A 72,089-nucleotide genomic window follows, 5' to 3' on the forward strand; every position below is an offset into this window, starting at 1 on the left:
TTGGCATCTGGCTTGAAGTTGCGCCTCTCCAGATAAGTCACGTGGTAAGGCTAGGCCGGAGATGCTGCGTTCATGGGCTCCCGTTTAGCTCTTATTATAAACTACTGACTGTAGGCTTACGGTTATTGTCACTTATCTCACCTTTTTTCAGACACCTAAAACACCCAATTTACGCCTATCTGTGTTATTTCCAGAAGAGCGGAGCCTAGATAAAATAAATCAATGAATTTCGATGTTTCCTACAGCACATGAAGGCAACCTTGAGCGCAGCAGCTCGTACGGACTAGCTCAGCGCCAGGTATCAGACACATACAGCGGGGTGTGATATGTTTTACCTCCCGTCCTTCCTTACCGACACATTCCCTCATGAACACAGCACCTGGACTGGTGTCTCCTGTCCTCTAAGTGGATCTGTGGAAACTTTAGAAAGCGCTTTCCTCCTTGCGTCAGCTTGAGCAGCCCGTGATGCACTTTCAGACGTTTACGGCGTACATGTTTTTGGTTTGACCTCCTACTCTGGTAAGTTCAGATTCCATCAGTGAGGACGCTTTTCTTACACATTATGGCTGTTTAACCAGGCATGCTTGATGTGGACACGGACAGCACGCGCAGTATAACAGTCCCGTTTGGTGAATATGGGAAACTGTGTAAACTGCACGAGAAGTTTGCGGCGGTATCCTATTGGTCGCGCTTGTTTGGAATGCGCGCTGGACGGACAGCTGTGATCAGACAGTCACACACTGAACTGGGGATTTTCTGTGTCAGCATTATTTAGTGATGTCTCCTTACGACGCCGGGACACAGTGTTCTTTGAAGTAGTTGGTACCCTCATGGTCGTTATGTAAGGCAAAGACGTTCCCACTGAGCACAGTTACGATGGGGAATTTGGGGATTACTGTATTAGCAGCAGGCACAACCATTGTACCAAATATTTCAACCAAATTTTGCCTTTTGTACGTGTGTAACCGAAAGTGTGCTACTAAAAGTCAAATAAGCACTGTCATAAAACTGAGGCCGTGTCTCTACGCCGCATCATATGTGTGTCTGAGTGTGTGTATGTGTATGTGTGTGTGAGCGAGAGAGAATCTTCTGAATGCATTTGTGCCACAAAGGAAGATTTTTATCCACTGTTTCACTATCACAACTTAGACTTCCAGCAAAATACTGAAAGAGGGGTCAAGTGTGGGGGGGGGGGGGGGGCGTGGTCGGTTCGCACATTTTTTCAAATAATAATAATAATAATAATAATAACAATAATAATAATAATAATAGATTCCCATTCAGTGTGTCATGGAAGCCTCAGGTGTCAGGTAGGAACAGAATCTCACTCCCCCTTTAGTATATCCTGATCAAAAGACTGTGAAAGAGTTAATGTGCACATGTGACAACAGTGAAATTGATTGTCCCTATGTTATTTCAATGGGGAAAAATAAAAGGATGGATAATAATAATAATAATAATAATAATAATAGACTAATCTTGACCACTTTAATTAGGCGCAGACTATTAAAGACTAATAAGTAAGTAAAGGGTAGACCTAATTGAAATGACCAAATTGTGAAAATTTTATTTCCCCATTCCTGTCATTTCTTCGTTGTTGTGTTGTTCCTGATTGATCCCTGATTGCTGACTTTGTCAAGGATGCTCCCACCTCTTAGTGACACGGGAGAGTGGGAGGAGGGAGACAGACATCCAGTGATATGTACAAAACCAAGACTGCAAATCCCTTTAGCAATGCAAAGAGGAGGAAGGGAAATCAAATTCTGCAGAGTAGCCTGCAGATCCAAATGTGGTAAATTTCGCATTTACCACAAGTCTCAACCGCTGTCTAACAAGCAGCAGCTCCATTTAAAAGAAACCCTGTTCAATGCTTATCTGACGGCTGTGTCTTCAGAAGATGCTGAGGAGGATCGTGACCATGAGGAGGATCCTGCATGTGAAGGGAGATGTTATGTGCACAATGCTGCTACTTGTGCTGTTCTGTCTGCTGCTTTACGCTCGCCAGGTAAGGCAGAGTCTTTGTACAAGTCTAAAGTAGGCAATACAGTCCTCTCAATCTCAAAAACTTTGAACCACCTGTCCACTTCCCATGTTCCATCAAATCCACGTCTCATGTTTCCAGGTTGTGCTCTCCTCTGGGTGGGACAGGCCTGTGTGGAAGCTGGAAATCCATGGCTCCACTAGTTCCAGCAGGACCTTGCTGGACACCAGCGGAGCCATAGGAGGCCAGGAGTCTCCAGGGGTATGACCTGATCTGATTCAAGTTATGAATATGTTTGCATGTAGGTATCGTAATTTTCATTTTTAGCGACATGTATAACGGGTATGAGTTCTGAAAAACTAATGCTGCACAACATTTTCTATTTACAGTGGATAAATAGACTGTGTTGTGTGAAAGGTGCTGCATGTAGCAATGAACTCATGTTTAACGGCAACTTTTTGCTAACATATTCTTCATAATAACTTTCTAAGGTGATAATAGGTCAGTGTTGTTTTTACAATTTGCTGTTGCCACAGCACAGCTTTAAGAAAGCAACAAGTCAACTAAGCAAAAGTCAGAAAATGTGGATGATGCAGAATGCACTGATCCACTTTATCAGACATAGATGTAATTTTTTTTTTTATTAAGTTACTTTATTAATCCCAAACTGGGAAATTACTTCTCTGCGTTCAACACATCACTGATTGAAACACACACACATGCAACATGCAGTGAAACACACAGGAGCAGTGACCCGGGGAGCATATATTGGGGGTTAAGTGCCTTGCTCAAGGGCACATCAGCCAGCTAAGGAGTGCCTTGCTCAAGGGCACATCAGCCGGCTAAGGAGGGTGGGGACATTATCACTCCACCACACTCAAATTTTTCCTGCCCGTCCGGTGGGGGAATCAAACCAGCGACCTTCCGATCACAAGCCACTTCTCCAACCTCTAGGCCACGGCTGCATCATTCTTATGTCACGCTGTTGGTTTCCTTTTGTTTGACACACTGCTATAGCAGTTGAGTCTATATCATGTGCATTCTGTTGCATCATCAGGCAAGATGAACCTGATTGGAGGAGAGTGATTGCTGTTAGAAAGAAGCAGTTGCAGCAGCGGGATGAAGGCAGTGAAGGCTGTGCTGGATGATGTGTGGGAGGCTCTGTAGGACTGAGTGTCATATGCTCACCTGAGGCTGCTGCGAGGAGATCGTCTTTTGTTAGAAGGCTGCTCGTTTACAGAAGATTAGAGAATTAATGAAAATAACAATAATCATCATCAATAATAATGATATTTTCTGAGTTGTACCATCGTACCAGGAAAATCTCACATCGCTGTAACCCTGCTATGCTCACACAGTATGTTTTCTAATGAAGCAGAAAAAACAAACATGAAGCAGCATAAACAGAAATGACTTTTTTCTGCTAGGTCTTCTGTCTCACATCATTTCTCCTACTTCGCAGTTCCCACCCAGTCCCTCAGATCCACGGCTGCCTCCCTGCAAGCTCCAGACTAAGTCCAAAGCTCATGTCAAATCTAAGGGGAAATATAAGCTGCGACAGAGAAATGTCGTACCGACCAAGATTGCTGCCAAGCCCCTACCCACGATGCCACCCTTTGATTTTGAACGCTATCTGAGAGAAAAGGACAACAGAGACTTTAAGCTGCTCATAGACCAGCCAGAGAAATGTCACATCGGAGGAGCGGGACGAGGAAGGAGAGAAGGGTCCACTGCTGCTCCCTACATGCTCATTGCGGTCAAATCTGTTGCTGCAGATTTTGATAAACGACAGGTGAAGTGTACCATGAAATTGTAAAAATGATGTATCGCTTTTGTAAAATTTGCTGTGAATCAGAAGAGAGGTTAGGCTGTATTTTGATGTTGACAAATGTTAAAGCTGTTGCAGTGACACACTCAGTGAGAATTATTCCCCAAGCTATTTAGCATCTTCTTAAAGCTTATTTTTGTCTTGGGGCCCCCCAACTTTACCCTTTTTGGTTCATCCTCACTGCTCTCTGTGTAGTTTCCAGCTATAGCCACCTTCTGCTCTCAGTGAAAAAACTCTGATAAACCCACTGGACGTTAACTACCCAGCACAGAACAGGAGAAATTAATAACCAGCTGGTAAAAAATGCATCAAGCAGCAATAGAACCACATTTTCCCCTCAGGATTTGGTGGAAGCCAATGAAAGGAGAGTGAATATTGGATTTACAGTTGTTAGTTGTCTGTTAGTCTGCTCAGTGTCTAAATAAGTAATTGTTGCTAATGTGCTCCTCCTAAGTGTGCAAAAAATCAGTTATTACAGGTTTAATGTAATATTGTGTTCGCTGAGTCAGCAAAATAATCTATTTCTCTCCACACTTCTTCGTTTGCAGGTGGTACGTCGGACCTGGGGCAAAGAGGGACTTTTCCGAAATGGTGTGTCGATTCGTACTGTTTTCCTGCTGGGGGTTCCCAGGAATCGGACCGCTCTGCCTCTGTGGGATCGGCTCTTGACTTATGAGAGTCAAACCTTTAGGGATATCCTGCTCTGGGACTTTGAAGACACCTTCTTCAACCTGACACTTAAGGAAACACATTTTCTGAAATGGGTTAACAACAGCTGTCCTCATGTCAAGTCAGTATTTCTAAAACTAAATGAAGACTTGATCTGATTCTTTCCTTACGTGACACATATCTGATGCTTTTCCCGTTACGTTTGCTCCTACAGGTTCATCTTCAAGGGTGATGCTGACGTGTATGTTAATGTGGAGAATATACTAGAGATGCTGCAAGGTCAAAAGCCAGACAAGGATTTGTTTGTGGGCGATATTATTATCAATGCTAAACCCATTCGTCGACGCAGTTCCAAGTACTATGTGCCAGAGTTTGTTTATGGTGTGGCTTTGTACCCGAATTATGCTGGAGGAGGAGGGTTTGTCATGTCAGGACATACAGCTCTGAGGCTCAGCTCTGCCTGTCAACAGGTACTTTAAAGTCGAGTTGCTTTCATGTTTTCTGCTTTTAGATGTCTTTGAGCTGCGACTTTTTCTCTTCACTTCCAGGTGGAGCTGTTCCCCATTGATGATGTCTTTCTAGGGATGTGCCTTCAGCTGATCGGTGTCAAACCATCACGCCATCAGGGCTTTCGGACCTTCGGAATCCCCCGACCGTCTGCAGCGCCCCACCTTCAGACGTTCGACCCCTGTTTCTATAGGGAACTCATGGTGGTTCACAGCCTCAGCGTTCCTCAGATCTGGCTCATGTGGAACCTCCTGCATGACCCCAAGCTGAGCTGCCACAACAGGACCAGCCCAACGTCGTGGCCCTTTAAGTGGAAAGGGAGGATGGGAGAAACTGAGGTACAAGAGACGGACTACGGTGAGCGGCAGGTGTTTGTCACACATCAGTGACTGTCTTCAGGGCTGTGCGGGACCTGCAAGAGCTCTGGCAAAGAGAAAATGGTTATAAAGCAGGATCTGAGGCCAGCTTGAAAGGGTTTTGATGTGTTCAAAAGCACAGCTGATTCATGAGAGACTTTATCCAAGCTGGCAGTTCATCTTTGGGGAAATGAATTGGCACTGGCCTGAAGTGCTTCAGATTTTTCAGTAAGGAAGGTCACAGAAAATATAGGCTTTTACCATCGGAGCCCATCTGTGGGTTCTTATAGTGCTGTCCTTGATTTGCAAAGAAAACTGTGTTGAATCTCTCTCTGGACTTTTGAATATGTAATCTTGTGCTGTATTGTCACATCTTGTGAATGTATTGTGCTGGAATTGTTTAGACAGAGACACAATGCGATCTGCAAGGACAAGACAAAATGAAATGCGGTTAGCTGGTCTAACACCATGGATGTCTGATTTACATTACACGATGTGGACAAGCGGGATTGCTGCTAACAGCTGTGAGCACTGTGTGAGTGCAGAGGCAGTTGCAACAGACACTTCTTTGTGTTAAATCGCGAACAGAGATGTACCTCCACTCCTTACGCTGGATAGAAACACAAATGGACGGTCGCATGATGTGTTCCCTGGAGGAACAACAAATGAAGCTTAAATGGAAACCAGCTGCACAATGAGAACCAGCTGGGACCATAGCATGCACACACACACACACACACACACACACACACACTAACAGAACTCTTGCTGAAGGTTTGTTGAAAAGCCAGACATGTGTACTTTAATGTGAATTCTTTATTATTACAATGATTTGATTTGTTTTGTGTAATCGTGTGTTTTTCCTTGAAACTCTTTTTAAGTTATCTGTTTTCAAAATATTGCGTGGCAGACTCAAAACACGAGAGTTGGGTCTTTCAGTTTGAGGGACTTGGGCCTGGAAAGTCCTTGAACTGATGTTTAATAAGGTATGGGAACACTGATAGATGCAAAACTCCTATCATTCTCAACTAAAATCCAGTTGTATTTTGAGTTTAGTGCTAACTATCAAATGTTAGAATAGATAACACGAGATGGTGAACGTGGTAAACATGATAACTAACTTGATAATTGGATCATAATGAATCAGTCAAGTCAGTTTTATTTATATAATGCCAAATCATAACAGAAGTTGTCTCAGGGTACTTTTCCAGTTACAGCAGCTTTCACAGCAGGTCAGTGACCCGGAGCTTCAGTAACAAATATGCTACATCAGGGTAGACTTTCAAAATAAAGCTTTCCATGAACATATATATTTACATATTATGACGTTATGACTTTTGGATTGTTACTAATGCTGTGACATGGCTGCAGTTTGGTTAGATTCAGGAAAATTTATACTTTCATTCAAAATTAGGATGTTAACTCCTGTTATTTTGTGGTACATTCGTATGTATATTTTGGACCATAAGATGAGTTCAGTGTATCTCAAGGAAATTCAATCGAATGCAACTGGACTTAGTTATTTGTCTTTGAAGACGTTTCACCTCTCATCCAAGAGGCTTCATCAGTAGGCTGGGACTAGCCTAGTCAAGCAAGCATGAACTAAGTCCAGGTGCATTCGATTGAATTTCCTCGAGATAACCATGACCTGGATGAATGAGAATATTCACAGGCTTATGAGTTCAGTGCAAACCAACTAACATTTGGTTAAACAATGGACTTGAGGCGTGTTCGGAAAGGAATGGAAATGGAAGGAAAAGAAATCGTACACTTCCAGCAATGAGTGTGAAAACATCCTTCTAGTGTCAGACTGCACATGCATCACTGCACACAAGTGAAGCTCCAACTGTAGGAACAGGAAGGAAAAACACATTTTTTGATAGGAGGGGAACTTTCAGGATAAATCAATAAAACAGCTTTGTGTCATGATTGGTGAATGAGTCAAATAGAAAAATGTCTCTTTCTCTGTGTCTAATAATAAGAGAATTCTGTGAGGCTTACATATGAAATGGATGTTAAGGCTTAGCTCAAAGTCACATTTGTAATATCAGGGAGTGTAGATTAGGAAATAAAAACCTTCCAAACTTTTTCTCACATCCACATTTTTTATTGTTTTTTTTTCATATCCTGGTTTCACACACAGAAAATGAACTTTGATGTCAATGAACAGTGGGCGTCTGATTTCATAAAAGTCCAAAAGTTGCATTGCAGTTGTTAGAGATCGCACAGCAGTAGCTCATCTCAACAACCATCATCAAACACTGTCAAAAGTAATTTGCTGGAGCAAAGCTTTCAGTCAACCTAATCCTCGTCTTTGCACTACATGGTACTGTTATTGCCTTTTTTTTCAGTGGACATGCGGAATAATTCTACTTATTCATTTTTTTATATATACACACTCATAGTATTCAAAATATAAAATGCCACATTCCAATGAATTTCACGATTTCAAGATTTAATTAAGTATAACTGCCCCCATTTCCAGAAATGGGCTTAAAATGTCCACAAAAAAATATCTGGAGGAGAATAAATGAGATGGGCAACGGAACATAATGATACCAAGAACAGACGTTACGAAGCATTAATATGAGATTATCATTACACTGAACTGAAGCTGTCAGTTATACATTACAACAATCTGGTTAATCATTCATTCATTCCTGCATTCAATATAAAAACAAAACAAAACAACCAAAAAAACAACAGGTGGTATCTAAAAGCCACACAGACCTCTGGATTTAAGTTTTCACTTGTTTTTCTATCTTAAAAATGTTAGAAAAACAAGGTTGTGATATGTCCACCTGAGTTTGGGTGAGATCAACTACCCAGCAGCCTATAGCTCCTCTGTCTGTCTCTCAGTAACAATGCATCATCACAGCACTGACCGTCTGGGGTGCTGGGCTGGGTTTACCAAAACCGGGTTAAACTGGGGTCTATGTTCTCCTACAGAAGCATTTTGATTCGCTTCACTCACTGCTGTTTTTTCTTTTCTTTGCTCATCTTTGACCCCACCTGCTCTTGATCTTTAGGGTGGTAACTGACTTATTCAAGTTGAGCAGGACTGAACTGTTTTTCTTCTGGTTTTAATGAAAATCTGATACCATGTTCTGGGCAACTTTTTGTTTTCCTTTGTCAACCATGCACACCACTGTGATGGGTTTTTAAGTGTTATAAACATTTGCTCATTGTTTTCATAGAAAAAAACAACAACATTGGTGAAAAACCCATCCTTGTTTTGGGAAAACCCAACCCAACCTGCCATTCTCTGCTGGTAACAGGAAAACTAAAATGACTTGAGACGGCCGTAATACCATGTTAGCTTGTTGCTAATGCTCAGTGACACGCACACATACATATTGTACAATGATGCAGTTCAAATGCATTCTCAAATTGTATGTACAAGGAGATTTCTTTTTACAGAGGAGATAGAAGACAGAAGTCAAAGACAGGCTCGGTGGGAGATGAGGCACAATGTTCAACAGTTTCTTTTTTTTGTTTTTTTTTCTCTCATATTTACTTGCACAAAAGCAAGCTGTAGGAAATGTTTGAATACAGCTTTCATGTTATATTACATCTGTTTCCTTATTCAACACAACATGTGGATAAAGCAGAACAGGAGTATGGAACTTTCCACGTTCACCTGACTTTGCTGAACTTCGCTCTGTAAACGTGGGAGCCCATCACAAATGTTAAATGAACCAGACTGCGTAGCATTCATCTCTCCTGTTTCCTGAACCCACATCACCTCAACTTAGGGAGAGAGTCTGACTACAAGAAAGCTGCAGCCAGAGATATTTTTTCTAGTGTAAACAAGTAGACGTATAATCTAGCAACATGCCGATGCTAAATCAGATTCTGTCCACCCTACAAAAAAATCTCTACCACAGCTCTCTTCCAGTCTGAATGTGAAGAAGGATTAAAGTTTTCCCTGACTGCCGGCGTAAACGGAGCTTTGTATTTGATGCTGCAGTAGCAGTTCAAGCAGAGCTGAAGCAGGGCCATTAGCATTGCACGACAAGAAGTTTCAATACTGAGCGGTCTGGAGTTGAAAAAAACGATCAAACCAACAAAACAACAACATCCAGTGATTGATAATGAGTCTGTTATGAGCAGATGCTTCCTCTTGAGTTATCAGTCTAATGAGAATGAAGGAAGAAATACTGAGATACTCAGTCAGTGTCAGATGTGTCTGTGCCAAGCTGTTAAGATCATGGAAATAAGAAGACAGCAGAATAAGAGCACGAAATTATTTACAGCGTTTGTACATCAACATCAACTGCAAGGATTAGGGCCCGATACACAACTGACATATGCGGATGGGATTGACACAACATGGAAATGCATTTCTTTTCTTTTCCTCATCATGGTCTTCTCCTGGTCAGTGCTACACTGTACCCAAAAAGAAGGTGCTGTAAATAAAAGCTGCTAATGGTGAATTGTAGAATTCTAATGACTTAGAAGCTTAGAAACGTAGAATGGGTGTTTACTTTCTTCTGATAATATAATGAAAAACTGCCTTAAAGTACAGTTGGCTGGCTGTTTCTTGTGGCGGCTGCTGCTGGACACAAGCAAAACTTATATCGAAATGCCATCTGGTTTCAGCGAGGGATCAATTCAGCCATGCAAACATGCATATTAAAATAAATGAAGTCAGTTTGAATGTCAAAACTTTCTTCAAACTGCTTGATATCCCTCAGCTTTGCAGACTACCCCCCGTCATGTATATATGGGCCCTGACCTCAACCCTGGTGCCGTGCCATACGTGGTGATTAAAACAATCTTTAATGAAGCAATACAACATCTGTATCAATGAACAATAAATGACAATGTGTGTATTAAAACTAATACACCGTTTATTCAAATGCTTACGATTAAAAAGATTTGAAATTCATACATCGGTGAGGAAGGCGCAAACGTGTTATGATGAAGGAACGAATGGAAAGTCTTTAAATTACAGCTCTTTTCCACTCACAAAAAGGTTTTCCTTGTTGCTGCTGTTAATAAGACTGTAACCAAATCCAGATGAATGATGATGGTTCCAAAATGTTCAAAGAAGTCAGCCTTTCACATCTTGTGTAAATATTGTCAGCAGTCACAATAACCAGCAGCTGAATTTAGAGGCTTTACCACAATAATGACCTTTGATGTGCAGAATAAAAGAGATGCAACAGGAAGCAGACGACCAACACGTGACTCTCTCCACAGGACAGGATTGGACAAGAGTGAGAACATTAGCAGATCCAATGATATTGTCCTGAAACTTCTTTGGCTAAAGCATTTGGCAATTCAACAAGGAAATAAATGTAGACACTGCTGAGGGACGGATTGCAATGCATCAACTGGATGTAGAAATGGAGAAGGTTAAGAGGAAAGAGCAACACAGAAAACATGACTGGCTCTCCCCCTGTCCAAACTTATGGATAAAAACACACACACACACACATTCACACACCACTATCTCTCCAAATGTCCCCACAAATCCATCTGTGAGGATAGGGCACAATCAACCAATCAAGTAAAAAAAGGTGTGTTTTAGTGCATATGTAACAACCACTGAAGAAAAATAAAAACACTGAACACAATGAAAATGGTCATGGAGAGGATGAGTGAGTCGGGGCAGAGGAAAATTTAAAGAACAAGACCGTGTGCCCGAACAACATGCAGGAACAAATAAGGAGAACAGGTTGCCAGTTTGTGCTTGTAAGAAGTCTCCTCTCATTCAAAAACGTCTGCCAAGTTCATGCAAATTCTCGTAATGCCTGCACGTCTCTATGCTGTATTTAAAAAGGCTAAAAAGACAAACCAGCTTTCATGTATTAGAAATACATGTGAGGATAGTAGTGAAGGGACTGAATGCTGTGAGTGTGCTTGAATAAAAGTCTGTTGAAATACCGATTCAAAAATCAGCAGCCTAACACATGCAGATGCCCATTTCGAAATGTGTGTGTGTATGCGAGCACATAGACATGTCCAGAGCTGCGAATAACAACAGCTGTGGATTAATAATTACTCCTGTGTGCTTGCTTGCTTGCGTGTGTGTGTGTGTGTGTGTGTGTGTGTGTGTGTGTTAGTGGGTACCACTGAGGAAAGGTGGAGGAAGAATGAAACAGAAGGAAAGGAAGGGTTGGTGTTTGGATGGCTCTGCTTTGAGAGGCTTCACATCTGGTCACCCAGCCATTGTGGGTGTGTTCTGGGCCACATGTCTCTTCAAACCCTGAGTGTGTTTGGTTCTTCTCTCGTACGACAAAATCTGGATTCTCACGTTCTCCTCTCACGTTACAGTCCTCTGCAGCTTTCCAATGTGTGTTTGGCTCTGGTGGCTCTTGGTTGGGCTGAGTTGGTTTGGTTTGTTGCGGTTCTGATGTGTCCGGGGGTTTTGACTTTAGCCAGTCTGGTGTGGTTGTGAAGTTGCAGCAGAGGGACACAGGCGGTACTGGCTGGGCTGGCAGTGTGGTTGGGTGGTGTGTGTTTTCAGCGAAGCCAGAGTTCGTTTCAAGACTTTGGCCACAGCAGTTTTAACTCTCTATGCTTAATGTTAAACAGACTTGTTTAAAAGCTGATCATCTCACCATCACGACGTTATGGAGATTATTGTCACAGAATGGTGTGTATGGTGGAACCATTCAAACTACAGTCTGGACAAACTCTTCTTCTGTGGTCCTGTGCAAATGCAGCCACTGGATGGAAAGATTTGAGCTCGACAGATTTCTTCACCATGTCAGTTTGCAGCACCACCGTGATACTCCCCCTCAAGAAATCACTTCACTGGACTGAGACTGTCACTAGATCCTGGATCTTGGGGTAGTCTGAACTGGGATGACTGTGCTGTCTGGGTGGATCTGATTAAAAGCGAAGTATTAGAACCCTCCAGGAAAAGCTGATTTGGTTACTCTGGGTTCTGGTTGCCTTTCTGTGTAATGAGCGGTGTCTGAGCTGGACAAGAATAATTTTGCTGTTCTGGGTTAGGTCTGCTTGGTTAAGAATCTGGCTCTGGGTTATAGGTTCAGTCAGTAGAGGTGCTAGATTCAGGACAGGCCAGAATGGGATGTGGTTCTGGTTACTTGCTCAGTGGGAACTACTACTGGACTCAGGTCGGGCTTGACTGGCGGTCCGTGGAGCACCATAGAGGGTCACTGATGCTATGTGGTTATTCTGCATCACCTGAAGAAGCAGAAAACACATTATGTGTGTTAGGATGGAGTGAGGAGTTGAAATAGTAATCTGGCATGATAGTAATACTGATAGTAAACACGCTGACCTCAAAAATCATCCTCTGCAGTCCAAAGCAGAAGGTAGAGCCGAAAGGGTTGGTGTTATTGGCTGATGAGGACCTGTCAAACACAAACCACGTCAAAGTCAGGCACCTTTAATGTTGCACGTCTTATTAAAGCATAAGAACAAATGATGTTGTACCTCTGTTGGAGACATTTAAAGTAACAACATGCTTCCTCTTGAGTCATACCTGTGGAGCACTACAGGTTTTTCCATCGGGTGACCCAGCAGTTCCTGAATCTGATCCCACTGACAGAGAGAACACAAAGTTAGCAGGAGATTAAAAGGCTTGTATCACAAGTTCTTGAGACCTGTATATAAAGGTTCACAGTTGTATTAGCTTCCAGGTGACAATACTGCTGCTTCCAGTGGAGAATTCAGTCAGATGCACTCAGATCTTAAATCTTGGCGGAGGTAAAGGTTGTTTTCACTGAACCCAGTTTTCTTCAAGCAAAACTGAGGCAAATTCTAGGATAAAAGTGATATCACAAGATGTTTATTATATCACCTCCTCTGTTGTGAGCATCAGAAGGCAAGTGTAGCCACAGATGTCATATTATTCAACTTTTGTGGCATGAAACAAAGTGGTTTACTAGTGATGCAGAGACCCGAGTCCTCAAACGAGTTCAACATACGGTACTCAGGACATCTTTTGTTATCTGGGTAAATGGTCGCACTGTGGTGGTTATCAGCTCAGTAAGTCATTCCAGTCTAGTGGCAGCAGGGTAGCACATTTTACAAATGAAGGAAATACTTGAATGTTAGACATGAAGAAGCTAAAACATGTAACAGTGGGCAAAAATAAACTCATGACTGTGCAAATGCATATGGTAATAGGCTTCTAACATCACTGCCCCACCATTAGGACACAACTATATCTGGCTGTAAAGTGTGTGTTAGCCTTATTCTTTCAGCTGCAACCCAGCTGTTCTCAAACAGACATGGGGGTACACTAAACATAAATATAAAAACATAATTCAAAGTGGTAATTTATATCTTACAAGGACAACAAGTACGAGGCTTTAGTGGTGATAGGACGGTGGTGGTATACAAGAGCGCAGTGAAATGGTTTTGACAGGGAAGAAAAATATTAAACCAAGAAGTCAGGAGAGGGCCCTCCTACACAGGAGTCCACTCCTGCTGAGGGGCTGGTACTCTACAATAATGAGAGTCACCTCTTTATGGAGGGGCTGGAAGTGGGTGTCTCATCAGACCCTGGTGGAAAAGGCAGCACTGCCAGCTGTGTTTGTACTCAGCTTCTATGCGTCATCCACAGCATACATGAAAGTACTCGTACCAAAGTAACCCAAGGCAATGCATACAGATTGTAAGTGCCTGACATGCTCCAATAGAAACAAAGAGCTCAAAAGCCAGAGGGTCTCTGAACACTCATGCTCTACACAGAGACCCACCGTGCATTAAGCTCCTCCAAGTTAACCTAAATTACAACCACATTACTACAAATACTGCTTCATAGGCCAGGGTTCTGGATTTAGACATAGACAACTGAGTAGACATACTTCTGTAACCCCCAACAAAGAGATACAGAGTTTGAGTCTAGAACTCAGCTTGATGTTAGAGATCATGTCAGATCGTTACATCCCTACCGCAGCACTGAACGCAACACTTCTGTAAAACCTGCCAACGACGGACCTTGCTGTAGGTGGTTAAAATGCAGTCCTCCGTCTGAGAATCAGCTCCCTCTAAAGTGCAGAGTGAAACAGAGAGACATGCCATGAAAAGCAGATCAAAAATCATCATCATATTATTTACACTGAGGCACGCAGGGCTCATTTATGACCCAACCTGTCTCACCTTTCTTAATGACAAGTGGAATCTTAAAGTCACATCTATGATATCTGTGGTGAGAGAGGAGACGTGATCAGTGGAAGAGCTCATAACAGAGAAATAAGGAGAACTTCATAACATAATATAAGCTCATTTTTTTATTGCCAAGTGTGTGTGTGTGTGTGTGTGTGTCTCTTCATTGCTCATTGGGCCATAAGCCAATCATAACAATGTATTTAATTACACATTGATGACATGGTATTGTCAACAACAATGAAGAGAGACAGAAATGTGGAGAAAAAGTAGGTTAAGAAATTATTTCGAAGGAAAGGCAGGAGGAGTTAGACAGCAAGGTATTTACATATTGAAGTTGTAATGTCCAGGGTAGTTGGTATGGAGGACAAACTTCTTCACCAGGTGATTTGTAGAGTCAAACAGGATATCCTGAGAATAAAAAACGGCCACAGTGTTTAAAGATGGATGTGTGCTGTATGACCGGACCTACTTGCTACAACCACATCTACTGCAAACAGCCGGGCAAGTACATGCAGATGGAGGCAGGACACCACCCTCACACCCAGCCATCACTGTTAGCAGACAGAATTAGCAGCTGGCCACAGAGATCTGACTAAATTAGAATTACTGCCTTATGGTTATTTGCTTCTGTCAAACAGTGAAGTTGTATTTTACATCCATTATGTCCAGACTCACGTAATATACATAGTGAAGACTTTGAAGAAATTTAATTAAATGTATTTTTTGTGAAATGGAAGTTATCACAGTATTGACACTTGGACATTATTTGTACAGAGGAGCACAGAGGACTGATAGAGAGCTTCATCACATGCTGCAACAACAATCACCTGAAGCGCAATAGCAGCAAAGCCAATGAGCTTGTGGTGGACTGCTGCTGCCTTCTACGTGTTCACAGGCTGGGACAATAAAGTTGATTCTGACAGAACACAAATTTGTGGCCACGATGGTAGGCGATGCTTGTCACCAACTGTGTGACTAAATGTGAAATATGCTCACAATCTGCCCTTCTGTTCCTGAGTTTTGGTGGTGAATTATGGACAGAAAACATTATGATGTCACCGTGAAGCTGACCTTTGACTTTTTGGATATAAGATGTCATCACTTGGTCGTTTCAGACATTTGTGTCAGATCTTGTCATATGAATGGCATATGAATTCCTGGTAAGGTCAAATATGTGTTTTGGGAGGTCACAGTGATCTCTGACCATTACAATCTGAACATTTTGTAATCGAGTCCAAGTGGACTTTTGTCCCAAATTCTGAGAAATTTCCTCAATGTGTCCCTGAGGTATCACTGCAAAAACTGAAACTTAAAATTAAAAATTATTTTATACCAAGTCATCAAAATAGTAGAAACACTTTAACCTGTAATGCAATCCAAAACCCTGAACCCTAACCTTGCTTGCAGTACACATACTGCTGATACATTCACACACTTCCAAGAATTCACAAGATCAGCACAAACACGTACTGCACAAATGATCAGATACAACATAAACACAACATCAACAACAATCCTGGATCATTTTCACTGACATACATGACCCATTAGCCTGCAATGTGTGTAATCCATCAAGCGAAAACATGACATTTACATCATGTAACTGACATGTGCTTGTCAGCTCCCCAAAGAGTCATGAACAAGATGGGCGCCCAACACTGCAACTGCAATTCAAAAGTACATCAAACACGCTCAAGTGTATAAATACAACTACATTAAAAACACAACGACTACAGTATACAAGCACACAAATAAGCCTTCGGTGAGTTTACGTACCACTCCGAGGGTGAAGTAGTTGAAGAAGTAGTCGTTACATTTTGAAGGAACCTGCTTGTGAGGTGATGGAGAGTGGATCTTCATCTAAAATAAATCACAACACATATCGATATGGGGGATAAATGGCAATCCATGCCTTCACTATTAAGGCTACAACTGACAATTTTCTTGTCCAATATTCACTCTCCCTTCAGCTCTGTTTTGGGTTTCAGCCAACTATATGTGGCTTTAAATCTAGTAGTCAAATTTTCTTAATTGGTTGGTGACTAACTTTGTTTGTGGGTTTATCAGAGATTTTCTGCCTGTTGCTGCTGGAAAAAAGTCTGTTGAAAGTGGTGAGATGGAACCAAAAATTAAATGTGTGTGTGTGTGTCTTTCCACTTACTATGTAGATCAGGATAGTTTAGTAAAGTAGTTCTAACAACAATAAGAAGTTGGAGATTTCCTACCTTGTCCTCAGACTTGTAAAAGACTTTATGTGGCGAGCCTAGAGCACCCAGTACATCCTGACAGGAATCTCCAAAGTAGATGCTCCTTTCTAGGGACCTCACTTTTGCATCAGCCATCACACCTGGACCACAACCTGCAGTCACACAATACAACAGAACAGGAAAGGAAATCACGTCAAGTCAAACAGCATGTCAGAGAAGAATGGCAGTGATAATGATGACTGTTGGACAAAAGGTATTTCATGTTTATCGTACAGCTAAATACACATGATCCAGCCAGGTAACTACAGCTAAATCTAAGTTTGTCCATGTTTTTCCATTAGTGCAGGAACACACACTCTGACTGATCGACAGATTCAAGCAGCTCAGGATCGCCAGCGGACACTACCAGCCATGCTAACAACAACTGTTTTCAACACAGGGAGAAAGAAAAAAGAGATTTAACACTACGGACTGTCAGATTTATCATTATGGATTTATTTTAGAAGGTCTCCAAAAAGACAATTTGAGGCTGGACAACAAAGGCAACTGAATGCACTGCAGCCCTCATTGGAATGACTAATGGTTAGCTTATCTGCAAAAGAAGCTAAGTCTCTCATGTGCCGCGTTTAGGAGATATTTAATATTAGTAACACTATACTATATATGACAGGGTTGACACCAGAGTTAACTTCTATAGTGTCCAGGGGTGCCTGGACTCATGTCAGATCTGAGCAATTTCCAGGTGAACATCAATGCTTCGTAAATGCTCCTCAGTGGACACAGGATGTCAGGAGTGGCTGCAAGCTGAGCTTAGTTAATCTGACAAATTAAAATGCAGATATCTGACGACTAAAATCCTTTGTTAATTAAGGATTTGTTAATTAAACCAAGTTCAAAAAAATGATGTGACGTGACGTGACTTAAAATAGTTTTAATGTCTGGCCACCCAGCCAAAAGTCAGTGCTGACGGAAAAACTCTGTTTCTATGTAGAATTTGTCAGCCACTGTTTGTAAACACAACAGAGTCTGGATGCTGTCAGTTGAAGTGCAGAATCTGGGAGCATGTTTAGTCTAATCGTAAGCCTTAGTTTGCAGTCCTGAAGACACATCCGGACATAATAATGTTACCTGCAGTAAGAAGGCGCAGTCTGAGACCCAGAGGCCCAGCCCGGTCTCTCAGGACATCCACACACTCTGCATAGATGTTACCAAGGAAACAGGCCAACGGCATCACCGGAGCTCTGAGGGCAGAGCAGAAAGAACAGTGTGAGTGAGAGAGAATGTGTGTGTTTGTCTGTTGTTGTTGTTGTCTGTTGAGTTTTTTTTGTTTGTTTTTTGTTTTTTTGTTTTTGTCATATTCATGTGAAAATATGAATTCATTAATTTGAATTAAGGATATTGAACAAAGTTGTTTCTTTTGGTCACATGGCAGCATTGTAATTCAAACTGTATTATTTACTGACTAAATTAAGTAAAAAACAGCAATCCATACACAAAAACAATAAATCAGCAACTAAAGCAGCAGAACTGTGTGTTAACAATATCCATGTTGTTTCTCACATTAATTTCTACTCCCTTCAAAAACAAATCTTGTTGTTCTTAGTGGAGCCTAGAATGCTCTAATGTTGCCTGGCAAAATTTAACACCGACCTAATTACGTTTTCGATCATATTTATTGGTTTCTATTTCAAATAATTCTTGGTTAGTATGGAAGTGTCTGCTGTACTGATGCAGACTGAGATGAGATAAAACTCCTTCAAAGATCACCAAACTAACAAACTTTCAGCGCCCCTGTCCACTGTGAGTGATGTCTAGTTTGCATATGTTACCTTGTTTCTTGCAGGTTGTTGCCAGTGTAAATGTGCATCCTCTTGACCATGGCCCCATGTGGAATCTGCAGGGAGGCCAAACCCATGGCAAAGTTAGGCTGCCAAGGCAAAACAACTGGGAGTAGTACAGGACTGGTATACACCATGTCTGTGTGTGCATATTGACAGACCTTACATATTAAGAAGACACTGCACAACAAAATGGTGTTTTACAGTAAAACATGTTTTCCAAGTATAGGAAGATGTTATAATTTATGATGGAGCACTGTGGAGGAAAATATGACAGACATGTCCCAGAGGGAAAGACTCAAAGACAATGTTTTCACTGACTGGTGACACCACATTTTAATCTCACTTGGACCTCTGTCAAGTAGCAACATTTTAATGTGGGAGAGGTTCTGTTTCTGATATTTTTGTGCAGTTACATTCATCACTACCAAGAAAGACATGCAAAATGGCTGCAGACTAGCCTACATATATATATTTTTATTTTTTGTCAGTGCACTCTCACACGTTTCTTTTTTTTTCTAAAAGATACTCAGCTCACTCAGAATATCAGATGCATCCATGTGTCAACTTACACTCTCATGACAAACAGGAAACAAACTGCAGCTGAGTGCTTAGCTTTAGACAAATGAATGCAAATATCAGAATTCTAAGCAGAAGCTGAAACTACCATGTTTGTACCTGCACATAAGTCAGCACCATCTGTCGTTTCACTAAATCATACAAAACCATTCCAGCAACTCACTGAGCAGCTCGGGGCAGACTGGAAGGTTTAAGAAATAATCAACGCAGTCACAATCATATCACAAGTACGTGGGTCAATGGGATAAGAAGCCAGCTGAGGTGAAGTAAGCTGTTGAAAGGGAGCAGTAAAATCATGACGTAGTCTGCTTTCACGGTAACAAACGGCAGGATGGAGCAGATGAAAATGCAGCTTGTGCGAGACATGCACCACCTGTACAGTACAGCCAATAAAACATCCACAGGAGCTTTGGAGTAATTCTACACCCTTCAAATCCCAAACAAAGCCGTAAACTAACTCTTTATATATTCAGAAAGTACATTATCAACATGCACCTCACAGGTTGCCTGAACTGTACGCTGCTGGGTGTCAGCACTGTCTTGGAGAAATTAACTCATGCTGCCTGAGCTAACCCACATCAATCAACTCTCTACTGCAATCAAGACATTTACTGCTTATGTAACACTGAAATCAGGCTCAAAAGCAATAAGGCTGGACTTGCTACTCGCTGTCAATGATATCCGAGAAAAAAATAAAACAAAAACTTTTGCACCCAAGTCACATTCTCAACATGCATTTGGGTTTCTTCATTCACTCCTGCATCCTTTTTTACCATCGCACAACACCAAACTGCCAGGGTTTCAGGGATATGCTCAAAGAATACACAGCGCTCAACCTCAGTCTGTCCACATGAAGGGTAATCATCACCAGGCTGCACATTCTTTGCACAGATTTTATAAACTATATGTATCAAAAATGTAATCTGACTATTCTGTCATTCCGATGGTATGTTCTGTACATGCAACATTAACATTACGTTTGTCCCTCCTCTCTGGACAGAGTTTGAGGTACATTTCTTTTCTGCTAAAGGGGAGGTGTTCTTTTGGCACTTTCGGACTTTCTCACCTCATATTTTGGAGCTTCATTCCATGAGTCCAGTTGGAAGGAGAAGGACAGTCCTCGAAAGTTGAGATGGAACAATTGCTCTGCAGCATTGTAAACTGAAGTGACAAGATTGCAGAGGGATAAGATTTCATAAAAGAGAGAAATAAGATCAAAACGCCGGTTCACTTGTGAGAGTGTGTTTGTGCTTTATGAAGTACCTCCTGGGTGCGTAGCGCCAAATGACTGATCTATTTGCTCTATTGTGGGGGCAATGGCCTGAGAGTTGAAATGGACTCCACTGAAACACAATATACACACACAGCCATGTCTGTTAACATTCATGCATTAGCGGAGGAGCTATTTGCAGAAAAGTAAATGGATTTCACTGAAAGACGATCGTACACAGATGTTATGACCTGAGGACCGCCGCCGCCCCCAACATGCAGATAGGGCTCGACCGTCCGACCGAGTATTTCATTCACATTTGCCTCTAAAAATAGCTTTGTTAAGAGTAGCACAGCGGTAGCTTCTGAACAGGACAGCTTGTAATGTGTGTGTGTGTGTGTGTGTTAAGCGGGAGCGAATAGCATTCACAGTGAATGCGAGCAGTGAAAAGGAAAGAGTGAGCAGTAAACTGTCAATCTGGCAGTAAATATAAACTACATGCTACAGTGTGTCAATTCAGCTTCTCAAGACCAAGAAAAGTCTTGTTTGTTTGTTTGTTTCTCCAACGGCTGGAACACAGTTATAGCAGAGGTAATAACTTCAGCCCTGGACGAAGAACAAACCTCCTGACTAGCTCAACAGGAAAGGTTATGTCACAGACATTGCTTCTGAATCAACACAGTGCATCTTTTTAGGAGCACATGTACACTTTGGGGGGAAAATAAAACACTGAGCCCTGCCCTCCACACTCTTTTTCATTCCAAGATACTACATTCAGCAACATGCAATATTCTGTAGTATTAGGCAATGACTTTAATGTATGTTAAAAACATGCTTCACACAAACTTATAAAGAATAAGACTTGGCCTATAACAACCACCACCACCACCCCACTTTTCTACTCACCAGTATTTCAACTTCACTTTGCTCAGGTCATACACTTCAATCACCTGTCACTCAGAAAAATGAACAAAGTTAGGGTCCATTGGGTATAAACAAATGGTTGGTTCAAATATCATAGTGGTGTGACAATCAAGTATAAATCATTCCTTTGAAAATTTTCCCCAAATCCAAAAACATTGTGAAGATATGTGAAACATAAATAAAACAGAATATTGATGAATGATCATTAGTTACAATATTTAAGGTTTAATCTCATGAAGTTCATTGAGTTTTGTAAACATATGCATATTCTGAATTTGAAGGAAGCAACACATTTCAAACAAGTTGGGACAGGAGCAACAAAAGACTGGGAAATTTGTGTACTGCTCAGAAAACACCAGTTTGGAACTAGCAGATGAAAGGATCATGATGTGGTATGAAAGGGGCAACCTTGAGAAGGTCACTTGTTCACAAGTAAGGATTGGGTGAGGTTCAGTACATTGTCAAAAACATGACTGCATAAAGAATGTTACTACAAGGAGGACCACATCAGAAAACTGCTGTCAGTTTTTATTTAGGTTTTACAAAGCATCCTAAATTCTGGAAATGGGGTTGTACCTGTTTTATCCAAACCCTGACCTTACTGAGATGTGTCTCTTAGGAACCTCACTGGGACTTTCTTTTTAAGCCTTTCTGAGCTTGAATCGGTGTCCACACATCACTGGTTCTGCTTCTCACTGTTCTCTGTTCTCACTTCTCACTCCCCTCCAAAAAAACCCCCCCAAAAAACCATCCATTTTCACCTTGAGTCTCTGATTTGTGGCATCAAACAGCAGTTTAATCCCATCCTGAGTCAAGTTCAGTATGAGGTCATGGCTGAGTGGCGTCTGGAGGGGAGGTAAACAAATGAGTTAATTAACAGAGAGGCAGGATGACCTGTCTTCATTAATGGATATGATGCACAAAAGCAACTAATCTGAATCAGCTGTTGTTGAACATAAGAAAAGCAAGGCACACACCGACACTATGAAAGTACATATATTTTAAATAAGAGAAATGAACTGCATTATGTGACAGTTTCATTTGGTGTCATTCACGCTACAGAGACCAGCTGCTTCCAGTGGCTGGTGAACAAATCTTGAATCTCAGATTCATGGTGTTTTAAAAACAACCTCCTTGACTGATCTTATTTATAGCTACTGAAGCTGGGGAAACAACTTAAATATAGCCTGACTCATACTGGATTTTTGAGTCTGATATTTAACTTACCTGTATAAATTTTACATACACATGTAACATAAGTTGTTTTTTTCCCTTAAATCAAGAACCTTTAATTTTTTTATTTCAAATTCTCAAAATAAAACTTGCAAAGCTTATACTGCTGCCTTCTTGAACAAGCTGATTAACATGTATTTCTGTTGGAAGAGCAGCTAATAAAACAGGCCATCTTACCTGTTCACTGTATAGCACCTGGACATTTTTTACGATGCGGCAGTGTTTCTGCAGAATAGAGATGGCCTGGGCCAATGGCATCCCTGAAAATGCATAAGTGTGAACACACATGCAAATGAAGAGATGTTGCTTCAAACATTAATGAATGTCTTGTAGGCTCATTCTCATCTGTGTGAGTTAGGTTCTTCTAACACAAAAAAGTTGTAAAACCTACCTAAGGCGAATTCCCATTGTTCATTTCCTAGTGATCTCTCAGGCACCACCTCCAGATCCAGCATTGGCAAGTAGTGGGGGGCAGCTCACCTCACCTCAAGACACAATGGGACCCTCTGAGGGACCCTTTCTCCTCACCTGTCTCTCCCTGGTCACAGCACAGTCTCACAATTGTTTCAGATGTCTACTTTAAAACATAACTATTGACTTATTTTTCTAAAGTTACCCGAGTCATGAGCATGAGCATCAAACAGCTACTCAGTCTGTTTACAGTAAAGTGTGGCCACTGTATCACATGTCATGTATTCTTGACACTAAATTGGTACCAAAAACAAATGCTAAAATGTGTGAAATATTTAAAACGACATCCACAACACTACCTAAGGCTGAACACACGGATCACCTAAGGCTCACAAAGATACATATGTTTTAAATAACAGTTTAACACGTTATCCAGCAAAGGCTGACAGTTTGCTCACAAACAAATTACGCAACCTGCCAGCTAATCTACAACGTACAAGGCCAGCTGTCAGTTAACCTATTACTTGTTGTGTGCTTTAAAATCGATACAGATAAAAAAAACTGAATTCATTCGATTTAAGGTCAGGAACAAACAAACAGATAAGACAGACTGGTTCCACAGCCACAAATGTCTCTAAGAGGCTTGAACTTAATCAGTGAGCATCAACTTATTCGGCTACAGAGTTGTGTCCTATATCCCCAACAGAGCACCTGAGCCAGTGACAAACAGCCAAAAAATACAGAGGCACGAAAATAATTTCTCCAAACCTGACTATTCTCACCGTTAGCAATGGTTATCTGTCACTATCTGTTAGTACATTGGCAGTTACGAAAGCATCAAATCTTGACAACAAGGCTCTTTCTTTGCGCTATGGGCTAGCGTTAGCTGACTAGCTAGCTGCCCTTGCGGTGTAATGATAATAAAGTATAAATATAAATAACGCCTTTTCGAGGAAAAAAAACTAAATTCAAGACAAAGAAAATCAATATCTCGGTTCAGACCGGCACGACAGAAACAAAGAAAGCACGTCAAGCCGTCGGCTGTCTTTGCTGTTTTTCTTTCTTGTTTCACCGAAGGTTCAAGCTTTGGTGCTAGCTCTTCTGCCGCGAGAGCGCAAATTCAAAGTCCTAGCTGTGTGACACTTCCCTTAATACTCAGAAGCTCGTCAGTCTGTAAATGCCCACCGTGTCCTTTTCTAGGGTTTAATATGTCTTCAATGTCAGACGCAGATATGAGCAACACAGTGTCCAAACAACAGCAACTTCAGGCATCAACAACAAACAGCAGGATCAGCTGATAAATCAACTTCCTGTGTTCGACGCACGTTCTAAGATGACGCGATGACGCAAAGTCAGCTGACACAGTCGACAAATAAGTGGCGGGTTCAGAAGTCTGATTTTTAATTTAACGCGTAAGTATAACATTGTAAAGTTAGCGGTAAAACACGTTCAAGCAACACTCTCTTATAGCACAGAAACTGGGCTATTCACAAAGCGTTTCCCCACATTAGTCTATAATAAGGAACAGTGAATGTATTATCAAAAGGAATAACCTTTTTACAAAACTGAGAAATTTTCACAAAAAATGTCGGTACTTTTGCAGCTCTCAGTATGACTTCAGGGTCGCGGGGAGCCTGGATCCTATCCCAGCTGACGGGTGAGAGACAGGGAACACTCTGGACTGGTCGCCAGTCCATCACAGAGCTACTTTTGTTAACCTTTTATTATTATTATTATTTTATTGGAGAAGTTTCATATTCATAAATCAGAATTTCACAATTCAGCTCCATTCCTTAAGGCACTTTTACTTCAATGTCATTGTGAATGACTGTATTGTATTTTATTCAAGCTGTATTTTAAACAGCAAGACTTAGTACTATATTTATCCTAAATTAGGCTTTTGGTATTTTTATTTTACACAATATGTTAATTATATATGATATGTTTACTCTGTGTGTTTAGGGCTAGGTCTGGCCTGTGTCTGACATATTTCATGATTGTATCCTGTTCTGATATGCCATAAGTGTTGTATATGACATTTAAATAAAGTCCCAGCATCAGAACACAAACAAATGAAAACTGTCCTGTCTTTCCTCTCTCTTCTTTGTGCTCTATATCCAATGATGATGTAGATTTTCTTCTGTGAAAAATTTGTTTCTACACACCAGTAATTTTTTTTTTTTCCTCCACACATCTCCAGCATTTTAAAGCCGTGCAGACAGTTTTGTTTCCAGTGTTGAGATATCTGTTTCTGATATTTCTGTCACCACCCCGGAACCATGTGTTCAATTGTGGTGTGGAAAATTATGAAACAAATAATTGCATAGAGGCCATTGAAAATTTGACATGTCAAAAGCTCAGGTGTAAATATATAAAATGAGTGATCGGTTTCAGGGTCCTGGATTTGTTTATGCAGGCTCACTGTCACAGTGCCATGGCTTCTTAATAACTTTGCTTTTCCTTCTGTGACAAGTCAGAATGTCTGCTGTAAAAAAAACAAAAGGGCCTTTAATGGCCCTGTATAACCATACAGGTGTTTTCACCAATTCTGCCAGTATCAGGATGTCACCATACTCTACATCATAATAACGATAACAAAAGTCTAAGCTGTGAACAAAAGAAACAACACAATTTGGTAAGTGAGAGCACAGTCACCAGACAGGTGGTGAAAACCTTGGTGTAGTTGGTGCGCCTGTGTAAGTTCTTCAATTACTGTAAAGTGCAAAGAACAGAAACAAATGCAAGAATTCGTAAATGTTTATTAAGAAAAACATTCAAAATTTTGAACTGATTATCTCATATTCCAGAGTCCTCTGAGGGGACAAGCTCAACCCTGAAACAGAGGGAAAGACAGACCACACACGCGCGAAGGAGTAACGTGGGAAGAGTGTGCAAGCCACTAAATATCACACAGTCCTTCTTTAGATCTCTAAATAAAACCAAAGTATAAATAACTTAAACAAATACAAAGATAAACAGGTTCGCTAGAAAGAAAGAAAACGTTTGTGGGTTTTTTTTTTCTTTTGCCTTAATGCCTGCATTAAGAAAATTGAAAGATGGAGTATCAACTAATATGTTTACCATTTAATCACGGTGTGATGATGCTCTGGGTGGGTGGGGGTAGCAGGGACACGGCCGTACAACATAATCAACAATCAATTCCTCAGTGATGTTACTTAACCTGAGCACACTGTTTAAATCCATATTTTCAAGGTTGATCAAAGGTTCAGCCAGTTTCACCAGACATGGCAAATTTGATGAGACCACCCCTACCGGATGTTATTTTATGTGGGAAAATGCTTGACTTGCCAATGTCTAGCTGTGTAGCTATAACCAATTAATTCTTGACAGGGGAGAAATCCTGAGCACCCCAGGCTGCATGATCCCAAACTGTGTCTGACTGGCCACCTACATCTCACCTCTCATATACCATTCATACCCAGTGTAACCCACTGATCTCATTTTCAAAATGTAACCTGCACCACCACCTACACTGTCTCAAAGCTATAACTTCCTGCTCAGCACTGCTGCCGTCCTTTAACCTCACAAACACTAGCAAGTGAAGAATTATTCAGCTTTTGCGGCAACATAACAGCCACCTGCACATGTAAATCTATGACAGCTTTCACCAACATGACCTGATTGCTAATGCTGACCTAACACTCATTTATAATGTCTTCCTCTGTCACTCCACCCACTTCACCTTCATCAAAGACTTCATCACTTCATCAAAGTCTTTAATGCCATTTAACTACTGTGTCTCAGCACAGCAATGTCAAACTCAGTCACAAAAATCCACCAATTATCACACCGAAGGACAGAAAGCGTGTTTTCCACATTCTTGAACTGACTAAGCACAGTCACAAGGCCAGCTGTCTTGGCAGGATCAGTACTCCTGAGAAAACTGAAAATATTTATCCCAAATTCTGATTGTTGTACTATGAGCTTCTCGATTTGGCCTTGGCACAACAAATTTGTTACTGTTACAGCTTCAAAAGTCTCCTTTCATTCTTTTGCATCTTGATGTCTTTTCAAAAGCAGTCACTTCTCTGCAGCCGTTCAGGCTGGGGTCCTATCACCAAGTTTATCATGTCGCTCGAGCTTTCATTTCACTTTTTTTTTTTTATTTCAATTTCAGCTATTGTTTTTAGAAATAACATTTCAAAAGTTCTTGTAAAATGTTACAAACACGTGGCTATCAATGGATAAAAAAAACAAAAAAAAAATCACCATTTTTTAGGTCATGTACAGCTCATCAAAGTTCTTAATAAGTCAGACTAAGAAAAAGAAAAGCATGAATAAACAAAACATTTTTCTTGGTTATAATAATGATAATAAAACCGTTGAGTGCACTAAATGTAAAACACACTAGGAAATGAAATGAGCTTCTAGTTGCACAATATAAAAACATTTATATCACCTAATAATAGGACTTGAATCAATCCACATTCAATGTGTTTAACCCAGGAAGTGGATTTCCTTTAAAAAAAATAAAATAAAATAAAAAAGAACACATAAAACACTGAAAAACCAAAGCAACAAAAGTCCTCAAAACTCCCAAATTTCTGGAGACATTTTGTGATTTTCAACTCAACTTTACATAAAATAGCCTACTGCTGCTACTACTAGTTCATAACAAAGCTGAAGGATCAACAAAAATGAATACAAGTACAGAGCTGAGAATATAAAAAGTAAACATCATGACTTTCACACAAACAAAACGATAACAAAATACCATTTCATTACACATTACACTAGTGCTGTAACAGGACAGAAAATAGTACTTAGACTGCATTTAAGCATTTACAGCCCTTTGACGATGAGGAATATCTGGGTGACTGATCGATCAATAGATGGATTCTAACTACACTTGAGTCTGTGATCTAAACTGATAAACTTGATAAACTCATGATTGCGATCCAATGTTTCTCTAGTAGAAATGACAGGGATCATATGTGACACATGCAGCTTGTGTATGAGTTTGTGAGCTCGTGTCTTGTGCTGGCATGTTATATTTTCTATCATTACTGTTCAGCGAAATGTCAAGTTTTCATAAACTAAATAAAAAGCCCTGTTTCAGCTTAGCATTGATACATTTTTTCAGATGATCCAGTGGCTTTTGAAATGGTTTGTTTCTCCAGCCAGTTTTTCTGCTTTCACTGGACAGACGCCGTGGCTCCAAAAAAGCAATGAACTTAATTCTCGGTTCGGAGGTGGAGCACAGATTCTAAAAGGGTCAAAATGAAAGATTACCACTTTCCTGCGCAATGTTGGGATTCATTTGTAACTGGCAGTCACATCAGAGTGGTATGTGACCCTCTGCAAAGAGACATTTGTGTCTCATTAGGGCACAACATATCCTGGTTATGGAAAAAAACAATGCTTTTTTGCTTTGTTGGCCATCTGAATTTGAGTTCATGAAGAATCAGACTTGAATCACCCAGTTATTCCTTATCAAAGCACTGTAAAGAGAGTGCTATACAGTATGGGGGACAATGAAGAACATACTGGTAGGTAGACTTGTGTTTGCGTATGCATATAAAAAAATCTATGTGGGGAACAAGACTGATTGTATCACATAGTGCAAAACCCCTCAGAAGACAAAGGACATTTGAATCCCCCCCCACCCCCCCATTCCACCTTCAGAGCCAAAGATAGCAGAGTTTGTGGCAGTCTCCTTGTTAAGTGTCCTGCCTCGAGGTTGTTGCTACATAACCTGTGATTCTATAGTCAGGGCACCTCACCGTAGTGATGTTTTAAAGAGATCATGAATATCACATAACAGCAAATCCTACAACCTGATACAATTCTCCTTGTACGCTCTAGTCCCACCTGTCCACTTTTTAAATGTAACTCAGTTTCCCCTTCTGCTTTTCCCTCCCTCCCCCATCCCTTTCCAGCAAAGTGAACTTTGGTCTGAGAAAACAGCAGGTTTCAGGAAGTGAACTGGGCATAGTGGGGGTTAACAAGGGCATGTTCACAAAAGTGAGGTGTTGCACAATACTGAACAATGCGGACTCTTTTCTTTTTTTTTTTCTCACAAACTGTTAATCTTCTCACATTTGATGCATGTTCTACAAGTAACCCTGACCAATAAGCCCTGAGCCAACCAAATCTCTCCTCTGTCTTCTCCTTCTATCTTCTGTGCATCTTCCTCCTCTCCTTGATGACATCTTTAACCCTTCTTGTATTGACAGAAAATATACTTTTGGTACTTGAAATAACCCCCAATCCATCGAATCCTTAAAGACCTGGACAAAAAATGTTAAAGTTTTTGAATGACTTGATATTGAAACACCCATTTGACAAAATCAACTTCAACTCTGGATTCACATTTTCAGTATAATGCTAAATGAACTTCTCACGTTCAGCTGTATTTAAATATATTCAACTATTTTTTGTCCAGGTCTGCTGTGTCCTCATGCATTTCAATCCCTCTTTTCCAGGGCTTGCTTCACGTTCAATTCAATCAATTCAGGAAGTTTATTGTATTCTGTATTTACATATCTCAAAAATGTTTGGTGCGTGAAAGCAATCATATCAAACCTGTTAGGAAATACTCATGAACAATTGGTCTACACTTGCATTTTCAGTTGACTTTTTTTCTGTCCAGCTGATTGTATTGAAAGTGAATAGACAGCCAGCCCTGCTTTTCTCCTCTTCCTCCTTCCACTACTTCCTTATCCTCCTCAGCGCATCTTGTGTTCCACGTCAGCGTTGGCCATGTTTGAGCCAGGGCTGGGGTCCTGCTGTCGTCTGGACTGGGGGAGAGAGAGGGATGGAGGGATGGAGGGGTGGAAGTGGGGTGGGGTGTGGAGAGGAGACAGGAAGAAAGACACATGGAAGATAGCAAGAAAGGGACCAGAGGGGAAAGAGAATTTAAGACAAATTAAGTACAGTTTTTCAAGCATCGTGAAGCATTGGTTACACTTGATATGTATATGACAAGTTTCACCATTCTCAACATCAGTAAGAGTGAGGTGAAGTACGCCTGGCCAGGTTGATTAATGTTAGATCGGTTTAGTTCCTAGCAGTTCAAAAACCCATCCTGCAACTCCAAGCTGCACATTTTTTGTTGGTCCCACAGATGGTACAATACAGACTACATATACAGACTAACAAAAAGTTCTGAAAACTATCACTAGAGGGAGCCAGAGAACTCCATCACAACAAGGCCAGGTCCTGCTCTTCACACACTTTACTGATGTTGATATTTTAGTCAAAGTGGCTGGCAGGCAGACAGACAGACAGACGGACAGACAGGCAGGCAGACAGGCAGACTTGCAGACTGCCTGACACAGATAAACACACACATACACACCACGTAGATCATTAGGTCATCATGGGAAGCCATCAGCATGACAAGATTTTTAAATATATTCCATGACTGGGTGTAGCGTATGTGTGTGTGTGTGAGTGAGTGAGCCTGTGGCTTGACTTGCTCCTTCTGTAAAAAATACTTGTGGTTATATGTTTACACTTAAGTGTTAGCTGAGAGAAATTGGGAGGGGGGAGAGGAGAGCGTGGGGGGGTGGGGGTCAGCGGGGAGATAGGAGAGGTAGGTGACAAAGTGTGGCGAGAGGTGAAGCAGAGAGCAGAGCAGACAGAAATGCAGACAGAGATAGTAAAGGGGTTGCTTAGTTCAACAGGAATGTAGTTTGTGTCATCTCAATGACTCACCATAATAGCAACATACACACAGTCACATGCACACACATACAGTATGTCATACTACCATTTTGACTCCTTACAGCCAGACTGACTCCAGTTTCTGTCTGCCCCGTCTGGAAAGCTTTCTGCTGCTTTATCAAAACAGCTGCTATCAAATACTGTCAACCAGAATGACTCATGATATTTTAAGTTCATTCTGCAGCATTTTTACATCCAATGTTCAGTGCCAGTGCAAGAAGTCACGTGATGTCAATTCACAGAGGGGAAAAAGTACAAGTACGGCGATCGAGGCAGAGCTGGATGGGCATAGGACATGTGTAACTCGGCGGTGACCGTTCATAAAATGATAATAACAACCTATCCTGAACATTAATCAAATGTTTTAGTTGCCAAAGCTGCTAGAATCAATATACTCATATAAACAATGAATCTCATGACTGCTTGTGCATGAAAGGGGTGATGATCTCAGAGAAAATTATCATTCAAACCTCCAGTTTCTCTCACTTCAGTGAGACCCAAAGGACACTAACACTAACCGCCCAGCACCAGACAGCACACAGAAAATGTTAGCGACCGGCTGATGAACAGAGTGAAGAATTTAGCATCTAAAGAGCCAGACGTTTCCCTCAGAGGCTCGCGAAGCAGAACTACAAAGAGAGTGAGTGAATAACGTTCAGTTTGAAAGGGTACTGATATCTCATTAGGATAGTTTGATTGCAGGATTATTACCAGCCCAGTGAAATGTCTGTTAGGACTGATGAGTGAAGGGAGGAGTTCAAGTCCGGGCTTTTATTGTAGAATACTTTAAAGTGGTTTCTCTAACGACAGAAGAGGATAACAGAGGATATCACTCTAAACATCACTGTAATTATATATAATAATTCTAACAAACTTAATTTATCTTCAAAAACAAATTCTGTTTAAACCCAAGAATGATGAAATAACTTCATCACTACTGCAACTTAGTCAGTCCAGTAAAATAAGTCAGAAGCTAAATAAATGATTTTCCAACAGAGATATCAGCGTGAAAGGTGTAGGTGTCTGCTCAGGACAGCGTGTTTACAGTTTGATTCTGCTGGCCATATAATATCAGATTCTGCAGAACTGTCAAAACTGTTTCCATTTGATATGACGAAGTGGTTCCCAAACCTTTTCTACTCTTTTTACAATTCTACTATACTACTGTATTTGACAACAGAATTGCTTATAGACATAATATACAACATTTCCATATGAAAATGTCTAAAAACAACAGGATCATCAGTGTTCAAACCCAGAGGAACCTGTGCTTTCATTCAGGCTAACTGTGTGTTTCATTTGGTCGCCTGTCGCTGTAACTTCCAGGAGAGACAGAAAGCAAAGCTGAAGACAACAACTCCCATGATCCCACGCTACGTACGTCTTTCCTTTTGTTTGTACTGTGAGACCGCTAACAGCAGAAGCTACCTACTGTGTGTTTAATGAGTGTCTGCAGTTTTTCTTTTTTTTCCCCCTGTCAAATTTGTTTGTTTGTACTTCACATCTGAATGGATCTTGCTAATGTGACAACCTTGCTTTCTTTGCCTCCCAAATGAATCAAAGTGAACCGACTTGTCACAAGTGGAATTAGTACTGTTAACGGTTCCCTCCAGCAGTTACTGCAAAGACATGCAGCATTTTATCATGTCATTAGTTGCACTTGTGTTTGACAAGTCGAAATGTCTGCTGTGAGAAAGATCTATTCAGCTTATGTTTCACTTTACTTTCCTCCTGTAATAGCTCAGCAGAGTCTGCCGTATAAATCACAGCCAGAGAAAAATGAAAACCAGAAGACTTCCAACTTATTGAACTTCTTCCTATAAGCAAACACTCAGTTATCTGTTTACAATTTACAATTTCAGTTATATAACCCACAAAAAAAATTCTGTAAAAGCCAGCCTGTGGAAATGTGAACGTGAAAACAGACATGAGAATCCGAGGTAAAAACGAAGCTGCTCAAAGCTGTGACCAAATACGTCGTGTTTTCGCTTAGCATTGCTGCAGCATCACAGTCGTGTGGTATTTGTCTTTGTAGAAGGGAGTGCTCTTTGCTAATCATAAGGGCAGGAGAGCTTTCTGTATTGATCCACACACAGATGGAAGCCTGCTGGGCCACTATAGGCTGCTTAACCACAACTCAATACAGGAGATGAGTGTGTGTGTGTGTGTGTGTGTGTGTGGTGATGAAGTCAGAGCAGATGTGCTGTATGTGCGAGTTTGTGTGCATATTTGCCTGTTCAGTAGCTGAATGCGTCTCTGAGTGTGTGTGTGTGTGCGTGTGTGTGTGTGTGTAAGTCAAATGAGGGGGTCTGATGGCGATCAATACTAATGATATATTAATGCTTTCACTGCCAGCTCATCATTCACCACCAAATCTCTTTCTGCTGAACACTCTGAGAAGTGTGTGTGTGTGCGTGTGTGTGTGTGTGTGCGTGTGTGTGTGTGTGTAGGACATAGGCTTCTTTTGGGGACACATTTCAGATTCAAGATCAGTTACTTTGGGACAGCTGGTGCAACTGGACTGAACAGCTGGTTTATGAGGCAGTGGTTAAGGTTGGAGTTAAATGAATACAAGAAAATGTCATTTCCCCTTAAGTCTTTTTTTCTCTCGTGTGTGTGTGTGTGTGTGTGTGTGTGTGTGTGTGTGGTTAAAAGGCACATTTCTTCTTGATCTCTTGCTTCTCCATCCATCATCCTGACAGATACCTTCTGACCTTGAAGGCCTGGAACATCGCTCTTTTTGGATGAAAACGTTGTATCTGCCAACATGACAAGGCTTCAGGTATTGAGGGGTCAATGACTTTGTATTCCGGGAGAGCAGCAGTGAACAACAGACGTCAGTGTTTTTCTGCTGAGTTTTACTGTCCTGAAACTTACTCAGTCCAATAAAAGAAATGGATCTGAAGCTGGAGTGACACTGTTTTCCAAACAGAGTTTTTATGTTCTTCTTTAAATCTAATCTTTATTGATTGTATTGTAGTTCATCACAGAAGTAAATGTAAATGTGGTGGTTTCATCTACAGCTACTGGCAACCTATAAAACCTTCCTTTTTCTGGGTTTTTCTGGGCGCGTGTGAATGCTTTGTAAAACGCTTTGGTAAGACTAGAAAGGATGCTACATAAATGTAGTCCGTTTACAGCTGAAGTAATGTTTTCTTAGATTGAGATTTTGGTATGAAAATGTTCAAAACGTTGAAAGATGATGAATATCATGTCACGGCCTTGTATGCACTCCAGATGAGAAAAGTGATATAAAGAAAAGTTCTTTTCTAAACGGTGCATTTTGATGGCAGAGTAATATTTGAGCAGTTAATTTCACCTAACCTTACCACTATGCAGCAAATACAAGCAATACAAACTAAGTGACTTCTGTTTTTCTTTTCCATTTGACAGATAAAATGAACTAAATTAACCACTCCTTTGAATCGCATGCAGCATAGACAGAAAGATAGCAAGATTATCAGCCAACAAGAAAGCAATAAAAGAGTCAGAAAGAGAGGTGGAGTTCAGACCACAGAAATGCAGAGGCCAAAACTGTGCAGCTTTTTAGCAGCGCTCAAGAGTCACACCCAAAGAAAGAGCTCAGAGCAGATCTGCAGGAAGCCACCGAGTGCTGCAAATTATAATCGGCCTTTCTTCAAATATTAACTCCATCTAAATCCCCACACATCCGACATTAGGCTCTTGCTGTGTTCACTACCAACGCTCTGTGGAAGTCACTGCTCCACTGCACATAGAAAAGCACAAGTGCTAACACGAACTCAGTCCTTCAAAGCATCTTTCCAGAAAGACACTCCGCTGTGGTTTTTCCTCACGCTGTGGTCTTACGGGACACGGCACAAATATTATGAATGAAATTTTGAATAACAGCCAAATAAACAGGCTAAAGTGGAGCACATTCATTTGTTAGCAATCATGCTATTTGTTGTTCCCGGTAAATGACGGTACAAACATGCACACTCATCTTCGTAGGAATGGACCTGCACAATATGTCTGACGCAACATAAGAGGAATTTCCTGAGAAATGTTACATGGGATTTAAACTTACACTGCTTGATATTTAACACATAGTCTATCCACAAAGATGTGCTCACACCACAGGAAAAGCATTTAGTGCATTTTCTTCTGTGTTTTGATTCTGTGCATTCATTGAAATAGTCAGGAACTGGATGTGAAGAAGCCCATAGCTGGCCCACAGTATAGCTTATTTGTTCCTTTAAAGCAGCCATTCACAAACAGTGAGACACATTTCGTTTGGTAATTTACAAAGCTAGTTGAATACAAAACATTTGGATTCATGATGGCAGGCAGTGATACTCACAGCCAGTAGTATTTTTGTTGTTGTTGTTTTTTATTTTTTCTCTCTCTCTTTATTTTCTTCCTCTCATTTAACGGGGAAGGTGCTCCTTATTATATCTTTATTTGCTTTCTTAAAGAGAGTTGAATAAGAAGACTGATATCACTAGCTTAAAGGATCAAGCTTCACATAAGACAGACAGATGTTATAATATCTGCTTTCTCATCTAATTCTCATTGAGGAAACAAATAAATATCCCAAACAAATATCCCAAATATTCCCAAAATATTGAACTTAACCTTCATGTAAACACCTCAACAGGACTTTTTAACTGTGGGTATTCACTAAGAACCGGCTGTGATGTATGGAACTAGGATATAACATAACAGCTTAAATTTTCTGATGAAAAACTGAACTGAAATTATTCTCAGTGCTAAATCTAATGCTTTCTTACAGGGCGCATGGGTTCTGACACTCCTCAGAAGGAGACACAAGGTTTTCTTTTTCTCAAGAGCCTCGGGGAAGAAGCATGAGATCAGTCAGATGAAAGACAACCCTCAATAAGTGCTTTTCTTTCTTCTCTCCATGTGCAGAGTTCCTGCCTTTCCCTTCGCTATAATTTCTGCAGGAGCACGTGCTACGAAGCTGTGGTGGGTCTTGTGTGTGTGTGTGTGTGTGTGTGTGTGGTCGTGTGTGAGCGTCACTGTGCAAACCTTCCATGAAATGGTTACATCTTGCTGTTTCTGTCTCTCACGCCACACAAGCATGAAACAAGCATGAGCAGATATCACAGTCATAAAATTTAGTAGAAGTGCATGCATACTGAAGACAACATACACACTAAACAACACATGCATACGTGACATTAATAATAATAATAAAAAAAAGCCTGTGGTCACAGACACACACACACACACAAAACAGTGGACAAACACAAGAATGCACATACATAAATTAAAGAGGAGGACACACATGGACACATACACCCCCACACACACACACAAGCATGCACACACACACGCACACACACACACACACACACACACACACACACACACAGGGTGGTTTAGTGCATGACAGTGTGATAGATGGTGAGAAATGAAGGACACAGACCCTGTTCTTTTCTGCTGGCTGTCTGTCTGTGTGTCATCAGTCCCAGATTTTAGAAACCACAGGGTCCTAAAAAATAAACAATTTGGGGTTCATTCGTAGGGCATCAACTTAGAAAGGATGCCATTGATCTCCCCAAAGCCTTGCTGGGAAAGTGAGTTTGTCTCTAGTCATTAAATCCATTTGGGACGATTTCAGAATACAAACCGACAGCGTATAAATTTGTCCATCTGAATTTACGTACATGAAGACATTGTGGCAACACAAATTTGTACATGATGATAATTTGACAAATAAAACACAATTTAAGAGCAAGTTTTCAAACAATTTACATTACTAGAATTGGAATTGATGTTATTTTGGATCATCAGATTTATTTTTCTGTGAAGTGCAGCACAAAGTAAATAAACTACTTTCCCTTCTGAGGCTTTCGGGACACCTGACAAAACTGAATCAGTCATTCAATAGATCAATAATATCAAATCAAATCAATTCTCAGATTAGATTTATCGTCTAACTGATCATGCACTAAACCTATGATTAAACTGTAAAATTACTATTTGAATAAAAAAAAATAATTAAAGCACACAACCACACATCACACAACCCTAAGCCACCCCAAGCGCTAAGCAAAGAAAGTCCTACTGGAAATTTGACTGTGGCTTCAATAAAGTGGTGTTTAATCTCCTCTAAACACCAATCAGCACCGACTTACCAATAAGTAATTTAGCACACATGCAGAATTATAAATCTTTTATCTCTGTAACAAAGTATCTACAGGTTCATATTTCTCATTTTAGAGCGGAGCAATGCAAACTGTACTGTTAGCATGCTGTTTTGATGAACTATGAATTTCTGAATGCATAAACACTTCTTACAAATTTCCAGTGGGGTCAGTCATGTCTAGCCTTGCAAAGCCAGCCCACAAACTTGAGGTTTCACTTTGCTTACTGACGTCTGATCTAGAAATTTAATGAAATCAGCTCCTGCAAAATAGCTAAAAAGCAGCTGAAAATCTTGTGTTTGCTGTCCTCCAGTGATGTAGAAATGTACTCAGGGTGTGGCCACTGAGCCATCAGTGCTGGGTGTGCTTACAGGTGCAATGGAGCTCACTTCGGACCACGCCCATCAATGAAAACGGCTGTGGTCAAAGGTGCAACATTTTTGAAAAATGCATGGAAAGTCCCAATATTGTTTATCTGTAAACCACAGGCAGAACTCATAATTCACAGACTGACTGGACCAAATGACTCCCAATACATGTTCAGACTAGAATCTTGTAACAAAATCAGAAATGATGACATTTAGGTAGGCTTTGTGAGGCTCAGATAGGAAGCAGATTTGTCCTAGTGCAGAAGTAACAGCCCATGTGTCTTTTAGAAGGCAGACCAGCATCAGTTGTCTATAAACAACACCATTATACAGCCCTCTCACCTCTAGATCCTCTCTGTGTGATCGGTCTCTGTCTTCAAAGTCTCTGGTCCTGCGTCGTGCCTCTTCAAAAGCTGCCTGGGCCAAGGCATCCTCATGCTGCACACACACAAACACATAAGGGCAGATACAGAGAGTGCGCTCAGTTTGCTTTTGCATGATTAAGAGGTCCTATCTATTGGGTTAGCTGACCTCACAGTCGGCACCAAATTGATGTCAATTAATCAAGGGGTTACTGGGACGGCTAACTTAGGCTTCATCTGATTGGCCAAATGATGTGAGCGGAGGGCCCATGTTCCCATGGGGGCCCATGAGTGTGAAAGCATGATGTATATAAAAAGAATTTCTTTTTATTTCTTATTGTGCATCTTCATATGGCTATAATGATGAAAATACAATTTACAGACCAGCAGAAATGGAGATATCATATTTAATGCATGCATTCTTCTCTCTTGCCAAATGCCTACATTACCCACGACGCAACTGAATATTTTTAAACTAGTAGCAGCTAATGTAGCCTCAGCTAGAACATGAGGAGCAGATCTGTTTAGCTCATGTTTTCCACACCTCATTTCATTTTCATTGTCAGACCTGTAATCTTCAGACCCAACCAATGCTGAGATATGACTTGAGGCAATCTATTAGACTTTGCACAGCTACATGTAGAGCCATTCAAGGCTTTATCCAACTTGCATTACTTCCCATGAATACCATATGTGAAACTGATGAGTTCCCCGTTATTTCAGGAGGACAAGAAGTGAGACAAGAGGAGGATGTGGACCGTTTTCCTGTGTGTCCACATGCACACATACATACACATTACCGTGTACCGTGTGACGCATGCGTCGTGTTACCTGCGCCCTCTCGTCATCATACTCCAGGTATCCCATCCCGTCCAGCCGCTGTAGGTCGATCCAGCCTCTCCAGATTACACACACTCCGTTCAAGATCATAGGAGCCTTTAAATAGACCTGGCAGCAGAGAGAGAAAGAAAGAGAGGGAGGGAGAGATATTAATGCCAACAACATCACTGCAGCACTGTACTATGTTTTCAGCACAACAACACATTTGAAACTTAGCATAAGTTCAGTATTTCACTGAGCATGTGCCCTGTCTATGAACGATTCTGTCAAGTTCCTCTGCTGGTGCTGTTTGAAATGCTCTGATGTCCCTGATGTATTCTTCTTCAATAAATCTCAATGTGTTCAACTAAATTCACAAGAAAAAAGACAGAAAGACTGAGATGTGGTGCCATTCTCTTTTTCTCGTGCAGCTGGAAAAAGTATTGGCCATTTGTAACTTAGTCTGATGAACGAGCAGCAGCTAATATTGCAATTCTTAAGTCAGAAAAAGTCAGCTGCTTCTCTGAAGAATAAAAAGCTCTGTGTTTGGGAGATGTCCTACACCACCCCCCTGTTGCCCCCCGCCATTACTGCTGAGAAAGAGGAAAAACCACCAACTACGTCAAAACCTCTCCAGTACAAGAGTTGGACCAGTAAATCACACACACACACACACTTTGACGTGCATTTAAATGTGTATGCATATGCGCGATCAAATGAGCTGTGTGTGTGTGTGTGTGCATTTGTCTGCGTATGCTTATGTGTGCTGCATGTCAGTCCTGTTTTAGTGGAAAGTATTAAATGTATTAAAAAGTGATCCAAAATAAATATCATATATATCATGGCTGTAAAAACACTTTCTTCTCTTAGTTTCTCTTGGGTGTTATTTTTCATGGCCATTGCCCAGGGTCTGTGACTTATTCAATGGCTTTATTCAACCCCTGGCAGCTAAAATACATCTTTGTGGTCTTTTACCCTGGGATGAAGAACTCGATCTGCACAACTCTAAGCTTGTGTTGTATTTATTTACCTACTGAAAATAAAGTTCACGTCCTGTCATGTCTCATGCATCTTCAGGTAAGACTGATATTAACAAAAAAAGCACAAAACAACATTGGCCATTTGGCTGTCTACAAATCATTGTCTCCATTGACCTTGTGTGGTGTCTACTTAGTCTTTATGTGTCAGAGTCAGAACAGGGTAAATATATATATACATGTACTGCAAACAGTGTGAGGGTGGTTACTTGTCTTCTGTTAACCCTTTTCTCTTCATGCACACTAAGCAGCCACACGTTAGACTGTTACAGGAGGGTCAGACTTGGTTATATTGCATGGCTATGGCTCTGTACCAGGGGACCTGTAATGTGTGTGTGTTCTGAGGTGAGGAGATGTGTAGATGTGTAGGATCACAGAACCATCTCTCTGGTTAGATTTGGCAGCCTGTCTTAGCTGCTGTAGGTAAATCCAAGTTGCTGCAGTGGGAACTAAACTCAGCTTAATAAATACATCCTGTTGAGGGACAAGATGATCTTTCCCTGACAACACGCAGTGAGTTGGCCCAGGTAATGGCATTTGACACTAAGCTATTAGAGTAACAGGTCTGACTTTTAACAATTCCAAAATACACATCCATCAAACAGCTTGTGGCAGCATATTACTTTTGCTTTGTAACCAAAGGTCTGTACTGCGGCCTTAAGAGTCCAATATTTACCTTGTTATCTCTTGTGTTCTCCCTGACCAGTAGTGTGCAGTAGTATGTTGTATTGTTTTCCCAAACATGACTTGATTTATTTAAAGAAACTGTGAATAAACACAATATAACTGTGTTTATTGACAATGGATCAGATTGGAGTCACTCATACTGACACACATAGAACCATCACGGCACTCAGAGCATGTTTCAGCTCATTGTTTGGATCAAAATGTGAAAATGTGGGGAAAAAAAGTGATTAAAAAAAGATAAAGAATAAGCTAATTAACTCTTTCTTTTTTGTTTCGTTGTCCCCCTCTTTCCCGTGACAGTGATTTTCATGAGGACGAGACAACAGTCAGCTGGAGACAGTCTGCTTTCCCAGGGTAAAAAAAGATTTTAGGTGGTATTTTTATCTGCGTAAACAAGTATTTAGAAATAAATTAACAAAATAAAACAGTCCCTCCTGACACAAACACACAGATAAGTGGATTTTTCTGTGTGACAGTGGGCAAGCTCCACGTTCCTGCATTTTTACTCAGGCTATTTTTGGACAGCCTCTCACAGGGACCTCTTTTACCACAGCTACCCACACTGCACCGGGGTTGGAGGGGAGACCGCACTCCAAGAGACTGTGGGTTTTTGTGTTTATTTTCGAGTGAATGTTTCTTTCTTTCTGTGTATGTGTGTGTGTGTGTGTGTGTGTGTGCGCACGCGCACACGTGTGTTATGGGGGGCGGAGGTAATGTGAGAAAGAGAGAGATGGCTTCCACATCTGTGGCAGTGCACGGTGCTTTTAAAAGAAAGCTTCATTTGGCTTGACAGGGAAAATGAGTGTGTGTGTGCATGTGTGTGTGTGTGCATGTGAGAGAGAGAGAGAGAGAGAGAGAGAGAGAGAGAGAGAGAGTGAAAGAGAAAGAGAGAGAGAGGGGAAAATATGTAGAAACGGCCCAACCACAAACTTCCTCTGAGAGGGAACCATGTCAACCCCCACATCCAGTTGCTAACACACACGTGTATACAGAAGAACTCTCACACACTGCAGCACACTGTGAGTAAGAAAAGGAAGCAGGGTGAAATGCAGCAGAAATTCAGACTTGCTCTAAGCCTGAGACCAAGTCCAGTCAAGCAGCATCTTACTTTAGGTCTCAGAGACCATGTGGGAAGAGCTGTGCTGTGTTGGTGTACTGATTTGCATCTACCTGCCTGCACTACACATGAGGAGTACTCTGGGATTAGCGGCCATTGTGTATTCTGAGAGGACTTCTGAAGAAACATTAGTAGTAGTAGCATTAGCAGTAAATATAAACTGCTGTGCTAATATGGTAATTTTCTAAAATATCATTATGCATTGTCAAACTTCTTTATAAAAATAGAAAATGTTTTTATATGTGTTCTTTACTAAGACACCTATGTTATGTTCTTTGGCAGTCAGGCATGCAATGTGGAGTCTTACATCACTTTGTCCTGTGATTCTGGCCCTGGACATTTAGATCACATTTTTGTTGACAGTCATCTGCATCACATGAGTTTCCATTCCAATATTGCAAAACATCACAGGTGAGGTGATTTGGGTTTTATATTGCAAGGTTTCTAATTCAACCTTGATATGACAAAGTCCTTTGAAAACTCCTCTGTAGATGAAGCTTTTCATGTTTCTGAAAACAAGCAGGTTTCTTTGAAAGTTCTTCCTTGATGTTTCCTTGCATTGTACCCCAAAACCACTGCTGACCAAAGACCTGAGAACACACCGATGCAGCCAGCCTGCAGCAGTCCAATTTCTTTGATCTAAATCTCTCTGAGCTACTGTAAGTGCTTCCTACACAGTCTGTGTGTGTGTGTGTGCGTGTGTGTGTGTGAGAGAGAGAGCGTTGGCAGACAGTGTGTGACGCAGATGTAGAGGGATGTGATGGCATAGTGCCTCTCATTCAGCCTGGTGCCAACCATCTAGTCAGCACAACTACCCACTGCTGTACGCACACACACACACACACACAATAACCAGCCCCCACGAGGTGTGTGAACACAATAAGCATCTCTGTTTTCAGTCTCGTGAAATGTGGCACTCTGTCTCCCACACACGTACATGCGAACACACACACAAACACATTGAAGTAAACAACACAAAGACACACACTTCTGTGTGTGTGTGTATGTGTGTGTGTGTGTGTGTGTGTGTGTGAACTGTCTAAGCTGGAGTCACCAACTGATTTACTGTAGTAATTATGTTATTATCCACAAGAATGTTACATCAATGACATATCAGAGCATCTGAGCGGATGTGTGTGTGTGTGTGTGTGTGTGTTTGTGTGAGTGTGTATCTAGATTGGACCATTTAGATTAAAGATCAGCTCTAGTGAATGTCTAGAAATCTGTGTGTACATCTGTTATTCACCCAATAAGCATGTGTGTGTCTGAGTCAGTAGCCAGTCACAGACAGCTCATACTGTCTCCCTTTAATTTCTTTTAGCCGTTCTTTCTTTCTTTCTTCACTCAACATCACCCCCCTCTCAAATAAGAAAATTGAGAAGTCTGAAGAAAAAGTTAAATATATATTTTTAATAATAAAAAAAACATGTGATACACATACCAAATGACTGACAGGTCACTATGACACTCAAGATCATATCATATGACTCACTCCTGATTCAAGCTCCCTCTCCACAACACACTGACACACACATGACTATACAAAACACACATCACAACACCAGCACAAACAGGCTGTCATTTCTGAGAGCTGGAATAAAAAGAGAAAGTACAATAAAGAAATCAAGGAGATGAGAGAGGACAGACAGAGAGGGAGTCAAGGTATCTGCAGTTCTACAGAACTTTTCGCCTTGTCTGTATTTTAAATTAAGACTATTTTCGACAGCTGAAATACAGAAGAGTTCAAGCATGAAAATGATGTTGGTAGGGACAAAAGGGAGACAGGGAGGGAAAGAGACAAAGAGAAAGGAACTAAGGCTGTAATCAGAGAGTTTGTGTGTGTGTGTGTGTGTGTGTGTGTCAGGTGAGACAGCAGCAGGTGGAGATAAAACACGTTACTGGCCTTCGTGCCTAATCCCTCACTGAATACAACATCCACTGACCATTTGTCTGACACAAAGAAACACACACACACACACCACATGCACACACACACACACACTCAGCACCTGCTAAAGCAAAGTAAGGATAATGATATGGTACTCTCCACTGTTAGGTCACTCAAGGACACTCTCTCTTCTTCAGCTTTCCCACCCTGTAATTATAATGAATGCAAAACAACACGGTCCACGCACACACACACATCACGTGACCCTTAAAGACAGCCAGGTCATCAAGACTGTTTTCAAATATTTTGTTGCATATGCTGTTGGGTTGCATTTCATGCATCTTCCTTAACAAACAGTTGAGTGTGTTAACAATCAATATTGAATTAATCATTAATAATCAATACGATACAAAACACATGCCTTCAAGTTAAATTCTGGCCGTGCATTAATTGTGTGATCGCAGTAGTTCAGCAGCACAGAAAATCCGTCACTTTCCACTACGTGGATAGCTCTTTTCCACCATAAAAACCAAAAAAACCTCTGCAGTTTTTTGCTGCTGCTTGCACAGCTTCTTGAGAAGGATGTCTTTCCAGTTTTGCCTTCCGCTGCAGCAGTCAGATGCTGGCTTTTCAGGGGACACGACACTGGTGTTGTGCTAGAGCTTTATTTTAAGGTGGTGTCACAATATTAAGGATGAGCATTGTCCTGATTTACGGTGTGATGCTCCCGTGCTCCCACCCTGGAAAATGTTTTGGTTTTTCAGCTCTGTTGTTTCATATTTAAAACACTAAAAAGAAAACTTGGTCTGGTCATGTGTTTTCTATCGCAAAGTAATTGTTCTCTGGTTCACCGGCAGTTTGTATTTCCATTGTGAGTTGAGCGAGTTGGCCCCCGTCTCGTCTGAGTCGCTAACTGCCAGGAGACACAGAATGTGCATCATTGCTATGCAAAGTCCTCTCCTTTCAAACCACTGTTTGTTCCTATGGTTTTCATAGGAAAGGAAATATCATGCAAATCCACACACAAGGCTGCAGATAGAGTTACAAAACCAGAGAGGGAGAGAGAGAGAAGTTAACAGAGTCTTCTGTTTTTTTCAATTAATCCATTTTTCTGGCCACTCACAGGCAGCCGGTCAAGCTGGAAGAGCTAAAATGTTGTAATTTTAAAAGTTGCAGTGGCTAATGTGTTAGCCCATTGTTCATCCAGCAAACTCAAAGAAACATTGTCATTCATTTGAAGTCCAGTGTCTGGCAAACTGCCAAAGTCCAATATTAGGTCTCTCCTTTTAGCTTTGTTTTGGTCTCCACCAGACCCTGCCTGCTGTTTGCTGGATAAGTAGAGTTCAGTGGATTTGTCAGAACTTAATTCTGCCTGCTGAAGCTCGGAACAACGCACATGATGGCAGCGGTAAAGTTGGGGGTCAAAATAGCAAAACAAGGAGCTGAAAGTCTGTTAAACTGTCTGAATATCTAAAGGGGAAATGCAAAGTCAGGGGATAATTCTGTGAGCTTGTCACTACAAATGACTGCTTTTATTGTACGCACAGTACTTTAATTATCTAGTCTGTCTTTGTTGTAACAAAGAGGAGGGGAAAAGGAAAAATGTCCACTGATATTTTTTATGCTTGAAAGGACAATCATAGAAATGTGAACGCCCAGGTGAGTGGTGCTGCATACTTCAGTCCAGTTCAGCAGACTGTTACTGGAAGAGAAATGGAATTGACACACACACGCTGGATTTCACATCAGAATGATCCCACTCTCTCTCGACACAGTTTGCTTTGTGTCTCTTGTGTTTGTCTTTTACCTCACACACACACATGCATGTTCTCGTTGCCTCTACCTTGTACACAGGATAGCCTCAGCGATTTATTCTATCGCAAAGACGTGGCGATAACATAAAGCACTGGGACACACACAGGACTCTGTGTGTCTGTGCGTGTGCTGCAGTGCATTATGGGTGTGGGTGTGGTCATTGATCTAAGCCCTGAAGCAGGAAATATGAAACCCTGTGGGAGGAGACGATGATGGTACTTTATGTGTGTGTTTGTGTGCATGTGTGATGATGTAAAACATACACACACACACACACACACTTGGATGCAGAGCCGCAGTAGCAGAGGGAACCAATTAGTGGTCTTCCTTTGATGATGTCACTGACAAGTCACGCACTAGTGGCACAGCTTCCGTTCAGAGGGAAACATAACACCACACACTGCACAAGCACTCACACACACACGTGCTCGCACACCCATACACACGCGCACACACAAACTTAGTGGTGATATGCATGTGACAGAGGAGAATCCTGGGGGCTTAAAGCAGATGACTAAATTAGAGGGTAACAGAGGTGTCAGATAAGAAATGATTTTAGAGCAGAGAAGGAATCATGGTTCACTGTCATCCGCAAGAGCATTTTGATTTTTCTTCGGGATGCAGGCTGTGATTATGTGACCAGATATATGGAAAACATGCCTGGGAGACAAAATCTGAAGTTAAAAGGTGTCTCTCTTTCGTTACATAAAAACAACAGGAAAGGACAACTAGATAGACTTGAACTATTTTGCTGACACTCAGATGACGTGGATAGTAGACATCTTTAAACACTGATTTATGTGGTGCTCTCCATAGACTGGACTGGTGCTATAGCTGTGGGAGGATCTGAACAGTCAAAACAGTCTGCTATTGTCTGTAAACCAGAACATCTTGCACCTATTATGCTATTCAGACTGGCTCTGGCATTAATTTCTTTGGAAGCATTCACCTTCTTCATGCAGTTGTACTGTACAACTGCTGTGCTGTTAAATTCAGCAGATATGGGTAAAAAGATTTTTAGGATAAATGTATTTAATATATGAATGTACCATATTTTATTCTTTATTCACTTTATGAGTTTAAGTTGGCCACTAATCCCAGAGTTGTCTTTAAAGTAGTGAAAATTCTGTTCTGTCCTGCACATCTACAGCACGTTGTACATGTATGTATTGTATGTTGTTCTGGGTTTGGAGCTGCAGCACTTAACAGGTACAGTAAAATATGTACACAATTATCAACCAGCTGTGTCCATGTTCGGAAATTTTCTGCTCACTACAGTTAATGTACGCGGCAGTTTTGAGGAATTTTCTTTGCACTTTGCGCTTTGAGTTAAATGCTAACATCAGCAAAGCACAAAGTGCAGATGAGGATGCCATGAGTTTATTTCTCATAATTAATTACAGCTCATTCTGAGAGGAACATGAATGTCTGTATTTGTAGGTACAGATTGATGCTGTTTTCATACAGGAAATGGTTTGAGAATGAATGAAGCCCTGCACATGAGTGCGTTTGAGCTCCTTCCTGTCCACCCTCCTCCATCATGTAGCTGACAGATACTCATCTGCTTCTCATTTTGCCCCCCCACCCCCCACACATAACCACTAATCTCTGTCTTCTTCTACGCCTTTTCACTCTTGTCTTTCTGTTTTCTCTTTTGTTTACTGTTTATTTGTTTGTGTGTTCTTTGCAAGTAGATGTGTGAGTGTAAGGCTTGTCACTGGCGCCGCCACCTCAGCAGCAGGCAGAGGAGGTGTGCAAACACACACATGTTGCACGCCAGCATGCACAACCGGACACACACTCACAGACGCACGTGCGCATGCGCACACACCAAGAAATAACTTTCAGCGATGAAACTTGAGGTGTGATTCCTGTGGTTTCAAACTCAGCTGAAGTCACATCTGCAAATATGACTGTTCACCCAGCAAATGGTCAGTAGAGAAAAATAGTTTGGGGTGCATAATGTCATCAAAATGTCACGAAAATCCATTCATCCATTTTCTATACCACTTATCCGTCAGGGTCATGGGGGAGCTGGAGCCTATCCCAGCTGACTACGGGCGAGAGGCGGGGTAGACCCTGGACTGGTTGATGTCACGAAAATGATCATGATAATCAATTTAACATGTGTCTTGAAAACTCGAGGGTTCCTTCGCACAGTCAATAAAAGACAAACTGATCAATGTGCATCTCTGCGTAAAAACTGGGGGACTGCATGCATTACTGTTTTAAACACACACACATTTACAGTAGAGGTGACTAGGCAAGCAGGAGGGATGGACTGGAGGACAGGAAGGAAGGACCAGTATCTGTGCTACCTTAAATACACAGGAAACACGGCAGTGTCTTCACACAAAGGAAACCACAAACGTAACTCTTTGGATAACAAGAAATGAATGAATGAATGAATGATGAATGAATGAAGGTAAGGAGTCTTTGGCCACATGGAAACATTCAAACTGGTCAGTGATCAAAGAGTTAATGAACAAGCAAATTCAAAACATTTTCCCAACAAAAGGATACGTATCTGTGTGTAAAGAACCAAATGAGGGGCAGGAAGTTGAGGTAAAGTCACACAGCTGTATTTCAAGGGAAAATTTATCTGTGGGAGATCATTAGGCTAGTAACTAATATTGTGTAGCCACACATTCTTAATACCCATAGAAATGGATTTTAAATTCTAGTGTAGAGCCTAAATTTTGGAAGACACTAGATATGTCACCCTTACAGGAAAAAGGTCGAAAACTGCATATAAGAGGGTTGAAAAATGAATTAATTTAGATAGCACCTTAAACAGTAATTCTTTCTTGTGCTCTCCCCTTCCCGTTCAGACAGATTTCCTGTGTCCTGATCTTTGTGACAGGGAAATCTGTTCATCTAATATGAGGCAAGTTTGATATGTTGCCTTTAATGCAGGCGTGGTCTGATACGACGTTCCATGAACCAATGGGGTTTGAGCATGACTACAGTCGGTAAACTTTCACTTATTCCAACTTTTCGATCCACCTCCACCTCCTGTTTCTGAACAATCTGAGGTGGGAAATAAGCCAGCCAGCTGCTGTATCCACTCTCATATTAGACTTACAAGGTTTCATTTAAAAGTGTGTTCTGACCTTTATAAGGCAAAGGCACTACTGCACTTTGTTTCAGTTTAACAAGTGACAGTTAACAGGATACTTAAGTATGAATGCATCTGTTACCATGAATGGGGGCTAGTTTGCTATTAACTGCAGTATCAAGTTGATGACATCATAACAACGCCAATACAAACAAAGCAGCAAACTGCGATTCGCACTGCTCTTTTTCTATTAGCATTAGCAGTAGCTAATTAGCTTCCCTGTGCGTGTTCTCCTGTCATGCTAAAGGGATCAGTCCTATGTATGTATCTATCTATGTATCTATGCAAGCAGAGGAATTATGGTCCACATTTATTAATGCCACTTGGAAATCGATATGAACAAACAGGTTGGTTTGGAAAAGCCAGGCTACACCAAACTGATGCCTGACTTTTAATGCAAAATGCATCATAGCTGGCTGGCATAGACAAGTCCAGATGGGTGCCACCCATCTTAATAATTCAGGGAATACCAAAATTAGCCTATGTGTGAGAAGTTATATGCTGTGTTTCAATTTAGCTATAAAACATTTTAGAGTGTCTAATAATCTAAACCAGCTGTCGATGCAACAATTCAGGTTTAGGGCCAGGTTAATGCTTCCTTTTCAAGTTAGCTGCTAATGCTAATATTATCTTTGTCCACAGCTGGCTCCCATTAGCCTGCAACAAAACTGAGAGCATATACTTGTTCCCATTCTCCCTGTGTCTCTAAAGCACACGGACACACACGCGTGAACGCAAGCACACAAACTCTGAGTATTCAGTCGCCAAGTTTAACCTGGCTGTGTTACCTTTCTGGCTTGGCACCATCTGTGTTTGGAGATGAAGGCGAATGGAGGGGTACGGTGGATGGAGGGAGGACAGGGGTGACAGGAGAACAGTGAAAGTTCATGTAAAATGCCCCGAGAATAACAAACAGAAAAACAGAAGGGAAGCTGAAAGTAATAAAATAGGAAAAATAAGGACAAATAAAGAAAGAGGGGCAAAAAGTAACCAGGTCCTTCAGTCTGAATCATAGTTCATGAGCTACTGTCTCATTCTTCTCTACTAGTTTTTTACAGTCAACGCTGACAGGAAAGTTCAGTTATTAATATCTATTTTCACTGTTACTCTACAATTGGCAATTGGCGGTTCGTATTTTATAAAGAATTATGGGTGACATAAAGTGAATAATTAAATAAAAGATTAGTGTGGATGTGTACGTGTGTGTGTTTGTGCGCATGTGTGTGTGTATCTGTGTAGTTTAGTTGTGACAGTAATTATGAGAAGAAGTTGCAACGTGCACAAGATCTCCACCTTGGCCTGACAGTCGTATTCTACAGGGAGGTCCGGCAGAAACCCGAGGGCAGAGTGTGTGCGTGTGTGTGTATGTGTGTGTAACTGAAAGCCAATATGGTGGTAGAGCAAAACAGCAGAGAATGTACACACAGTACACAATTAAAAGCTCTACATTGGAACAACTGAGTGAGGTCCACTTTCTTTAAAACATCATCTCGTTTCACTGTACATTGCTCTCAGGAAACCACATTCTGCACTCGCCTGCCCTTTTCCATACAAGTGGAATATAAATGAATATTACATAAAAGTACAGACTGAAACCTTATACATGTCTTTTTTGTTGGAGCTGTATGAAAAGACGATTTTTAGCCGTCTGGAGGGATTTATTGTGACTTGTTATGTTTGTATATCATGCTTTATGCCACTTAGATTAATGGATGAATATGGTTAAAAAGAGCCAACTATCAGCAGGTTCATATGGATCCTCATACAGTTGTGTGTGTGTTTGTGTGCATGTGTGTGTGTTTGTGTGTTAGTGAGCGCTTGCTTCAGTTCTACAGAACCACTGTGAAACTGCTTTACACTGACTCCTAGCCTCATTAAAACTTCATAGATCTGTGAGCACCGTTGAGGTGACAAAGGAGATGGTATCGTCTTACACACACACACACACACACACACACACACACGCACACACACACTCACACATAACCACAAACTCTTTGTTGCTGCCATACCATCTCTTTCTCTCTTTGTCTGACACACACACCACATCAGAAAGTCCTCTTCTGCAAAATGTGCGACACCCATCAACACACACACCATTCCCAAAGTCCCCCATCAGGGTCCTCGTGTTAAATAATTAACAGTGGGAGATTAGTCCGTCAGCCTTGGGGCATGGAGGTCCATCGATTCCCCAGAATGCATTTTTAATGAGCCGCCAGCCGGCATTCATTTCAGCTAGCCAGTGTCCGTGGAGGGCCTTCTGACACACACACACACACACACACACACACACACAAACAACAAGTCCAGGCTTAGCGCCAGGGGAGACAATTAACATACACATAAACACAACAGCAGCAGCAGCACTGCACAGTACAGCACAGTGGATATCACCTTGACAACAGCAGCAAACTAGCATCTTCTCAGCACTTTAAGCTTTTAAACTTTGATCTTAATCAAGCAGGAGCAGCACTGAGCAAATAACGTCTTTCTTCGACATCTTACTGACAGTTCAGACAGGTCAGCAGTGATTTCAGCTCTAACAGGGGTCACTTCACTGCCCATGTTTACAGAAAAGTACAAAACAAGAAGGCACATTTTGAAAAGCATTTCAGAACAATAAATAACCAGTACATACTCTTTTAAAGGATCTTCCTTGCTCAACAGGAAGTTTATTAGCTCTTTAATTTGTCTTAGTGGACCTGTGTACAATTTGACACAATCAATTAGTATTCTCTTGGGGGATATTAGCCTCAACAGACACAACCTAAATATCCAGAGGATTAACTAAACACTTGAATTAATGAATTTACTGCAAGTTTTTTGTCTTTGTGTGGGTGTCTGGCCATTTTCATTTCATAAAATAAAAGAGGAACAGAAAGCAAAAGAGCAGACAGAGATGTATGAGTTTCTCCAAAAGCTGTTTCACATCATCATACGTGAAAACAAAGTGTAATGAGTCAAGCGATCACTGTTGTGAAAGTTTTGATGCTATAGCTCAGACCATATGGCCCTTGCAACAGGTACAAGGGCAAAGAAGAGAAATGTGTGTGTGTGTGTGTGTGTGTGTGTGTATGTGTGTGTGTGTCTTTCACTTGTCCTACCTTGCCTGTCTCTCTCTCAAAGTCGACATACTCCCTTGTGGGAACCTGCCTCTGATCTCCGTGTAGGTTGGCTGGGAAGAACTGAAGGGAGAGGTTGGTACCTGTAGCTACGAAGGCCTGAAGAAAGAAATACAGGAAGGGATTAAAGTGAGCAAAGGCAAGCTTTAAAACAAATTAAGTTGCCTTAAGTGATTTTCAGCTGCTAGATTCCAAAATAAACGCCCAAACACGGATGTTCTGTGAGAAATAATTTGCATGACATTTAAACACAAAGTTTAAACTTAGACTTGTTGGCTAGACTAAATGCAAGAAGACAAGAGTGAACTGAGCAGACAGTGATCTATAACATTAAATGTTGTCCCAAAAAAATATTATGCACATTGTAAGAGTCATTTTAGACCATTAAACACATAATTTACTTGTTAACATTAGTGTGTCTGTCTTTTCGTAAAGCAACATTTGCCTATGAAGACATGACAGTTAAGTACAAATTATCTGATTAGTGTGTAATTTAAAGGTGTACCGTAGCAGCTAAGCCTAAACTGAAAGTCACTGAGGGGCTGCCTAGACAGGCTAATAACTGATGTACTCACCATAGCATTGCTTAGCAGTGTCTAGTGAAATAACAGAATCCAATCCAATTCTGCTTTTTGTCTTTGATGAAATATGTATTGTTCAGTGTTAATGTTCTACAACGTGCTACTCTAAAAACTATTTCTATTCCTCCATTCAGCAACACCTGTCTCCAGAGTTAAAGTTTCTGCCTATATTGTGAGTGACCCAAAGCAAAGGTGATACCTACTAGACCAGTGTGGCGTCCTGCATACACTCTAGAAACGGCTCTAGAAAAGGTCCTACATCTACATTAACATTACATATTCATTAATAAAATAAAAAACAAGTTTAATCAAAATGTTTGTGGTGGCTAGTGACCATAGCAATGTTTAAATGACTAGTCGACTAATCCTGCCCATCCTTAGCCCTGACATGCCACTAGTCATTGAAATTATTATGGCTGTCAGCAAACAATGGCATATCCAGCAAAGACAGAGCATTACGTAAGGCCAAAATGGGCAAGACTTTGCTGTTTGGGCTCCACTCTCTCCTGAGAAGAATATCTGTCTCTTGAACTGCTTCACCTGCAACTTTTCATTGCATCTCTTGTTGGGTTCCACACTGTGTCATTACTTATCTGACCTTGTCAATGGGAAACTTCTGCTCACAGTTTTTACTAGTATGGATGTTTATGAGAGCTGTGAGACTCAAATATAGTATATATATATATATATATATATACCAAAACAATAAACTAAAAGAGGCTAAAACCACCATATGAAGCTGCAGAGCAGGGTGTGATTTGTTGGGTTCAGCTCTTCACATTACATTTTATTAAAGTTAAAATAGCAATTTTACATGTCAAGGTAAGTTTACCAGTATGGGTATTATTAAACTGCCTGTCGAAGGAGCTTGGTGTGTTCTGTGGACCTTCAACGAGTCTTAGAAAATCAATGAAGAGTAGGGCTGGGCTATTAATCAAATTTTCTTTTCAATTTTGGCTTCTCAGGATTACAAAAACAGGCTAATTGAGATAAAATGATTATTGTGCCACATTCTGTTTCACAATGATTCTTTCACTTATTATCATGTGATAAACCCAGGGCACATCTTCCTTTACAGCGGCATGGTTTCCTCCATCCCTAAAAGCCCAAACTCACTTTTAACCACAGTCACCTCTGGGCCCATAAAGCAACATAGTGATGGTCATAATGCCAAACTCAAGGCTTCAAAGTGGTATCCTACAAACCAATGGGTGATGTTATGTTGGCTCCATTCACTATTTATCATAGAGGATCTAACAAGGATGTTTTTGGCTTAAGTATATCAATGAGAATCAATTTGAGCAGTGCTGCAACTAACAGTTATGTTCATTATCAATTAATCTGCCACTTATTTTATTCAGAAAAATGTGAAAAATGTCCATAGTAACATTTAAAAATAGACCAACATTCCAAAACTTAAAAATATTTTAAGCATTGAAGTATTTAAGCAGACTCAAACACATTTCCAAGATTAAAATTTTCATAGAAACGTTTTCAGTGGGTTTCTGCAAAAATTGAACGGTAGAAAATCTGAATAAGTTTAACTGTCTTATTTGGGTTTAAGCCCAGAAAGTTTGACAGACTGCATCAGAGTTGTTCTGATTTTGTTTTTTGTTCTGGTTTGCTTCTGTCTTAGTCCAGTCCTTTAAGAGCAAAAGCACAAAGTGAAACACTGGGCTGCTCTCCTCACACACATATAATCACATCATACTGTAGCTTTCCTCAGTTTTTCATTTCTGTAAAATGGCTTCTAGTTCTAATGGGATACATTCCTATCGCAATAAGCCCACACACGCACACCCACCCACATACACATTCATGCACACATGCATACAGAAACACAAATAAAACGGAAAATCAATAGAATACATTTCTCCGCTGCAGTCAGAAAGCAATGAATTAGAGACAGACGGAAAATCAAGTTAGAAAATGTCTGTTTTTTTATGCGCAACTGTGTCTATTGTCTTTGTGTGTGTGTGTGGACATGTATTCCTATAGTTGTGGGGACAAAAATTTGTTTACATGGTCACACTGTGAGGACCCGCCTTACTTATGCAGATAAAGCGCAAGTCATAAATCATTATATATTAGGATGAAGACTTGCTTTAAGGTCAGGTTGAGGTTAGGGTTTGGTGAAGGTCAGGGTTAGGATTAGGCAGGTAATGTTTATTGTTATGGTTAGGAGGTGGTTAAGCCTCCAGGAAATGAATGGAAGTCTATGCAATGTCCCCAAAAGTGATGGAAACACAACTGTGTGTGTGTGTTTGTGTGTGTGTATGTGATGTGATGTGATGTGTTGGCTGAGACAGATCAATACTAAGGGCATTAGTCTGCGACTGAGCTGGAAGCATATGAATTATGCACTCTGTCAAATCTGTCCCTCATCAGAAAATGAGAGAACGAGGGAGGAAAACAGACAGAAAGAGAAGGAGAGTAAGTAAGAGGAGGACAAAGCAGAAGGAAGAAAATGACTAAGTGTATACATGGACACACACACAAAAAGAAAAAAAAAAACATCTCTCATATACACACACACACATACACACACACAGAATACCCAAGTCATCATTTCTGCTGTATTTGAAGTATTGGATTACAGGCATCTGATACTCATTTGCTGCCTACTACTGCGGGAGAAAAAAGAGGGAAGGGAAGGCAGAAGAAGGAGAAAGATGGAAGGAAACTGGGGAACAAAGGGGGGAAAAGAAAAAAGAGAGGGAGGCACAGAGAAATGGAGGGAATGAGAAAGAGGGAGAGAAGTGAAGAGAAATGGGACACTGTGATGAATGTAAAGAAAATCAGGCAGGGAGAGAGAGAGAGAGAATGAGAGAAAGAGAGAGATGATGATACGAAGAAGAATAAAGACAAAGAAGAAAAGAGCAAAGGAAATGAAATAAAAAGTGAACAGAGAGCAGCTGGAAGAGAGAGCAGAGCAGCATGAAAATCAATAGCAGTTGAGAAAGCGACTCATCTCTAATGAGCTGAGCTGAAGATAATTTACGGTGAATTATTGTCCCACTTATCAGATCAATCCGCAACATTTTAAGGTCACCCTGTGATTGTGCGATGTGTGTGTGTGTGCGTGTGTGAGATGTTTTGGAATTCCTATAAATACACGTGTCTATTTGCATTTCTACACAGCAGGTAATTTGAATGTAGAAAATAACTTTCCATGAAAACTAATCAAGTCTCAGATGTAGTATTTTATGACGTAGTATATCAGACAGCATTAGGTGGGTTTATGAGTGTAGTGTGTTTATGTATTTTCATCTCCTTTGTGTACTTTATATCAGTATTTGTCATGACATGCAGAGACATAAACATTCATTTCATTTGTATGCATGAAAAGGAACAAATAACTATATACAGTATATATAGTTATATACATATATACATATATATACAGTCTGCCAAAATAATGTATACACACATCAGGAAAAAAAGGCTAACACCACAGTGTTATTGTAATTTCATCAAACTTCGAAAGAGGTATCTATATGTATTGAAGTACTAATACAAATTAAATATTTATGCATGTTTTTCTTTTCTTGACGTGTGTATACATTATTTTGGCTGACTCTGTATATATCTATATATATATAGATATATAAATATAGATATATATATATAGATATATACTGTGCACATATATAGTATAAAGGCTTTGTCTTTTATTTTCTGCGCACTTTATTAGGCCTTTTACTTAATTATTTATTTAACCATCTTCTTCTGTGAATAAGAATTTGTTCAATTTGGTTTAATGAACATAAATCTAAAATAATTTGTAAGAAGATTTTTGTTAGAATCAGTCTGGAATTGGGCTGAGAAAAGAAAATGAGAGAAAGCACTGGGGACACAAAGATGCAATCCAAACACATTTTAAGACAGAAAAATGGAATGTTCTCTCTCCAGTTTGTTTTTTTTTTTCCACTAAAAAGTTCAATCAGCATGGTAAACATTCTTAAAATTACAAATTATTTAACTACTGACGTAAGATGTCTCCTTTTATACTGAAAAGCCTGAGAAGGAAGAGGCCTTTAAAAATTCGATAAATTCCCCACAGTGCATTTGTTTTCTGTTTATCTGTCTCATCTATTAAAAAAATAAATAAATAAAAAAGTGATCCTCAGCAGCGCATTCCGTCTCACTGTGTCGGTTAGTTGTCCACACTGACCATGAAAATAGCAGGAGGTCTTTAGAAGCGTCTGGCCGATAGATAAATCAGCGACATGAGGTCACACCTGCCATCAAACTTTTAAAACTGTGGCCATCAATTCTCACAGCAGAAGAGGCTTATAAATACAGTGAGGACAGACAGACGGACGCATCATGTCCCACTAAAAGATGGTAAAACAACAAGATGCCCCCCCCCTCCCCTGGCACTCCTGCCATTATGACAGCATGTTTGTGAAAAATACCTCTAGGATGACTAAGACAGCCCGAGTTGCCCTGTGTCTGTGTTTGTGCCAGCAGCCTAAGGGCATATTCACCTGACTTCACCTTTTGTTGAGAATTTAATAGTTAGTTTCGAGCAGACTTCGCACAATAAGTGAATAGTAATTGCATAATGGGAATACGAGAGTGTCCTTAATACGTCCCGTATTTTTGAGAGGAATAAAGAAGGTCACATGGGTTCATTTGCGGATAAAACTTGGTTTGCATTTGCAGGGAACTGAAGACACAGGCAGATGTGTTAAGTTCGTTTATCTCCCAGCTGTGTTTACTATTTGTTTGGCAGATAAAGATTTTAAAAACCTATGACAAACATATACACCTACAACATCAAAATGGTATTAATAATAATATTTATATAAATATAATTGTGATAGAGGCCATTTTGCCTGCATAGTGAGTGCTTTTACTTTTAAGTATATTTTGCTGATAAAAAGTCAGATTTTATTACTTTGTATTTATCACTTATGATGGACTTTAGTTTACACTGTGGTGTTGTGACATAGTGGACTCAAAAGAAGGAAGATCAGTAAGAGTCATCATTGTTTTTTTGAGAGGCATTTAGCTCAGACTTTGGCATCTGATCAGACATTTGAAGACGTGGCTCGAGAGAAGTGTGGTTTGGAAATGGATTCAGCACACAGCACTCTTTTACTGTGACCCTGTTGCCACAGCTTTAACTCCTACTGTGATAATAACCCGCTGACTGCTCCTCCAGGGACGAAAAAGAGGAAAAATGTGTTTTAGTGTAATCCAACACAACAGCACAAGTAACAATGGTTCACAGATCTAAATCAATTTTCTCAATAAATAGTTTGGTCAATAAAACGGTCTGGAGAAAAAGAAGTGAAAAATGCCTACAACAGTTACTTAAAGATACGCGTTTTACAACACAACTGATGAAGAAAAGCATGAAATCCCTACAGATGACAGGCTGAAACCAGGGCATGTTTGGCTATTTGACAGATTAGTGTTCAATCCTTTCAATCACAATAGTTGTCGTTTCATTTTCCGTCAGCTGACTAACTGATAACTCATCTCAGCGAATGACTTTAACATGTTGAGGGTGGCCTTATAGAAATCAGGGCTGGATTGCTTTGCTGGACTTTTCTGTTCTCTCACCGTACGTCTGCTCCATTCACTACCTGTTTACTGTACACGCCAAAATTAGACATGACAGGTAATATTTACTTCAGCTGACCAGTTTAATCCCTAAATTAGAGCCCTAGCAGTGTTTGTTGCAACCATAAGGTGCCTGTATGATACCATGTGTTAATGAGCACTTCTGAGACAATGGTGTGAACAGCTGCACAATATAGAGGGAAGAAGTCATGAGCCTCTAAGCAAAGCTAAGCCTGGTGGGTCTGCATGTCTGATAACACGTCTACTTCCTTATACAGGGACACATCAAAACATCAGTACACACACACACACACACACACACACATGGTCTACACCAACTGATCTCAGTGTTCTCATAATAAGACTTCATCTGTCTGTTAACATGGAAGAAACCTTGAGATTAATGCTGATGTTTTTTCTTTTTTTTCACGACCCAAATCAGACTTCAAAGTACTCACATCCTGATAAGGACACACGTTCATTCTGTTAATGGATTCATTCTCTCGCTTTACAAGAAGAAGACAAAGAATAAGATATTTATTTTGCACTCACTACTTCTGATCGTCCGTCCCTGCAGGCGTTCTGGAAGCGAGCTTGTCTCTCCTCGTGAGGCCGGTCCCTGAACCCAGTATATTTAATCTACAATAGAAAGAAAACACAGTACTATATTCAGAGTATGCTTCATGTGTTTGATTTGGGATATAAAAACACTCCAAACATGGCTGTTTGACAGTGTATGGTGATGCTCATTGCCAGCAGTAGGCTGTAATTTGAAGAGAAGCCACAGGAATTTGATTTAAGGCAAAAGACATCATTCTTTGTCTCTGCTCTTCATCAAAATAATAATAATGACACAAAAATCACATGAAATATTGAAAGAGTATTCAGTAAGAAATATATATATATATATATATATATATATATTTACATTTCAGCATAAAAGGAATAAACAAAAAAGAGGAAAATATAAAAGCAGAATAAAAGGAAAAATTTAAAAAAAAAAATTAATATTTATAGTTACAGCTCAAACAACTTATTGCAGCGCAATTAAAGACCTTCATTGTTGTGCTTGTGGGGGTTTCACACAGCTGTGGATTTTCTGCCGCTCAAGTGACTGAATTAAATGAAGTAACCCGTAAGCTTCTGGCTCAGACAACAATTCACCCGCCACCCTGCCTCACGCTGCTAACGAGCCTTCTTCTCTGTCTTTATTTCCGCCGTCTAACAGAATGGACTCAGTGTGTAGAAGCGCAGACTCACCTCACACTCCCTGCTCAACTTGCGGAAAAACTCCTCATTCTCAAACTTGCTGCTCTGGTCCGGGACTACCCGCGGCATCTTCTCCAGCACTTTCCGGCCTCTTGACAATCACTTCTTAGCCCTTATTTTTTTAAATAAAAAAGATCCCGCAGAGCAAAAGTTAAGCTGTGTCTTTCCGTCCGTCCCTCACTCTGCCTCTCTCTCACACACTTCTCTTCCGTGTTTGTGTGTTTTTTCTTGCCTGTGTGGAGCAATGTGCTCTCTGCTGCCGGCCTCTGTGATTATGACTGCTGCTCTTATTAAGATGATCTGCCTGGACTGCGGCTCCTGCGCGCTCCGGGTCGCCTCTGGCTTCAAATGGCTCTTAATAAGTGACCCGTCGCGATAGATAAAGCTCAATTTAACCGTGTGGCTCTCTCTCTCTCTCCCTCTCTCTCTCTCTCTCTCTCTCTCTCTCTCACTCACTCTCTCTGTCTCTCTCTCTCTCTCTCTCTCTCTCTCACGACGACTAGTTCAAGCAAGTGGCGTCAAACGACCACTCTCTCTCTCTTTCTCTCTCTCTCTCTCTCTTCTGTGTCTTTTTCTTGTGTATTCAAAAGCTTTGGGACAAAAATAATGTATAAACCACAAAGGATTATGTAAGTAGCCTAGCCCTATAACCTATAATTTCCTAAGGCTCAGAGTTGTTTTCTGCTCTGTCGCCAATGGATTAAATATCTGTTTGGCAGGTAGCCTAATTTACATTTTTATCTACGTATTATCATCAAAACTGTATATATATATATAAAATTGTTGCCTAAAGGAGTAATCTTATGCATGAAACTTCAATGTAATTAAAAAAAAAACAGCCTAAACAATAATTAGGAACCTGTATCTCTATACAAGATAACAGCACAAATAGCTTAATTTATGTTTGCATCGGCTGCTGATATAGCTACAAACTCTTAATCTGTTTTCTTTTTCTTTGTAACACTTTGGCGGGTTTGTCTAGCACATCTGTCAAATATCAAAATTACGACAATTCCACAAGTACTTGAAAGCATCAACAGTCTACTTCCTGGCTCCGTCGAGTCGCTCCTGTGACTGAACACCCAAAATACCCCCTCACCCCCCATTCACAATAATAATACTACTACACACGCTACTCGGGGCTGCCACTGCGCATGCGTTTGGCCCAGAAAAAACTTTATAGGATCCTTATGTGAAAAATGAGGGAGGAAGCAAGAGAGGGAGGTGGCAGACAGACAGTGTTTGTGTTTCACTCATAAAATAAATACTCCAGTAATCCTAAAATCTTCCAGAAATGTCGGAGAAAGATGTACACATGTTATGTTGCTATAGAAATGTGAAAAGTGACTACAAACAGATCAAGCAATGTGTTTAGTCTGTTTTTCACCTACATTAAAAAAAAAAAAATAGGTGAATGATGTACTCTATCAGACTGTCTGTGAAATACAGGGGGAATGTTTGATGTGAGGAAGAATGGTCTTTTTGAAAAGGTAACAGCTCTCTGGAACAGTTTTCCATGTGCCAGGAACTCTGTTACTGCTTTAAATCTGTCAAAAACTCAGCAACACTTTCAGTCTTTTTATAAGCCTATTGACATTTTAAGGAATGTATGCAGTTATACAAAGTTCACTGCCTTCTTGATATTATTATTATGGTGGAAACAACAAGTACCAACTTAACTTGGGTATTTCCATTTAAAGGATTAATACACACTTTTGAGAGTCTGTCTTCAGACTTCAGCAGTCTGAGTTTGTTATATTCCATTTCTATCAAGTGTGGATCTTCCAAAGTAAAATGCAACGTTCTTGCTTTGTGTTTCCTCAGACTGTTTCTGTTCTTGGCTATGATAAAGGAATGACAATAAAAAGTGGGAATTTTGTGTTTAAAAGACTGTCGCATTAAAAGATATCCACTTCATTTTTGTAACTCAGTCTGCCGAAGCCTCATATTAGTTTCAGATTTATTTTAGAATTGATGTTTCAGGTCTTTCAGCATATGATTATTGTTGTAAGAGAGACCAAGTAATGTGAAGCTATTCTACTCCACAACAGTTTTCAGCTGTCAAACCTGCTACACAGTTACCAGCTATCTTGCAGATTCACATTTTGCACACAAAATATATGACCAGTTCAGTGAACACTGATGCATATTTATAGATTAAACTACTATGTCGTACTTACAGAACAAGCTGCTTATGTTAATGCATCAATAATAATGATTATCCTATAATCTAACAATGCAGATACAGAAACAAACAACCTGGAAGGGATCATTCTGCATAATCTTAACTTCTATACTTCTGATATTTTATTTTGCTGAAAATACTTCTCCTCTTCTACTTAAAGGGCCTATAATCAATATCTCTGTAACACCAGTGTATAAAATGACAATGTGAAAGTGGTTATAAAGTGATGAACTACAGATAATTATCATCAGCTCATCTCTGCTTTATGGACCTTTATCATAAGTTACAGTCAGAGGTGAAAGAAGTTTTCAAAAGTAAAATTAGTAATACCAAAGTATAGAAATATTTTGTTACAAATAAGTGATGTGCTTAAATTTTTAATTAAGTGAAAGTACAAAAGTACTAGCATCAATTTAAAGTAACAAAAGTAAAAGTATTCATCATGCAAAATCACACATTTCAAAATAAAGTATAAGCATCATTGGATTATATAGTTATTATGTATTAATGTTTTCATCGTTTTAATGTTGAAGCTAAAGGTGGTTTGACTATTTTACACAGTTTATCTTCTGGTATGACTTGTGAATTTCACAACATTACCTGCCGTGTATCAAACAGAAGAGAGACAGATAGCAACTAGCTGGTCAACCAATGGAGCATTTAGCAGCTAAAGAGTCAGATATATCCCTCAGCACTTGGTGGAGACCAAAGACAGAGCTAAAAGAGTGTGAATATTGATAGTGATAATGTGGTGCTGTAACTGCTGGATATGTAAATGATCAAAACAATCTACTTTGGTGTTTCTTGTTTCTGTTGCATCCATTAAAGTATTACAGCAAGTGGAATTTTTAATACAGTATGCCCATTTGTAGCACTAGTAATTCACAAAATCCACAGTGAGTTATTAAGTAAATAATCTGCGTACTTCTTCCACCAATGCCTCTGTGAGTTATTAGTGCTTTTTCACAGCAGACATTTTCACTTGTCATGTAGAAAAAGCACAGGTGTAAGATTAACTATGGTTCTGTTCAGTTCATGTGTCCCAGTAAGTCATGACAGTGTGACAGGAAGCCTTCATGCACAATCAACCTTTTTCCACAGCAGACATGTTGACTTGTCTTAGCAGGAAAAGCAAAGGTGTTACTGATAACATTAATAACCACGGCATGCCATGTAGGTGAGCTAATTCCAGAGCTCTGGTATTATGCATAACCTACTGGCCCACTGGCATGGCTTACTGGGACACTATGTGGAACTGGCAACAGGAATTTTGTCTGTGCTTTTCCTGCTATGACAAGTCAACATGTGGGCTGTGAAGTAGATTTATAAGATACAAAACATCATAGGTCAGAGTGCTTAAGGGCAACTACAGATTCACACAGTTTAATAGGAAAGTGTTATTTTGAAATATATGTGAGGCATTTAAAATGGTGGTACATTTTTTCACACACAAACACACACACACACACACACACACACACACACACACACACACACACACACACACACAAAGACTCAGAGGCAGACAATTAAAATTTATAGCACTACAGCCAAGACATATTGGCACTTGCAACATAATGAGGAATGAATGTTTGCAATGAACAGGCGGATATAAACACGCCCCTGAAATCACACTCACACACACACACACACACACACACACACACACACACACACACACACACACAGTAAACATGACTGGTAGACTTTCATAATCACCCACACAGATCTTAATTAAACTGTGACAAGATCCTGCAGGAAAGTGTGTCTGTGTGTGCATGTGTGTGTGTGTACATTTTCAAGCAGTGTTTTTCTGCCACGATAGTTTTTTTGGTGTTTGGGAAGCTATGTGTTGAGAGGGAGTAACAAGTGAAATATGAGTTTGTATCAAAGATCTTGAAAATGAAACACATGTAATTGTGCTTTAATAACACCCACACATTAACAGAGGAGCTGTTTGAGGTGGTATCTGATTGCAGTGATTCTAGTATCCAACATTTCCCTGTAAGTATTGAGAATAAGATGTAGTGTATCAAACTAAAAATATTTTTGTGCTACTGATTAAAATTAGTTGTTGAAATCTTAGTCTGGCCAAGCCTCCTACTCCAACTGCCTTTGCCCTCCTAAATACACAGTCTGTAGCAAATAAAGCATTTATTCTTGATGATCTCATCACAACTCATAACCTTGATTTTCTGTTCCTCACTGAGCTCTGCCTTAAATCATGAGGGTATCTCAGTCATTTTTGGGAATGCTTTCTCTTGTATGCCTATTAGTTTTGGTTCTTTTATGAGTTTTGAAATTCTAGCTATTAACTGGCGTGTGATAACCCTATTTGCAGTATAATTATTCATAGACCCCCCATTTCTAATATCGGTTTTCTTAATGAATTCATTGATCTACTGTCATCTGTTTGTGCAGCATGTTTCAGGTCCAAACCATAACCGTGGCCGCACACTTTGGCCTGACTTTGTCTCAGACCATTTATTTATCAACTTTGATGCAACTTTACTACCAGCTACAATAACATGGGAACATAAAGTCCACCCTAGCATCTTTAATGAACTATCAGCCTCCTCCTTTGCCAATTTCTTCACAAATATAGCTAAATCACCACCACACTTCAATGACCATCCATTTTTATAAATAAGATTGATGGCCAGAGGTCCACATTTCCCCCTCCACACCCTGCCACACAGCTCTTTTGACAGAATTCACTCCCATTACCATGAAGACCCTTACAGACTCTGCAGCTTACTTAAATTCTTCAACCAGTCCCAGTGTCATTGTTCCTACAAATTTCCGAAAATCTGTTCTCTCTGCCATATGTTCTAACTTTTTCCCCAACTAGTCCCTAACATCTGGATTGGTACCTGAACATTGTAAAATCACCAGTGTTCAGCCACTTCTTAAATGACCCTGTCAACCAATCCCAATTAGAGAATTATAGACCAATCTCAAAATTACTGTTGCTATCCAAAATCCTTGAAAAAATAGTTACACATCATAGAAGTTCACAACATCTGGATTCTGTCATAATTACAGCACTGAGACTGCTCTACTAAGGGTTACAAATGACATACTCATGTTTGCAGAGAAAGGTGATTATACTATCCTCATCCTCCTTGACTTGATTACTGCCTGCAACACCATCGATCACACCATTTTGTTAGACAGACTGCATAACGGGGTAAGCATATTACACTCTCTCTCTAGATCAGCAGGTTTCAGAATGTGTCATATCACTGCTATGCTGATGATACACAGATTTATTTCACTGTCAAGCCCAGTAACCTAAATCAACCGTCCACTTTCAATGATCACCTGGCCACCATCAAAGACTGGAGGTCGTTAAACTTTTTCCACCTAAATTGTGATAAAATCTGCAAAAAAATCTTGGTATCTCTGATCAATCCAAGACCTTTGACCTTCAGGTCGCTAAACTTGTACCGACCTGTTTTGTTCATTTAAGAAATATTTCTAAAATGAGAAACGGTTTGTCATTATCAGATATCAGCCTTTTGAGCCACACATTCATTTTTTCTTGTTTAGATTACTGCAACTCCCTTTGCACGTCTCCATCTAACTGCTCTAAATCATGTACAGTTGGTTCAAAATGCAGTTGCCAGCCTAACAACTTAACAGGAACTAGTTGTTGGTACCACATCACGCCTGTTCTTGCATCTCTCCACTTGTCTCCAATAAAATTTTGAATCAACTACAAAATCTTGTTGAGCACATTTAATGCTCTGCATAACCTTGTCCCTTCTTATATTTAACACTTCTGTTCTACTACTCCGGTCATCAAATCTTGGCCTCTTATCCGTTCCCACTTCCAACCTTAAGACAAAAGGTGATTGTGCCTTTGCTAAGTTAGCCCCAGCTCTCTGGAGCACACTTTCCCATTCTATTAGATGTACTGATTCTGTCATCACTTTTTAAAAACCAACCTCCACAGGCAAGCTTTCTTATAAAATTCTATTCCAAAGATAGTGTTGGGATCATTTTAATTATATATTGTTTGAATGTACTTATTTATTTATTTTTATGTGTTTTTATTTTACTTGTTGTTTGTTTTAATGCAATATATCCTTTTCGATGTTTTTCTTGCATGATACACTTTGTAACTGTGATTTACGTACTTACTTACTTCTGGTTAATCTGTGCAGGTTGAAAGGCTAAATGTTTAATCATTACTCTTCATCCTAACAGGGGTTTTATGGGTGGAATTGAAGCCTCAGGCTACAGCATATGCTCTGAATGCTTTATATGAAAAGAAAGACTCCTTTTATAACACCCTTGTCATTGATTTTTACCAAACTCTCTCATCTGGATAGCCTGAGGATGACACACACACACAGGGGTTACTACTTTACTGCCTCAGCCTGGAAATTTGTGTGTGTGTGTTAGCTGCATGTCAAACAGTGTGTGAGTGATTAACAAGAGTAGCTGATGATGCAGTAAAAGGTTCATTAATTAATCAGAGATCAGATCTGTGGTTCCCATGGCAAATGTTTCTGACATACAGTCGAGTCTCATCTTCACACAGCACACTGAACTTCGTTTTACAGTCTCTGCTCATGTGCTTTAGGTCAAGTCAAAAGTGAAGTTACATTTAATCACAACTTTTTTAACAAAAACTCTAATTTGTTTCCTGAACCTGTAATTTAGTCTAGTCCTTGTTTATTTGATCTTAAAGGAACAGTTCACCCAAAGGTGAAAATTCTGTTGTTGTCTAGCTACAAAGCAAAGAGCTAAAACTACACACCTTTTGGGTGCACAAGCTTTGACATGCAATTTTCCTTTAAATTTTGTTTCATTTTATTATGTGAGATGTAGTCAAGTTTGATTCTTATTTTGGTAGTTAAATTCTAGTTCTTAAAGGTATTTGACCTTTAGTTTGAAAGGAGTTGAATTAAGTTTCAATTAGTTCAGAAGTTAATTTAAGTCAACAAACTCTAGTCCACTGCGATGTAACCCAGCATTGTTGAGTTAAGGTTGGGTAATATGACAATATATGCATCAATGTGTATCTCAAAATACTTGCATTTGTTTGGAAGTTTTTTGATTAACCAATACAAATACTTCTGGATACTTCTGTCAGTTTTTCGGAAAATGTATTACTGTTTATAATAAAACACCACACACGCACAACAAATATACAGTGATGTTTCTTTACATTCATTTCTTGGAGGCTTAACCACCACCTAACCATAACAATAAACATTACCTGCCTAATCCTAACCCTGACCTTAACCAAACCCTAACCTCAACCTGACCTTAAAGCAAGTCTCCACCCTAATATGTAATGATTTACATTGTGGGGACTTGCATTTTGTCCCCATAAGCAAGGCGGGTCCTCACAGTGTGACTGTGGAAACAAATTTTTGTCCCCACAACTACATGAATGTGCGTACGCACACACACAGCAAAGTCATAGTGGCTTGAAGTTACACAGTGCAGTGATAACCACTGTTGACTCACAACAAGAGGGTTGCAGGTTTGAATTTGTCTGGGCGCTTTTGTGCAGAGTTTGCCCATGTGGGTTTTGTGTGGGTACTGCCATTGACTGGCAACCAGTCCAAGGTGTTCCTCGCCTCTCAGCTGTTGTCAGCTGGAATAGGTTTAGTTCTGCCAAGTTCAATCAGGATAATTCGAGTAAATGAATTTATTATGAATAGCAAAATAGACTTTGGCGCTGAGACCTCAGCAGGAAGTACCCTGGGAAACTCTCAGACGAACCCCTAGAGCCTAAACACTGGTGGCAGTAATGAGGAGTGACGCTGACTGTGTGGAGGGGTAACTTGAACATGGAGGATTTGATTGAAGATGACCAGACATCACAGTAGTGTTGGTGAAGAGGTGGAGGTGGGATGCAAATATTCACAGAGCTGAACAGACAGCTGAATAACAGAGGAGAGAGAGAGAACACTTTTAAAGTTTGACAGCTCGCAAGCAATTGGCTGCAGGAGAAACGTGACGGGCTGTGATTGGAAGAGGGAAGAATAACATAGTGGAGCTAAAGGATCACAGAAAAACACTTGTGACTTAAAGGGCACGCGCAAAGAGGTAGTCTTCCTGACTGAACTTTCGCTAAGCTTCATTTTAGGCTTCATTTCAGTGTCATCTGGTTTCATTATAGACAATCTGTTGCTGATATCTCCAAAACTCTGCAACTCACCAAAACAATCCAGATAGATAAATAGTACTACAAGTCAGAGGGAAAATATTTATTTTTGATTATGAGGTGAACTGTTCCTTTAAGAAAGTAACTGATTTGAGTTGTCTGTGGTCTAAATGCAGGAAGCGGAGGAAAGTATACTGAGCAGCAGCACTCTCTACAGTAAATCATGGCTGCAAATTCTTTTTCAGTGCTCACTTGTTTAGAGAAGGGCTGCATGTTGTCCTCAGGGAAACAAACTAAACTGAAGACCACCTTTCTGTGTACTGTGGAATATCGTATGTAATTCTTGCTATGTAGCTTATAACCTTTTAACAGATTGCCTGTCTACAAAAGAATAATTTAAGAACAGGAATAGTAATTCATTAACAAATGTTAAGTCAACTCAGTTTGTATTATATGTGTATAAATGCAATTGTCTTGCATGTCTTATAAGCTGCTGATTTCCACATTTTTATTTAACTGTTACACAAGCCCTCTTGCTATTGTACTGAGACTGAAAATGAAATTTGTTTTATATTTAATTTTTTCTCCTTTTGTCCCGTTTATAGGACACTGATTGTACACCGCATCCTATTTGAAGTTTGGACATAAAATGAATTCTCCTCAATTCAGAATTGATTAATTGTTTATGATTTAGTTCATTAATCAAAAAATACATTAAATTCACTCTCCTGCTTCTCAAATTGACAGGATCTGCTGCTTTTGTCTCTTTTCTATATTTGTGAAAGAATAGTTTTGGGTTTTGGACTGTTGATCGGACATCAGCTTATTCAGGGAAATAATCGTGGGTCTTTTTCACTGTGTTTTGACTAAATGATTTAATTATTAATCAATAATGAAAATAATCATTGGTGGTAGCCATGAAATCTCCACTGGAGGCACAATTATGGCAGATATCTTCAGCAAAGACAAAGTTTAAGTAAGTCTAACGGATGACCTGCGACCCAAGAACCAAACCATATATTTGACTGTATTTTCCCCTTGTGCACATTAAGTGACTGCAAAGGTTCCATCAGACATAAAGTCAAACCTTTTTCAGTCTAAAAAGAAGGAAAAAGCTGTCCTATATCATACATCACATAAATTTGTCCCTGTTGTTCCTCCTCATTGTTATTCAAGACACATACAGAAATATCTTGGCTTTGTTTGCTGGTTTAGATGCTGCTGCTGCTGCTGCTGCTGTGTAAGTCACCTAATACATATTTAAATCACATCAATAACACATGAAGACAGAGAAACTAATGATGCTACAGTGACACACCACACAAACAGTGTGTGTGTGCATGTGTCTGTGTGTGCAGAGCAGTAGACTGAAGATGTCGTTTTCAACTCTTTCTCTTTGATGTGTGTACAAAAAGAAATAGGAAGAAGAATATGAACCAGGTGACTCAATCTGTGGCTCTTTCTATGAGCGGCTACCTGGGTGTTATCTTCTCCTCTTCAATAATGTTCAAACACATTGTGGTGCAAATCCTGGATGTTTGCAAGTTTTTTGACTTTCTGTAACTTTGACAGAGAAACAAGTCTGGAAACTGCTGCCTGACTTGTCTGCACAACAGTTTCTGCTCTCACTGCAGAGCATTAAAGGAGCAATACATCATTGAGTGAGGGAAGGGTATTTCAAAAAGACTGCCAATACAACGTCTTACTCTCGCTATCATACAGACTATTTTTCTGAACCTAGAAACAGTTTTAATTCCATATTTTGACAGCTCCTTGAAGATAAAATTTCTACTTTACTGTGCTGTTATAATCAGCCACCAAAGAATCTTTCCTGACAGATAAAGTGTTATGAAGGCTGCTGAGGGTCAGTAAAAGTTCAGCAGGGCCTGTGGTGCTCAGTGGACCTACAGACAGCAGCTACAAAGAGTTAATAGTTCTGTTTTGGATTAAATGACCATTAGCAACAGACAGGATTACCAGGCGTCTCCATAAAGAGAACTGCACGTGGACTCATTGTGACCCAACTCTCCCAGTCTGGTTACATCAGCGACTGAGAATCAACCTCCTTCCTCAGCCAGACATCCCTGCATCTCTGACTTTGGTACCCAAAACACACACATACACACACACGCAGAGTCGTGTTTCCATCACTTTTGGGACATTGCATAGACTTCCATCCATTTCCTGGAGGCTTAACCACCATCTAACCATAACAATAAACATTACTTGCCTAATCCTAACCCTTACCTTAACCAAACCCTAACCTCAACCTGACCTTAAAGCAAGTCTTCATCCTAATATGTACTGATTTACCTTGTGGGGACTTGCATTTTGTCACCATAAGTAAGGCGGGTCCCCACAATGTGACTGTGTCCCCACAGATTATTGTCCCCACAACTATAGGAATACGCATTAACACACACACACACTGCTGTATAGAGCAGGGGAGACGCCTGCATGTGTGTGTGTTTATTCTTGGTCAGACGGTGGGATCCCGTGGCTGAAAGACAAATTTGGAATGGCGCATGGTCCAGTATTTTAATATATCAGTTACAGTGTTACGGTCAGCCAGTCTGTCTGCCTGTCTGTTTGTCTGTCTGCCTCTCTGCCCACCTAAGAGATGATGGGGTGGGGTGTGTTTTTTTCGGGTGGTGGTGGGGGGGGGGGGGGGGGGGTCTCCTTCTCCTCATGAGTTCAAAAAATAAACGCACACACTGCATAAATACAGAGCCTGAAGTGGTTATGATGTGAAAACGACCAGTACTATTTTGATACTTTTGTCATAGCATCACAGAGCCATGATTGGACTAAGTTGTATTTGTTTGTCCCATCTAAAGTTATTAAATATTTTAAAAAAGAAAACTCTCCTACTCCCTCAAATACTCAGTATGATGTGCACTGAACCAGATGTTATGCACTATATGGAAAGAGGTATTGGGACACGACTTTTTATTATTGAATTCAGGTGTGGTATGGGGCTGTTTTTCAGTGGTTGTGCTGGGCCCCTTACTTCCAGAGAAGGGAAATCTGCCTCAGCATACCAAGACATCTATTCCAGAATGACTGTGTCCCAGTGCACAAAGCAAAGTCCATAAAGACATGGCTGGATGAGTTTGGTGTGGAAGAACTTGACTGGCCCACACAGAGCCCTGACCTCAACCCCATCCAACACCTTTGGGATGAACTGGACCAGAGATTGTGATTCAGGCCTTTTGGTCCAACATCAGTGTCTGACCTCACAAATGCACATGAATGGGCAAAAATTCCCACAGAAACACTCCACGATCTTCTGGAAAGAAGAGTAGAAGCTGTTATAGCTGCAAAGCCTTCTGTGTATTTAGAATGTGATGTCATTAAAGTCCCTGTTGGTGTAACAGTCAGGGGGCCCAATACTTTTGTCCATATAGTATACATTCAAACTACAATTAGTAGAATTTGAAACATTCTGACTTTGCTGCCCTCTAGGGGAAGTATGACAAAAAAACATTGTGGCAGACACCAACGGAGGCCATTACATTCACTATGAATGAGCAGGCTTAAAGCAGCATGCAGGATGTAGTGATGTCCGCAGGGATTGTCTCATTGTCTCATGAAAACAAGCTTAAAATGTCAGAGTGATTTTAAAGATGCTACAGCCACATTTCTACAAATTCTACAAGCAGGCAATGTGTGTAATTCATGTCGAAAAGTAGAAATTTACATGTTGCTATTTATTATGGCAGGGTGCCTTTGACACAGCAGTTTAAATGGTTTAAAAACCAGGTTTAATTTGAATGTATTGTGTGCTGGACAGGTTACGCACAGTGAAACTAACACACAAACAAAGACATTTGTACTTTTTGGATGAATAGTGCTGAACGAGTCCCAGTTTGTACCTTTCATGTATTAAGGATCAGATTTTCTAACACTTGTCTTTTAACAACACAAACCACTGTTTTGAAAGTTTTATGTGAATCTTTAAAGACTGTTCCATGAATTAAAGATTCATAACCTGGTTCTCAAGTTGTGACTGCATTTCTTCATTTACATAGTTAGGAACGACATGGTTGCTCTTATTAAACTGCTGACATGTTATTTTGCATGAAAATATAAAATATCAGAAAGAGACTTTATTATATTCCATTCTAAAAGTTGTAGTAAAAGTTGGAAGGAGGGGGGCTATCCCAGCTTAGTTGTAGTAAATAATTTTTAAAAATCTTTGCTGGTATTGTACAAATTGAGTAAGGAGATACCACAGCCTGGGAAATAGGTTTAAAATCTTGTGCAGCATTATAATATTTATATTATATACCAATAATTTAATTCATTAACTGGGATTGGGATTAAAATAAGATTATTATTAAGATTATTATTATAAGATCATTATGGAATTTTGCAAAAGCAATGGTGCATACACTATAAACTATCAAGCATTTACTGTCAGTGAAAAAGACTGTTTGATCAGGAAAATTAGGGCATTACTGGAGCTTCCTTTCTTCCTGCATGGGGCCTCCCTTGCTGAATCACTCTGAACCAGTGGAGGGCAATATGGCAGCTTTGTTCCCCACAAGCCTCTGGGTTAAACATCACCACCTTCCTTTATTATCGAGGGGATACTGCTGAGAAGCCTGCACAGTTGCCATAGCAACCAATGTTAACCCATGAAAAAAAATGTCAGCATTTTGTGTCCTGTCTCAATGCAAGAGGTGAAAATGATGCTGACTCCATTTTGTTGAAGTGTGCGTGTGTGTTTGTATGTGTGTGTGTGTGTGTGTGTGTGTGTGTGTGTCAGAGTGAGTCAGACAAACCATACTGAACATGTTCATTTTTGTAAACAAAGCTAAACTGCATGTCTGAGCTGCCTGGTTTCCTAGCAACAGACAGACTGGTGCCAGAGCACTATAAATATCCCTTTGTGTGTGTGTGCATTTAGTATCTATCTATTGAGACGGAGAGCAGAAAAAAGCGAGAGAAAATAAATAAAATAAGAGGGAAATGGGTTGAGAGACAGAAGAATGAAAGGAGAAACAGCATTCAACAGCTCAGGTGGCAGCGAGCCGTGACAGTGGGTGGAGGCTCTTCAGTTTGTGTACAGGCAGCCAGGTTTTTGGCTGCTTGTCCTGTGTTCAGCAGCATGACCACTGGGCGTGGTGGTGTAGTGCCTTCATCTGACCACAAGGTGGGTCACCTGTTCCACTTCAGAGATCCAGAGCAATAGAGCTGAGGGTGAAAACAGGGGAGAGACTGAAAGAAAAACAAAGTCAAAATGGGCATACAGCAGAGAGGCTGGCTTGATTTAATGCCAGGGGCAGTCCTTTTTATGTTCTTGTGGGATGTGGACGTATTAATGAGAGGGCATGGAGGATTTTTAAATATTTGTAA

The 72,089-nt window shown here is 40.3% G+C and overlaps 3 protein-coding genes across 8 annotated transcripts; 1 reads left to right on the forward strand and 2 right to left on the reverse strand.

The window, feature by feature from the left end:
* Positions 1–263: 263 nt before the first annotated feature.
* On the forward strand, positions 264–5,726 carry b3gnt9 (UDP-GlcNAc:betaGal beta-1,3-N-acetylglucosaminyltransferase 9). 2 transcript variants are annotated; one of them, XM_046395120.1, is made up of 7 exons: positions 264–519; positions 1,895–2,005; positions 2,123–2,242; positions 3,444–3,773; positions 4,358–4,599; positions 4,693–4,948; positions 5,027–5,726. In XM_046395120.1, exons 2-7 carry the CDS (start codon positions 1,898–1,900, stop codon positions 5,372–5,374), a joined length of 1,404 nt encoding a protein of 467 aa, XP_046251076.1. In that variant the 5' UTR covers positions 264–519; positions 1,895–1,897; the 3' UTR covers positions 5,375–5,726. The 2 variants fall into 2 exon arrangements, with proteins under 2 accessions (XP_046251076.1, XP_046251077.1); XM_046395121.1 differs by having other exon boundaries at positions 1,898–2,005.
* A 1,697-nt stretch (positions 5,727–7,423) lies between these two features.
* Positions 7,424–24,167, reverse strand: phaf1 (phagosome assembly factor 1). 2 transcript variants are annotated; one of them, XM_046395123.1, is made up of 16 exons: positions 22,820–24,167; positions 22,606–22,688; positions 21,957–22,040; positions 21,178–21,221; positions 20,325–20,404; positions 20,128–20,222; positions 18,474–18,538; positions 17,773–17,885; positions 16,663–16,796; positions 16,214–16,297; positions 14,763–14,845; positions 14,429–14,472; positions 14,267–14,316; positions 12,804–12,862; positions 12,600–12,672; positions 7,424–12,502 (listed from the first exon to the last, which is right to left on the reverse strand). In XM_046395123.1, exons 1-16 carry the CDS (start codon positions 22,881–22,883, stop codon positions 12,407–12,409), a joined length of 1,251 nt encoding a protein of 416 aa, XP_046251079.1. In that variant the 5' UTR covers positions 22,884–24,167; the 3' UTR covers positions 7,424–12,406. The 2 variants fall into 2 exon arrangements, with proteins under 2 accessions (XP_046251079.1, XP_046251078.1); XM_046395122.1 differs by having other exon boundaries at positions 18,474–18,571.
* Positions 24,168–25,580: 1,413 nt separating this feature from the next.
* cbfb (core-binding factor subunit beta) lies at positions 25,581–58,845 on the reverse strand. 4 transcript variants are annotated; one of them, XM_046395124.1, is made up of 7 exons: positions 58,649–58,845; positions 58,408–58,528; positions 57,700–57,786; positions 50,975–51,091; positions 38,221–38,337; positions 37,370–37,465; positions 25,581–29,600 (listed from the first exon to the last, which is right to left on the reverse strand). In XM_046395124.1, exons 2-7 carry the CDS (start codon positions 58,483–58,485, stop codon positions 29,529–29,531), a joined length of 567 nt encoding a protein of 188 aa, XP_046251080.1. In that variant the 5' UTR covers positions 58,486–58,528; positions 58,649–58,845; the 3' UTR covers positions 25,581–29,528. The 4 variants fall into 4 exon arrangements, with proteins under 4 accessions (XP_046251080.1, XP_046251083.1, XP_046251082.1 ...); XM_046395127.1 differs by adding an exon at positions 35,939–36,004 and having other exon boundaries at positions 25,581–29,595; positions 58,408–58,844; XM_046395126.1 differs by adding an exon at positions 35,939–36,004 and having other exon boundaries at positions 58,408–58,843.
* Between the last annotated feature and the right edge of the window lie 13,244 nt (positions 58,846–72,089).

The sequence above is a fragment of the Scatophagus argus genome, chromosome 7, assembly GCF_020382885.2.
Source record: "Scatophagus argus isolate fScaArg1 chromosome 7, fScaArg1.pri, whole genome shotgun sequence".
NCBI classification, from domain to species: domain Eukaryota; kingdom Metazoa; phylum Chordata; class Actinopteri; family Scatophagidae; genus Scatophagus; species Scatophagus argus.

Excerpts from the sequence above, each read along its gene's own strand:
- b3gnt9 (XM_046395120.1), top strand. The coding sequence starts at position 1,898 with ATGCTGAGGAGGATCGTGACCATGAGGAGGATCCTGCATGTGAAGGGA. Across the intron at positions 2,243-3,443 it reads GAGGCCAGGAGTCTCCAGGG|TTCCCACCCAGTCCCTCAGA; the intron begins GTATGACCTGAT and ends CCTACTTCGCAG. Across the intron at positions 4,949-5,026 it reads TCAGCTCTGCCTGTCAACAG|GTGGAGCTGTTCCCCATTGA; the intron begins GTACTTTAAAGT and ends CTTCACTTCCAG.
- phaf1 (XM_046395122.1), bottom strand. The coding sequence starts at position 22,883 with ATGCTGGATCTGGAGGTGGTGCCTGAGAGATCACTAGGAAATGAACAA. Across the intron at positions 12,863-14,266 it reads TTTTAACCACCTACAGCAAG|TGGGATCAGATTCAGGAACT; the intron begins GTCCGTCGTTGG and ends TCTCTCTGTCAG. Across the intron at positions 12,503-12,599 it reads TGCAGAGGATGATTTTTGAG|GTGATGCAGAATAACCACAT; the intron begins GTCAGCGTGTTT and ends CTGCTTCTTCAG.
- cbfb (XM_046395124.1), bottom strand. The coding sequence starts at position 58,485 with ATGCCGCGGGTAGTCCCGGACCAGAGCAGCAAGTTTGAGAATGAGGAG. Across the intron at positions 57,787-58,407 it reads AGTTGAGCAGGGAGTGTGAG|ATTAAATATACTGGGTTCAG; the intron begins GTGAGTCTGCGC and ends TTTCTATTGTAG. Across the intron at positions 38,338-50,974 it reads TTGAGAGAGAGACAGGCAAG|GTCTATTTAAAGGCTCCTAT; the intron begins GTAGGACAAGTG and ends CTCTGCTGCCAG.